The 60948-nt window shown below is 41.0% G+C and overlaps 4 protein-coding genes and 1 pseudogene across 4 annotated transcripts in view; 1 reads left to right on the top strand and 4 right to left on the bottom strand.

Annotated features, from left to right (window-relative positions):
* Window positions 1–453: 453 nt before the first annotated feature.
* Window positions 454–5743, top strand: LOC139465719 (uncharacterized). The gene is made up of 3 exons (XM_071247545.1): window positions 454–631; window positions 1732–1889; window positions 4589–5743. Exons 1-3 carry the CDS (start codon window positions 454–456, stop codon window positions 5741–5743), a joined length of 1491 nt encoding a protein of 496 aa, XP_071103646.1.
* A 6060-nt stretch (window positions 5744–11803) lies between these two features.
* On the bottom strand, window positions 11804–16648 carry LOC139465721 (carbohydrate sulfotransferase 11-like). Its single transcript, XM_071247546.1, has 3 exons — window positions 16525–16648; window positions 14008–14165; window positions 11804–12931 (listed from the first exon to the last, which is right to left on the bottom strand). The coding sequence occupies exons 1-3, from the start codon at window positions 16646–16648 to the stop codon at window positions 11804–11806; spliced, it is 1410 nt and encodes a 469-aa protein (XP_071103647.1).
* Window positions 16649–22448: 5800 nt separating this feature from the next.
* Window positions 22449–30623, bottom strand: LOC139466019 (uncharacterized; annotated as a pseudogene).
* Window positions 30624–41990: 11367 nt separating this feature from the next.
* On the bottom strand, window positions 41991–43070 carry LOC139465722 (carbohydrate sulfotransferase 11-like). The gene has a single exon (XM_071247547.1). It carries the CDS (start codon window positions 43068–43070, stop codon window positions 41991–41993), a length of 1080 nt encoding a protein of 359 aa, XP_071103648.1.
* A 17319-nt stretch (window positions 43071–60389) lies between these two features.
* Window positions 60390–60948, bottom strand: part of LOC139465723 (adiponectin-like) — a 1998-nt gene continuing 1439 nt past the window's right edge. The window contains exon 2 of the mRNA XM_071247548.1: window positions 60390–60835. Coding sequence (XP_071103649.1) covers window positions 60441–60835 — 395 coding nt within the window. The 3' untranslated portion in view covers window positions 60390–60440. The remainder of the gene's footprint in view (window positions 60836–60948) is intronic.

Below are 60948 nucleotides of genomic sequence, written 5' to 3'. Positions count from 1 at the left end.
TACGACAGAGTGACGATACCCCAAATTCCGACCAATGGCATTACAAGACATTCCTGTCTTAAGCATGCCGATTATTTGGCATGTTGTGGCGTTTGATAATCGCCTTCGTGCCCTGGTCACACAATATCATGTGAAAGCTATATACATTGTACATCATCTCGATAAAACATAATTCTTCCCGTAATTATATCTTTCATGAGTGTTACAAATATTGGGACCAAACAATAATGAAATATATTAGGGTGTGCTTAACCTTTTTCTTTGTGTATATGTCACGGTATCTATCTAATTTGTATAGCTGGGTTACCTGTAGATTTAACCGCGCAAAGCAACAGCTGGACTATTGTTGAGTGAGGCATTAAACAACATGAAACAAACACACAAACGCTGGACGCAAAAAAACTCGCTTTCATGACAAAAGCCGCGTACCTTCCCTTCACCCCTCTCTGTACAATGAACTCATCCAAATGCATGAACTGCACGTGCACATATGTCAGTATTGTGTGGCGCTGTTCACGTGCTAGGAGCTTCGTGATTGATCTCAAAATGATCAGTCGGAAAAGACAAGTGTTGTACATTTTGTTCTTCATCTCTGCAGTGTCCGTTTTCTATAACAGCAACCACGTATTCCGTAAGTATAACGCATCTTGTCTTCTGGCAATGTAAGCAGATATGGGGACGTATGTTAAATATTTCGATATGACGTTGTGACGAGAGGAGACACGCGTGATATCAGAATGTTCAAGTGTATTCGCCTATAACTGGTCTTTTTCTGTGTCTCTTTATATAGACGATTTATATTTTCATTACACTGGAAAATGGGTGCATAAACATTCCTGGAACAGATCGCTACTCCGATTAAGCTTCTAGTCTTGTCAGTACCATACCCGTGCTCGTGGTTTTTTTGTGGTGCATAAAATACTCTTCTGGAAAACCTTGAGAGTCGTGTGCATGTATTTGTACAGCCGTTGAATCTGTTGTTTTAGGCCGCTCTCAACAGTATTCACATAAATGATAGTATATGTCACACCTTCACCTATCCTGTACTAAACCCTTGAAGATCCGGGGTAAAATCGGTCTTCAGCAACCAACCACGCTTCTCTTAAGAGGCGGCTGACTGGATCGGGTGGTCAGGCTCGCTGACTTGATTCATGCATGTCATCACATCCCATTTGCGTGGATTGATGCCCATGATGTCAATCAATGGATTGGCTGGGCCAGACTCGATTATTTACCGACCGCCTTCATGTAACTGGAATATTGCCGTGTGTGGCGTTAAACAGCAAACATCAGTATTCTGTACTATGGATCTGAGATATTGGGAACCACTTATTGCAAACAAACCACAGCATAAATCTCCCCACGAACATGTTAAATGATTAGAACACGCCAAAACGGTAAAAATACATGGTTAACTTATATCAATTTTATTTCATTTTAACCATCTTCAAATATTTTATGGCGGCTTCTTTCAATATTGTCATTACTTCCTCGACGCTTCATCTAAATGCAATAACTATTCTCAGTTTAAAATCTTCCAAAGTATGGAAACATTTTTAAATCTTTTCTTTTAAACGGAAACTAATAACCATGTTTCGGTGTAATAACTTCAGACTAGCGGTTGGAATGTGGCCGCGGTACAGAGACAATATAACGAACGTTGCTGTTTATTTTGCCATGCTTAGAGACCTTGATTGTGTGGAAGATAAACTATGTCAATGACCTCCTCAGACCATTCCCCGTACAACGTGGCCCCGCACTCTCTAGTGAAGTCCCTCCACCTGACGCTGGAGCTGCCCCGAAACACGACGTCCAGGAGAGTCATCGTACAGAGCTACATAAAACATCTACAGTCACAACTTGCTCGGAGGGTTCACCAACAGTATCAGGTAGCTTAGTACTGTTTTCTGTTTTGTTTCTCTCTGAAAAATTGGAAGGGGCACCCACAGCGATTCACGAACAGTATCTATATGTCAAGTCATTCGTCATGATCGGAGACCCGTGAAGATTCCGGGGTAGAATAGGTCTTCAGCAACCCATGCTTGCCGTAAAAGGTGACTATGCCTATCGTAAAAGGCGACTAACGGATCGGGTGGTCAGGCTTGCTGACTTGGTTGATGCATGTCGTCAATCCTAATTGCGTGTATCGATGCTCATGATGTCAATGAATGGATTGTCTGGTCGCGACTCGATTATTTACAGACCGCCGTCATATAGCTGGAATATTATTGCTGAGTGCGGCGTTAAACAACAAACCAACCAACCAACCAACGTCATGATCGAGTAGGGTTCGTTAGATGAAGTCTCCTCAAATCGCGCTGAAAGTCTTGCATTGAGTCCTTTAAGGCTCACGACAAACTGTTTGCCCATTTATGTTTGCAAACATAAGTCCCTGTGAACGTTGCGAAAACAGTTAGCAAACTAGTTTGATCAGTTTGACAAACTGTTGGCGAGAAATAGAATCGGTCTACATTCTCAGCAATGTATTGGCCAACATTTTAATTTTTTCAAACTCGATTTAAAGGTCTCACCTAATCCTCACTTAAAGGGACAAAGAGTCATCCAAAGGTTGTCATTGGGACTTAGTTTACAGAAATGTTAACTTGGAGCACGTGTCAATCTAATCAATACGTCAACCAGTGAAGCAAAAATAGATTTAAGGGCAATTTGTAGTTTGTATATCCGACGAGCGAGCAATTAAGTTGGAGCATCGTATTTCTGGGCCAAGTTCCACAAAGCGATCTTAGCGATCGTAACTCCCACTCTTTAACACTGACTTACGGCAGTCGTAGCGCTAAGATCGCTCTGTGGAACGGGTCCCTATATGCCTTTCTCGTTTACAAATGTTCAGTATATTATTGGAGCATAAGTAATACTGTACAGCATGATAAACCGACCGTAAACCTCTGAAACAACCACTGCATAAAGCTAACATGTGAATATAGCCTTTATAATATAGTCGTCAATGTATTTGTTTGTGTTTTAACGCCGCAATATCCCTGCTAGTTGACAGTGGTCTGTAAATAATCGAGCCTGAACAAGACAATCTAGTAACTGGTACATCGAACATGCAGACTCCAATGTGGTGTAATAGTGCTAGCCCACTGACATACCACGTCGCAGTTTTACATGGGACTCGTGAAGATCCGGGTAGAGAACCGGTCTTCAACAACCCATGCTTGCCGTAAGAGGCGATCATACTTGCCGTAAGAGGCGACTAACGCGATCGGGTGGCCAGATGCGCTGACTTGGTTGATTTATGTCATAGTGTTCCAATTGTGTAGATCGATGCCACTGATGTCAATTATTGGATGGTCTGGTCCAGACTAGACTGTTGGAAGCTGGAGTATTGCTGAGTGCGGCTCTGTTCGATGACGTAATGCCACCCTGACTCGTCTCTAGTCGTTAGTTCCTTAAATTCGCTCACTCGCTGGTTCATCGTGCGTCCGCCAGGAGAGCGGAAGGTCCGGGTTTCGATCCCCGGCCGCGTCATACCAAAAGACGTTAAAAGATGGTACTTGTTGTTACCCTGTCTGGCGTTCGGCATAAAGGGGCTAAAACAAGGACTGGTCGGCTCGGAGTCAGTATACTGTGTAGGGTATTCATGTTAAACTGCGGCATGGTATCTCAGTGAGCTAGCACAATAAATCGGCATCAGTCCGGACTAGTACAAACAGCCACACGCACACACACACACCTGCATGCACGTCGCTATATAAGTGCAACAATCTTGGACGCGACGTTAAAACCAATTTCACCTCACCTGTTTCATCGTATGTGGGTAGATCAGTGGTAAAAACGCTCGATCATGACGACGCAAAACCTCACCACTTCACTCGCGCTCACCTGCATCTAACTGTAAACCCTGACTAAGGACAGAGACCCCTGAGCGGATCTGTGTTTATAAACGTGATGAAGTTTGGATTTTACGAAGTCTTTAAAACATTTCCATAATCACATCAAGGGTAGGTATTTGTTGAACATTTCACAATTTGATTATTACATGCTGGATATATGGGCACTATATGAAATTCATACATACAAATCGGTTTTTAGTTTATCATTCATACGGCATGTATTCATCTTATATCTAATTCAACACACCTTGGCTTAAATATCCCCTGGGATTTCGGATAGGAATAATCATATAGGTCTCTAATACCACAAGAACCGATTGAAGCGGCTCGAGTGGTTTTAATGTTTGACCGGCCGAATGTGTCATCGGGTCCCAAACGGCTCAGACTGTCAAGAGGGGCGGTCGGGTAGCCTCGTGGTTAAAGCGTTTGCTCGTCACGCTGAAGACATGGGTGCGATTCCCGACATGGGTACAATGTGTAAAGCCCATTTCTGGTGTCCCCCGCCGTGATATTGCGGGAATATTGCTAAAAGCCGCGTAAAACCATACTCACTCATTCATACTATCAAGCACAGGGTGTTTGGCCCAAAGACAATTATTAACTTGCGCAGTGACATAACTATGGTGTACATCATTCATTCAATCGCTCATCAAAAAAGACCACGCTTTTCATATTTGTCAGTGCAACAGTTTTGTTAAAAAAGCTAATGGATCATAATATTATATGTCCAGGCTGGTGACGGGGAGGTATACCGGAAGAGGCGGAACCACGTGAAAAACGCCTGCAAGAAGCTTAACCGCTCTCATAACATAACAGCGAAGGAGCTCCGCCTGCAGACCAGCGTTGTTCATTCCCCCAACCTTCTTTACTGTGCAATACCAAAATGCGGGACTACTTTTTGGCGGAGGGTTGTTGTAGCTCTCACCCGGAAGGATCCAACTATAAGAAGCCCGTTCCTGCTTTCCTACTCCGACTTTAATGTTAACAAAGCTGCCTTCAACAGAACCCTTCTTAAGCCAAAGAACTTCCCCGCGCTGCAAAACTTGTTAAATAATTCTTTGAAATTCGTGTTCACACGGAATCCATATCATAGGTTGTTTTCATCCTATGTGGACAAAATCTACGCTCCAAATAATCAGTTCTGGGAAGTTATTGCTAAAAAAGCTGCGTTGTTAGTTCGGAAGGACAACCGCGATCCTAATGCCACGTGTGGTCAAGACCTTACATTTGGAGAGATGGTTCGGTACTTAAACACATTATCGCCTCGGAAGTATGACGAACATTTCTTGCCGGCTTCTCTTAAATGTGACGTGTGCAGCGTAGAGTATGACGTTATTGGCAAAATGGAGACATTTATCAAGGATATGAGTTACATATTAAATACATCTGATTCTGTGGGACGTTACTTGAAGTTTCATGACGTGACTACCGAGTATAAGGTAGACTACATTGTCGATGCCGTGACAAGAGCGTTCTTGTTTAAAAAGAATGACAATAAACGTTGGAAAAGCTGGACGAAATGTATCAGCACCCATGCTGCCAATCAAAGGATATGGCGCCAATTACAAATAGCTGGGCACATAGACAAGACCGACCCTTACCCCTTGACCCCTCAGGAAAGTGACGTCATAGCAATGACGGAATATATCAACATGGCCCTCAAGGCTTTTAAGCGGTCGTCGAAGAAAGCTAAAGCTCAGAAGACCGAGGCATATTTGCAAGCATATAGTGAACTCACACGTGAGGATTTAGAAATCCTGAGAGAGAAATACTTGAACGATTTTTATCTGTATGACTATGATGATCGACCTAAAGATTTATTTGAGCAGGTCGGTGAGGGAAAGATATGGGATTTCAATTACTATGACCTTTTGAATGTTAAATAGTGGCCAGTTGCTTATTAAGCAGGTTCCATGATCTTGGTTGTAAAGTTTGTAAATAAACTGTTACTTCCTTTGCAGTCGTTGTGGCTCTGATTTGATTTGTTTGTTTGTTTGTTTGTTTGTTGTTTAACGCTGCACTCAGTAATATTCCAGCTATATGACGGCGGTCTGTAAATAATCAGGTCTGGACAGGACAATCCAGTGATTAATATCATGATCCTCGATCCACGCAATTAGGATCGATGATATGCATCAACAAAGTCAGCGAGCCTGACCACCCGTTCCCGTAAGTCGCCTTTTACGACAAGCATAGTTACCTCTTACTGCAAACATGGGTTGCTGAAGACCTATTCTATCCCGGAATCTTCACGGGTAAGGATGTATGAGCGTAAATCCTGGTTCAGATAGCCGAAACATCCACTTACAAGCCACAAGCTTCTTTGCACAATCATAAGAAAGCTCTGCTTAAGGCAGATTCGATTGTACCATTCCGACAACAGCATAAGCAGGACTGTGGTAATGAATCATGAATAAATAGTGATGACGCCAGGTCTCACCGGTGGCGCCCATCACAAACATACAATGGCAAGTCAAGTAAGTGTTTACCACTTCGGTGAAACCCACGAGCACGGGTATGGTGCTGACAAACCTAGAAATATGATCGGGGCGATCCGGGATTCGAACCCACAATCATTGGTTTCTGGCGTGCCAAAGGGAGGCAACTCTGCACAGCGAATCGCGGCGCCTTAGACGGCAGGGCCACCCTCGCCATCGTAATAGTATGACTCGATCTACGACTGCCCAAATCCCGGAAATAGTTCCCCGTTAAGTGCACAAAAATGAAACCAAAATATAATTGCCAGAACATAAACAATCTATTATCTGCCTAAACATAATCCATTGAGGGTAAAAGGCAAAATGTGTTGAACAATTTACGATTGGAACTTGTAGTACTCACGGAAATGAAAAAAAACTGTTTTTTCGACCTCAGATCTTAACTAAATACAGTTAATATACAAAATATGTAAATATTCAAACAACTCAATTAGTACTAATTGGGCCTTGGCACAAATACAGCGTATCAAAGGTTTTTATGCCTTTTTACAAGTAAAAGTGTGTAAAAAAGTGAATAAAACAGACTATTGTGAAACAGGGCATAACCAGGTGTAAGTAGATCAAGATGAATGTCCATGACCTATGACACCTTGACGACAGGTGAGAACAGGTGCATAATGCCTATAGTCTGTTTCTGCTATGTCAATTTGGACTTAGTTTTATTTTTGAATGTTGAAAGTGACGATAAATTACCTCCGGTAAAGTACATTTTGTATTGTTCACTGAGATCAAACTAGCAAATCCAGACTAGTACTTTTCGAGTTGTTTTGTTATTTCGTATTTACAGCGACGTAAAACTTTGTGTCGATTTTTAAATTGAGAAAAACAGGGGTTTTTCCATTTCCGTGAGTACTTTAGTGATGACGCCAGGTGTTTGGATATACGTGTTCAGTTGCAGCTATATTTAAGAACAAACGAAACACACGCTAAAAGGGTAGGCATGGCCGTCTCTACCGGAAGCGCCCGCGGCTCACAAAATTTGCATTAAAACAAATCCATTGTCACGTAATTAAGCCAATCAAATAATTTTTTATCATCCACACATAGACTTATAATATTTGTTATTATATGTAAACCTATTCCTTTATCCTCAGAATTTGTTTAATTTGAATCTGGAATTTTGATTTGTCTTACTTTTTTCCTTTCAGCCAGTACCGTTTGAACTGTTAGAGAAAATTTACAGATCCAGACGGAGGCGCGCTAGGGATATATGTCGAGTCCGCAAAGCTGGGAAAATGAAGGCAGATAAGCTTCAGCGTCAAATTAGCATTCTCAAAAAGCCCAAATTGTTTTATTGTGCTGTGCCCAAAGCGGGTACTACTTTTTGGAGGCGTGTGTTCGTGGCAGTCAAAAGAAGGAAGTCTGGAATATCATCCCCGTTCCTGTTTTCCTACTCTGATTTTATAACCAAAAACTACGCTTTAAATATGAAACTGACAAAATCTAACCGAGCGAAAGATTTAAAGAAAATTGTCAAATCTTCTTTCAAATTTATCTTTACACGTGACCCGTATCATAGACTGTTTTCTACCTACATTGACAAAATGTACGCCCCAAATAGTGTATTTTGGGAGTACACTGCCAAACGGGCTATAAAGAAGGTGCGATCCAATGGACGGTATTACACAGGATGTGGAGCGGATATTACATTTGTGGAATTAGTTAAATACTTGAACACGCTTCATCCCAATAACTACAACGAGCACCTTATGCCAGCAACAGGGAAATGTGATGTTTGTGGTGTCGATTATGACGTCATAGGCAAAATGGAAACCTTTTCCAGCGACGCCATGTATATTTTGAATAAAACCGGTTTGCTCGGGAAACAAATTGTTTTCTACGACATGCGAACTGAGCATAAAATTGATTATATCATAGACGCCGTCGTCAGGGGTTTCCGTCTCAAGCATGTTAGAAGGAGTGCTTGGATCAACTGTGTCAGCACCCATGCCGGATACCAACGAATATGGCGACAGATACAAATTGCTGGACTGATAGAAAAGACACGTGACTATCCACTCACTTCCGCCGGAAGTGAAGCAATCACTGTGACGGAATATATAAACATGGCACTTGAAGCCCACAGACATTCCAGTGGCTTATCCATGTTGAACAAGAAGGAAGCGTACCTGCAGGCCTATGCACAGTTATCTCCGAGAGACTTGGAAGCTATCAGGGAGAAGTACCTTGATGATTTCTATACATTCGGGTATCCTGATCGGCCAACGGAACTTTTTGACAGAGCAAATAATTCTCAACAAGATAATGTGTTTGACTACTTTGACTTGTTGACAGAACAATAAAACTGGTATGACTGGACTCATTTACACACCTTATTTGTCAAACGACAAAGTCAACATTAACCTTGGCAGATATTGATATGTTGATATCATACAAAGCCATATGTGCGTTTGATTATTCCCTGGATAATTCATTATTATAAAAACCTGCATCAAAGATGTGTGTGATGTAAATATGGTTCTCGGTGTGTCAATAAAAGTATGTACGGGATTCATGCAGATTTCACAAATTGTATTACTAACAAACACCAAATTTAGATATGTGTATATATGCAAGTTAGAGAATGTTTAACTAATGGTTTCATCACATACACACTCTTACCAGGCTACGATCACACGTTGTGAACCACTCGATACATATTAATGGACTCGTTCGACACGCGGAGTCACGTGGGGCCCAGTCGTTCAGGGGGCCCTTCTGTGCTGTACACATGGGCAGGTTTTGCCTGCGAAGTCCCACTATGATGCTAAAATTGGCTAATGTACAAAATGAAATTTGAATAGTGATATATTTGTTTCCGAGTTCATTCGAAAAATACCAATACGTAAACATGACATGAAATGGACATCGAGGTTGGTTCGCTGTGGTTTAGCCATTACATGCTTAAACGTTTTATGTATTTGAGGTTGAAAACAAAATCCAATTCTAAACCTAGTGAGCGTGAAAGTTTGCTTTTATTAGTTATTTTGAAGTATTGATGACCTATTTAACAGACCCGTGGAGATACGGGGTAGAATAGGTCTTCAGAAGCCCAGGCTTGCCGTAAAAGGTGACTATGCTTGTCGCAAGAGGCGTAGTTTCGTTAGATTGCGTTGTCTGAAATAGTCCGTACAATTCCAATTTGGAAAGAATGTATGTGGGGTGCACCGAGACATCTGCAACGCAATTCAAAGACAACTGAAACGCATTTCAAAAAGAGCAATTTTAAAGTTGAAAGTAACGCTCCCTAGTATCCGATGCCTACCATGAGCCGACTGAAGAACATCGGGTAGTCACTGTGGGTTATTTGTCTAATTGTGTGTTATGTGCCCGATGGCATGGATCGTTGCCTATGCATTCAGTCGATAATTTGTCTGCCCTAGACTCGATTATTTACAGGTCGCTGTTATATACGTCTAATTTTGCTTATTTGCGGGGTTAGACACCATTCTATTACATGGTCATTTGAGTATATGTGTGATGCACAATCAATAAGTATGCACTTGTTATAAATGTTTGCATTTGCTGGTGCACGTGTCGTGTCAAACAGATGTGATGTATTGCTTTCTCGATTATTTATCTAAGGATTGGTCGTCCACAAAGGCCCCATTCAACCCGATATATATGAATACAGAGTAAGCGTAGTGGGAGAATGTTTGCTTTGACTGCTCAAACATTGATTTTGTGTGTATATTCCGTGATTGTGACAGCGTTTGCTTCAGTAGTACCGAAGACATCACTTAATACAAAACTCAACAGACGTTACCCCACTCCGTGGTGTTGTGGATAGAGCGTCTGTCCGGGAAACGGAAGGTTATTGGTTCGATCCCCGGTCGCGTCATACCAAAAGACATTAAATGATGGCACGTTTTGTTACACTGCCTGGCGCTTGGTATTAAGGGGCTGAAACAAGGACTGGTTGGATCGGAGTAACACTAACACACAACGAGCGCCAGACAGGGTAACAACAAGTTCCATCTTTTAACGTCTTTTGGTGTGACGCATCCGGGATTCGCAACCCCCGGCCTTCCTCTCCCCGGACAAAAGTTGATACGCTATGATATAACTTGAATACTGTTCAAAGCACCGTTAAAACCAACTATTGACTTTTTCCATCCTGGTGAAACCAAACCGTAACATTTCCGTTTGACTACAAAGGCCTTAATAATTTAGTATTTACTTTATTTAATCTAGTCCTTTGTATGATCCCGACTATTTCATAAGCATGTGTTTATTAATCACTACCAAATTGTGATGATACCGGAACAGGTCGACGGTAGTCTGCTCCAGAGTGCCACAAACTTATCTTCTGTATATGGATAATGTATATATATATATATACTTGATGAAAGAATTCTCATTTCTTGCTCTATTCTCAACTCTATTCTTGCAATTAGTAAGACGTTCACCACTAGGCACCCTTGTTTATAGAAAAGATATAGAGTGAAGAGGCAGTGATTCAATATTTCATAATTAAGTGTGATGTTTAGATGAAGTAAGGGAACACCGATAATAAGTATGCTGCTGTGTATGCTTAAAGTGCTATTATCGTATGTTCGCAAAAAAGAGACGTATTGAAATAGTGAAAACCGTGCGTCAGTAATTACAGTTGAGTGAGTGAGTTTGGTTTTACGCCGCTTTTAGCAATATTCCAGCATTATCACGGAGGGGACTCCAGAATTAGAGTTCGAACCCGCGTCTTCGGCGTGACGAGCGAAGTGACCAACGCTTTAACCACTAGTCTACCCGACCGCCCCCAATTAGGTGAAAATGGAAATGAAACAAAAAGAAGATCATACGAACACTATCGAAATGTGTAAGATTTAATACACTGCAGTTGATATTGAATTAGTGATCATGGGTGAAGGGTCGAAATAGGACGAGACAATCATGCAAGTCACAGCGCCGGCCGATTCCAGTGCCACTGAAGTCTGCTCTTTAAAAAAGTATGAAGTCCTGGAGAGCTTTCTGAACGGGAGTCCTCATAAACATACAGTAAACTACGGTTATAACGAACTGACGGATATAACGAACTAACTTTTTAGTCCCGACTATTTGCTGTAGTTATGCTGTATATATGCTTATAACGAATTACGGTTATAACAAACTAAAATTAGTAGTCCCTTTGAGTTCGTTATAACCGTAGTTTACTGTATTGTAATTAGACTTCAGTACCTGATATTACACACTGAGTGAAATGAATGTATTATATTACAGGCGAGGAGAATACCAATAAGTAAGAGTAACTATTTATTGTCAAATTGTTAAAATGCATATTGATATGCCATTTACATAATAAAGCTCATGAAATACATGCACTATCCCGATCATAGTGGGATATTCAATGGTCTACTTTTCACCTTCAAACACTAAGGGGCGTCGCATGATTCTCAGATCAAGATACAAACATCAGATGGGCTTTTATTATCAAGATGCATGCATTTATCACTATCTCAGCCTCATGACATCAAAGTAGTCAAAATCAGTCCAAGCTTCTCTATTTATGTTGAATAACTTTCGAGGACGCTGGTTATAGTCAAACATTTCAAAATCAACGAGATAATTTTTGCGGAGACTTTCCATTTCTTTCAATGACACCATCGAATAGGCTTGCAAAAAGGCCTCCTTTTTGTTGCCTTTAGCCGACGGCCCGGATCTCTTGAATGCTTCCAGTGCCATGTTCAGATATTCGGTGACGGTGATGTTGCTACTCTGCTCGGGAGTGAGTAGGTAAGGGTCTGTTTTGTCTATCATCCCTCCTATTTGTAACTGGCGCCATAGTCTCTGGTATCCTGCATGAAGACTTATGCACTGCGTCCACCCCTTCTTAAAGTCAAACGCTCTCACCACTGCATCAAGTATGTAATCTACCTTGTACTCAATATTCATATTTTTGAATATTATTTCACTGTCATAGGAACCTACCTTTTTCAAAATATACCGTATGTCATCTTCGAACGTTTCCAACTTGCCAATGACATCATAGTCCGCTACGCATGCGTCGCACCTATACGCTACCGGTCGAAGGTGGAAATCAATTGTTTTAAACTTGCGAGTGTTTATATATTTGACATATTCATCAAACGAAACATCGGAACCACATGTACTCGTTCTTTCTGTATTGGATGATCTGAACATCTCAATCGCGTTTTTTCCAAGTCCCCACATATAAGTGTTTGGTGACAGAATTTTATCTATAAATGTTGAAAATACCCTGCTGTATGGATCTCGAGCAAAAAGGAATTTAAGAGTTTTTTGGAGGAGTTTAGACATGTCTTCCACATGGGCCGTCTCGGTCATATTGAGTGGAATCTTGGCCTTTGATAGTTTGAAATCCATGTAAGAGAGCTGGAAAGGCGAAACAATCTTTGGGTCTTTTCGCCTAATCACTTCGAAAGCTCTTCGCCAGAAGGTTGAGCCAGATTTTGCAACAGGACAATACATTATGCGAGGTTTATCCAGGTACCAGTGAAGATCACGTATGTTCCCTGGAGGCATCCGATTTGTGTCCTCTTGTCTCTGACAATACTTATTCACATATTGTTTCCTTTGGGTATATATACTGTCATTTTCAACCTGTGAGAAAAAAGTTGAGACATTGGAAAACAAATCTGTCACTACATTTTGATAAATCATACCATTTATACCATTAACGTCCGTTAACAACAGAACACACTCTTGAAATCGTACTATTCTTTATTATTACTTGCCCTTGAAGAAAGTCACCCGTTTAATAAACATACAGCTGTATTACACATTGTGTAATACCAAAACGCGTGCTTATGTACTCTCGGAACACGTTTCACGAACAAATATTGAAAGCTCTCAACATCCCTTGTCTTATTCAGCGACATTGCGTGTGGAGTTGATGGATCACTGGGAGGAGCTTATGCACACTCGATGACCCCAGCAACTTTGTTGATAGGCTGACGTCTAGTGGCATTGTTTCGCCGATGGATCTTGCAACAAAATTTCATCAATTTACGTCATCGGGAATTGTGACGTCATTGTAAACTGTGAGGTGCAAGGCCCTTTCTACAAGGCGATCGTATTGTAGCGCAACGACAGTCGTTAGTATAAGTTAAAGTATGGGAGTTGCGATAGTCTTAGCCCTACGATAAATTTGTGGAACGGACGTCTCAGTTCTAAAGGTGGACCGTTGTATGGTATTAAATTCATACGTTTCAACTTTTGACGTGTTTGAAGTAGTATTCTGTTAAACTCAATTGGACTATGCCGTGGATCGTGTAGGTGTCAGCCTATTCAGATTCAACAGTATAATTCTAAAAACGTTATAAATGGCAAGTAATAAATAAAATACTAAACTCGCTCCCGTGTAAAACCAATTTTATAAAAGTCGTGAATAGTTGTAGTATCAGACTCGCTTTCGCTCGTGATTAAAGGGCGGCAAAAATATAGATTGCCATTCTAGTGGCCTGTGCCTTATTTTATATCCATCAGAAGATTAACAACCTTTGACTACGTAATTCATTTTGCGAGTTTCCCGTGTATCCTACTCAAAACCCCGCCAAGAATATGAAACGTTATAGACATGCTGCACAATCTTGACTGTTATGTAATTGATTATGATTAAACTTCGTACACCTATTATGGTTATGTTACGTAACGACTACAAAAGTTACCCTCCTCACCTGAGTCTGTTGTGCTCTGTTTTCCAATTGGGTCTGCAGGTTATGAATATAATGTTTCACTATAACGTCTCTCGTTTTGACATCTCTGGTTAGGTTTAGGCTCAGCTGCAGGCGTTGGTGCACCGGTACAGGTAGAAGGTGGTCACTGCCCTGGGTATCTTAATGAATCAGAAGTAACATTTCCGTCAACACACTGTGTGGAGTCGTGCTTGTGGGGAAACGTCTAGATGTGCATACCTTTGTGTATTCCAATCACATGATAGCATTGCGTGTCTTGCAAAACAGTCTTAAAATCCATTTACCCACTTATAGTACCCCCAAAAGAATACTCTAGTTATCAATTAGTGGCTTTAACCTACGTATCGAATTCGTTTATTGGGCATGGCTGTGAAAGTTTTAGCCAATTAGTTACGTTTAAATCATTTAACAGTTACTTTCAATTACGCATAGGACTTAATACGTTTGATTAAAAAAAATTCTGATCATGTATCATGCAAACAGTAAAGTACGGTTATAACGAACTCAAAGGGACTACTAATTTTAGTTCGTTATAACCGTAGTTCGTTATAAGCATATATACAGCATAACTACAGCAAATAGTCGAGACCTAAAAAGTAAGTTCGTTTTATCCGTCAGTTCGTTATAGGCGTGTTCGTTGTAACCGTAGTTTACTGTATATTAGTATATTGTGTAAATAAGTATGATTTATAATTGAATCTAGATTAAACTGCCACCCTGCTTACCCATAATTGGTTAGATAGATCCCTTATAATAGGAGGAGGGATTGGCTGAAAGTTGGAGTCATCCCTCATACAGTCTTGTGGGTATTCTTGTCACTAAATCTTTATTCGTTGGTCTTAATACTAAACGGATGGGACAGTTTCACTGGTCTCTTTTATTTCTAGTATGTTACACCATACACCAAAGGTTACTCCTTTATTATTTAGTGGGGCGGTCGGGTAGCCTTGTGGTTAAAGCGTTCGCTCGCCACGCCGAAGACCCGGGTTCGATTCCCGACATGGGTACAATGTGTGAAGCCCATTTCTGGTGTCCCCCGCCGTGATATTGCTGGAATAATGCTAAAAGCGGCGTAAAACCATATTCACTCACTCACTTATTATTTAGTTTCCTTGGATTTTCAAAAACAGGACATGCAGCTTTACTCTTATATAACTTCTAAAAATGCTACTATATACACATTCTATCTGGCAATCTTTCTAAACATGTATGCCCAGCTCAGTTCACATATCAAAACCGTCTCCGTGGTCTAGTGGTATAGCGTCCGCCCGGAGAGCGGAAGGTCCGGGGTTCGATCCCCGGCCGCGTCATACCAGAAGACGTTAAAAGACTTGTTGTTACCCTGTCTGGCGTTCGGCTAAAACAAGGTCTGGTCTGCTCGGAGTCAGTATATTGTGTCTCAGTGGGGTATTCATGTTCACCTGCGGCATGGTATCTCAGTTGGCTAGCACTATAAATCGGCATCAGTCCGGACTAGTACAATCAGCTACACACGCACGCACGCACGACACTATATAAGTGCAATAATCTTGAACGCGACGTTAAACCCAATTACACCTCACATTACTCAAGTCAAATCCTAAGTACGAAAGAAAAGACAGTGGGGCTCATGTTACCCTGTCTGGCGCTCGGCATTAAGGGACTAAAACATGGACTGGTCGGCTTGGAGTCAGTATACTCTGTCTGAGTGGGGTATTCATGTTAAGCTGCGGCATTGTATCTCAGTGAGCTTGCACTATAAATCGGCGTCAATCCGGACTAGTACAAGCAGCCACACACACACACACACACACACACACACACACACACACACACACACGTGCATGCACGTCGCTATATAAGTGCAATAATCTTGAACGCGACGTTAAACCCAATTACACCTCGCATCACTAAAGTCAAAGCCTAAGTACGAAAGAAAAGACAGCGGGGCTCATAAGTCTATCAATTATATTGAAACACCATGGTGTTATTGTTTTGTGGTAATACACCTTACAGATAATGAATTAAAATCTTAGATTATTTGAGGATGCTGAAAGTTAGTCTTATATCCCGTTCACATGCACAACATTTACTCACGCAAGTAATTTTACACATATGTAACTATACATACGTGTGTATATGTAAATTTACTATGCGTTCACATGAAAAGCATCCTAGGTGTGTAAATAAAGTCTGTAAATGGTGTCAGGCACACATATTCATCAGTTCGTCACGCCGAAGACCCGGGTTCGGTTCCCGACATGGGTACAATGTGTGAAGCCCATTTCTGGTGTCCCCCGCCGTGATATTGCTGGAATATTGCTAAAAGCGGCGTAACACCATACTCACTCACTCACAAATGAGACACAAGTCCCACAATGTCAATGAATGAAATGACAATAGGCTTCTTAAAATGCCTGTTTACGGTTGAACTTGGTAGCTAGTACATAATATTGCCCCTCCGTAGACCCCCTGATAAACATCAGCACGGGGGTGGGAGGGCAAGGAAGGTATACTTACAAAAAACGTGAAGAATCCATATGGTTGACAACGCAAAACACACTATGAGAACAAATCGTCTCCGCAGCCTATTTACAATGAACATGACTGACTGAGTACCCATGTCAGAATACATGTAGGCCATATGGTGCAAGACGCCTCCTCGCCCAGAGGCTATGCGTTCGGCCGCATAGATATCAGATCAATATGATAATATGTAAGTACAGCTTGCTGCACAGCGAATCGCGGCGCCTTAGACGACTGGGCCACCCGTGCCCCCGATGTTTCAAGGAAGCCCCCAAGTAAATTAACGGGTGTTACCTAATCATTGGATATTCATAACATTTTACTTTTGAGGAGAAGGACACGTATTCTTGTCTCTTTAATGTACAGGAAAGTACGGTTAATACGAACTCAAAGGAACCATTAATTTTAGTTCGTAATAACCGTAGTTCGTTATAAGCATATATACAACAAATTGTCGGGACTTCATCAGGATGAACATGAGCTAAGTTCAAGTGTAAGACCTGAGAAATCACCACGATTACGTAACAATTTCGTCTCACGGAAAGGGATGGGCAAGCCTGCTAACTGCGCGAAGTACTCCAGTCAAAGATGACACAACACAAAAAGACAGTGTCTTGAAGTATCAAAAAGTTACAGGGTGCAAATCCAGGCTGCACAGTCTGGAAAACAAAATGAACAGATCTAGCTTGCAATGTTGGTGTCCAGGCAGTGCTGGCAGAAAGAGCTTATAAAATATATTTAAAAGAATAAACAATAATCCAAGTGATATTCGGGATGTGATGATAAAACGATATTGTTAAAGACTATGCAAACGCAGTGTTGATAACAAAAGTGCATAAATAAAAACACAACTCCAATAATTGTTTACAGAAATTATAACAACTAATAAGCCCCCAATATAATCATCACATCCTTTCTACCATATAGGATACGTATAAGATCCCACCTGACGTGTGGTGAAAGTCCCTTCAACAGTGGCCAGTGGGGATTTGGGAAACATACATTTAAACCCAAAATGAGGGAATATTTATCCCATCGCATTTGGGGTATGATATGCATGTATATAAAACCGGTTTAAACACGCAATGCTGATAACCATGACAGGACACCTGGCCTGTACTAGAGGAGTGGGTTATGACTGCCTGCTGGATGATCGTTCCAGTCCATATGGGGCTAGCTCCAACAGTAGATCAATACACCCAGTAGGTAAACCACTTGGAGCTACCCAGAATGAATGCCCAATTTAAGCAAATATAATAAAAAGGAATGTAATAATAGGAAAAGGAATGTGGATATTACATAAAATATATTACTCAAATTGCAGGCAAATTATTGGCCATATAATATAATACATTATATTATTATTGAATACAAGGTGAATTCACTATCACATCAAGTGGGAAAACGCAGTGAAATATAGTTATACCACCAATCCGACAATGTAGAAATACTACATATTTAAAAGGACTGGATTGATATTTAATAAAATATTTACATATTAAGATATCGGTCATTGCTAAGCCTGTTGTCATCATGCAGGAAATAGCCAACGTGTGGAATGTACACTCGAATTGCCTGATAAATTATGTGGAGTCATATATATTGGCTAGTATGTGTTACTATTATTTTACAGACATAAAGGATAGGGTGACATTGATGTATAATATGCCAAACATGAAACAGACGACGGAGCCATGCCTTTGTTTACATCCGGTGCGGCCATTTTGTAATGCAACCGGAAGAGAGCCGGAGAGTGCCGAGGATAGACGAAGATAATCTGTGCTGCCCAGCGCACAGGTCAAGAGTTGTCAGTGAGGGGTCAGCCACTAATTCTTCAAGATGGCACCAGGGTGTTTTAAGTGAGCGCAATGACCAATGGTAGCCACTTGTTAATTTAAAATAAACTTGCAACAGAGTTCTGTTATTGTCAGCAACAAGTGCATTTATCAGACGAAAGAATTTGGAATAATTGGAACTTTGAATTTAGCAATGAGCTAGTGGCAATTTTGACTGGCCGATCAAATTAGGAAAATTACTTCCAAACACAAAAGGTATCTTACTAAAGCTATTTTCAAGCATGAAAATAATGCAACAAATAAATGTCATTCATTATTGCCATTGAGTGCACTTTTGGACAGTCACAGATGAGCGACGTTTGCCAGTTTGGCACAGCAAGAAGGACTTTGACCAGTGGCCAAACACCTGTTTTGAATTTTGCTTGACTTAATGAAATATAATGCAGCACATGATTCTAAGTCCTGTACATGTTATAACTTTGCACTGGACCATACCACAATTGAATAAAATAGACCTATAGTTGCCATACAGAGAAACTGGTGCTCTTACCTAAAACAAAATGAACATATCTAGCTGGTGATGTTGGTGTCCAGGCAGTGCAGGCAGAAAGAGGCTGTTAAAAAGTTTAGGGGTTGCACGGTGGCACTGACCCTTGTCATGTGAACCCATAGCCCCAGGCTATTGCCTAAAAGCTGTTGCTATGGGACGCATGAGACCAGGTGCCGTGAACCCCAAAACCCTATTCGAAAATTAGTAAATTTGCAGGATATTTTGGTTACTGGTGTAAGGAACTTGGGCAAAATATCCAGCCTTTACACAAGCAGTAAATGTTAGTGTTTAAGCATAACGCCAGCTATAATTTGTTCTGTTAACCCCCTGACACTGTAGACGCCTCCGTGGTCTAGATGTAGAGCGTCAACCAGGAGAGCTGAAGGTCCGGAGTTCTGTCCCCGGCTGCGTCATACCAAAAGACGTTAAAAGGTGGTACTTGTTGTTACCCTGTCTGCAGCTGGCGCTCGACAGGGAGTGTTCGGCTCGGAGTCGGAGTCAGTATACTGTGTCTGAGTGGGGTATTCATGTTAAACTACGGCATGTTATCTCAGTTGGATAGCACTGTAAATCGGCATCAGTCCAGACTAGTACAAGCAGCCACACACACACACACACACACACACACACACGTGCATGCAACTCGCTATATAAGCGCAATAATCTTGGACGCGATGTTAAGCCCAATTTTACCTCACCTCTACTGACACCTCTGCAGCTTGACATATCCGGTTCATTCACCAACATGTCTGGTCGACAACATGTCTGGTCGATGCTATCTTATTAAACCGCAACCATTTTTTAGGGCCGACACGTTTGCACATTTCACGAACAACTGATTTGAACACTGATACTTTCACATAATTCAAAACTATTTTACCTTTTACACAGTTTGGAACGTGTTTCTCTTACGTTGACGTTATATTTTCAGTTTAACACACATTTTATGTCATGCATGGTTAACTTTTACAGTCTTTCACACATCTACAAGATGTACTTGAATATCATTTCACACCGGAAGAGAATCATAAACATTTTATTTATTGACGTCTTTTATAGCCGTGTCATACTCCCAAGGGTTTGAAAAACGGTTACTGATCTAATCGTGTGAGCCTCAGGCTTCTATGGTTTGCTACAGCATAATGACAATCCACAATCATTGGGGGTATCTGTAAATTAATATTCTTTTGTTCTGGAGACATTCATTTGTTGTAGTACTTCAATTTGTCAAGTGACTTTCAAACAATATTGGATTCGGACCCAATTTCATAGTTCCCTGCGCGCCTATTGAATGCAACTCAGCGAATTGTGGCGCCTCAGACAACCCTGCCACCGCGTCACCTACCAACCAGATATCAGATATTTTTCAAATGTTTATATAGGTATCAAAAGTGAACAAGTCTTTATTAATTAACAACTGTCATTACATTAGAAGGACGTTGAGATAACATTGTGCTGAAAGCGTTGGCTCTTCAAGCGGAAGACACGGATTTTATTCCCCATAGCTCCAGTATTGATAACCATACTTATCACTCATACCCTAAGAAATATCCATTTGAAATGTAACTGACAAAAGATGAGTGTACAACTGCTGTACAACTACCTTAGACATCCTATCTTTCAAAATCAGTCAATTTCATTCTTCGGCATACAGTTACATGTCACACTTGGTAGAGGTCATGAAACAATATATTTTTACGCAAAATTTAGACGCGTTTATGAAGTATTCTCTCGAACACTGATATTGTCTGTGTAATTCATTATTATTCGATACATGAAACGGGGAGAATGTATTCGAGTCTATCCTTCACGTTACGTCTATTATTTCACCCCAGAAAGGGGGTGGTCGGGTAGCCTAGTGGTTAAAGCGTTCGCCCATCACGCCGAAGAACCGGGTTCGATTCCCGACATAGGTATATTTTGTGAAGCCCATTTCTGGTGTCCCCCGCCGTGATATTGCTGGAATATTGCTAAAAGCGACGTAAAACCACACTCGCTCACTCACTCACCCCAAAAGGTAAACAAATGATAGTGGGATTTTACCGCGAGTTTCAAATTTCCGATTGTCTACAAATGACGAAAGGTTTAGATTTAGGCAGACCCCAGGAAACCGCTTGGCAATTCAGGCCGGTAAATAAAAGCTACAAAACCCTTTCCATAGAAATCTCTGCCAATGCAGTGTCGATTGTACGATTCCGACTATATCATAATAAGTGAGTGAGTGAGTTGGGTTTAACGCCGCTTTTAACATTATTCCAGTTATATCACGGCGTGTCAGCTTAATGTGGGAGGAAAGCCCCAAGTGATGCAGGTCTTATTATAAGACGTTTACCACTTCGGGTTCTATTTCCGACATGGGTACAATGTGTGAATCCCATTTCTGGTGTCCCCCGCCGTGATTTTGCTGGAATATTGGTCAAAGCGGCGTAAAATCATACTCACTCACTATTATTCGTTAAAGTACGAAGAGTGAGTGAGTGAGTTGGGTTTAACGCTGCTTTTAACAGTATTCCAGTTATATCAGGGCGTGTCAGCTTAATGTGGGAGGAAAGCTCGAAGTGATGCAGGTCTCAGACGTTTACCACTTCGGTGAAACCCACGAGCACGGGTATGGTGCTGACAAACCTAGAAACATGATTGGGGCGAACCGGGATTCGAAACCACAATCATAGGTTTCTGGCATGCCCAAGGGACGCAACTCTGCACAGCGAATCGCGGCGCCTTAGACGACTGGGCCACCCGTGCCCCTAATGTACGAGTATATTTGTGATGAGATAATGTCATAATGCGATAAAATGTTTGCAGTTTTAAAGAAATGTCATAACTACTCAGAAAATATCGTGTTCCTAATGCCCGGAGAGCGTAAGGTCGGGGTTTCGATCCCCGGACGCGTCATACCAAAAGACGTTAAACAGTGGTACTTATTGTTAACCTGCCTGACGCTTACGATACACTTCGGTATGGTATCTCAGTGCGCAATCACTATAAAATCGGAATTAGTCAGGACTAGTACCAGCACATGCCACGCTCACGCTCACGCACACGCACACACAAAGGAAAAGACTTCCGGCTTTAAGATAAGAAGCCAAAAAAGAATAAACTAATATACTTTGACTTTCGTTTTCTTTTAATCCTGTCAATTTCCATTACTGCGTGATGAAATGGAGCATAGAAATGTTTGGAATTCGTTATCATAATTTAATAAATGAAAAAATAATTGCAAAATAACTGAAATATTTGGGCGTTTTGTATATTACGTAAGTACAAATTTCAGTCTGTAACATACATACTGAGTAAAATTAATGAATGACATAAAATTATTATGGCAGAGAGGGAGAGTAAGAGTAACTATATATTTTCAATTATTCTTACAAATAACGTGTCAAATGCATAAAAGCATATAAAATACATGATCTGGGAAAACCTTGATCAATTGATGTCCCTTACATGTCACCACAGTGGGATATTCAAGAATCTGCCTTTCTTCAAACAAAAATGGGCGTCGCATGATTCTCAGATCAGGGTACACAAAAACATTCAACGCTTTTTTATTAAGATGCAGGTATTTACCATTATTTCAACCTCATGACACCAAAGTAGTCAAAATCCCCTCTGAAAGTTCTGTTTACCTGAAATAATTGATCAGGACGCTGGTTGTAGTCAAACATTTCAAAATCAGTAATGTATTTCTCGCGGAGACTTTCCATTTCTTTGAGTGTCACCATCGAATAGGCTTGCAAAAAGGCCTCTTTCTTGTTGCCTTTAGCCGACGGCCCGGATCTCTTGAATGCTTCCAATGCCATGTTGAGATATTCGGTGACGGTGATGTTGTTACTCTGCTCGGGAGTGAGTGGGTACGGGTCTGTTTTGTCTATCATCCCTCCTATTTGTAACTGGCGCCATAGTCTCTGGTTCCCTGCATGAAGACTTATGCAACTGTTCCATCCCTTCCTCAAGCCATACGATCTCGTAACTGCATTAACGATGTAATCTACCTTCTACTCAGTATTCATATCTTTGAATATTATTTCATTGTCATAAGAACCTACCTTTTCAAAATATACAGTGTGTCATCTTGGAACGTTTCCATCTTGCCAATAACATCATAGTCAACCACGCATGCGTCGCACCTATACGCTACCGGTCGAAGGTGAATGTCAATTGTTTTTAAGTTGCGGGAGTGTATATGTTTGACATATTCATCAAACGAAACATCGGAACCACAAGTCTTGGTTCCCTCTGTGTGGGATGATCTGAACATCTTAATAGCATCTACACCTATATTCCACATGTAATGGTTTGGTGACAGAAGTTTATCTATAAATGTTGAAAATACCCTGCTATATGGATCGGAGCAAAAAGGAATTTAAGAGTTGTTTGGAGGAGTTTAGACATGTCTTCCACATGAGCCGTCTCGGTCATATTGAGTGTAATCTTGGCATCGGATTCTTTGAAATCAAAATACGACAGCTGGAAAGGCGCAACAATTTTAGGATCTTTGCGCCTGATCACTTCAAAAGCTCTTCGCCAGAAGGTTGAGCCAGATTTTGCAATGGAACAATACATTATTTGAGGTTTATCCAGGAACCAGTGAAGATCACGTATTTCCCCTGGAGGCATCCGATTTATTTCTTCTTGTCTCTGACAGTACTTTTCCATATATTGTTTCCTTTGGCTATATATATTTTCATTCTCGACCTGTGAGAAAACGTTTGAGAATGACATGATTGAAGAACACATTAGGATAAATGATACGCAGACCATAAATGTAGCTTCCCTATAAAACGGGACAGATTCTTTGATCATTTTTTAATCTTTATTATTACAGTTTTGATGAAATCGCCATACGAACATATTATAATACTATTTTCACATATGATGAACGGTATTCGAAGGCATATCACTTCAGAGAATGGTCCAATTGTCAACATTTGATTTATTGATCATTTATTTTTCAAAACACCATTCTGAGATCTGAGACTACATTGACAACTGTGTCAGTGGATTTATACTTGCATTATATTGATGAAAAAAATAAGGAAATGGAATTCATGTATTTCCCAGACCCGCATCCTATACTTGACCCAAAATTTATTTTTGGCAATGCATGCCACAAAAGATACAAAATACTAAAGGATGAAATATTTAACCGTTCTGCTTTATAACTGTCCCATAACCCCATCAGAATAATAAATTAAAAACTTCTAAGTTTTCAGTTTCTTGTCTGACCTGAAACCTTCGTCAAGCAGGTGATCCGAGGGCTGACAGCCATGGCTAATAAAAACGTGATTATATTTAAACATTCTACATGTGCACTGATTAAGGATTATTAACTTACCACCATATTCCAACTTATCACCTTAGTCTGTTGTACTCTGTCCTTCAGCTGGCTTTGAAGATTATGAATATAATGATTCACTATAACGTCTCTCGTTTTGACATCTCTAGGTAGGTTCAGACTCAGCTGCAGTTGCTGGTGTACCGGTACAGGCAGACGGTGGTCACTGCCAGGGGTATCTTAAACAACACATATGAATCACTTGTAACATTTCTAGTAACTCTGCAAAGCACCTTCCTCGCATAAAGCTCACACATGACACAAGTTAAGTAGTTTTCCTAGCAGCGTTAACCACACAAGTGAAAATGTGCAATCTGGTCCATCAAAATTCAGTACAAAGAGAGATAGTGTTGGATCTTGCACAGGCCAATGTACCTCGGAAGTCCTGCCTCAAAGATTAACAACAATCCTATTAACAATCAAGGAATGCCCTGTTATATATTCTCAGAGAGTATTTGAGACAAGTGGAATGTGAATTTTCAAAAACGCAAATGATTGGTTTGGATTTATGCAATCTAAGAAAAGAAACAAGTTCAGTCCTGTCAAAACATTTCATAGTCGGAATAGTATAATTACATTTCTTATGGTTTTTGAAAGAATTGTTCATGCTTATAAATGGTCATTTAAATAAAGACCACAATGTTATAGAATGAAAAAGGAACAGGGTCTTTATAACATCTCTTTTCCTGTTGGACATCTGGTAGTTGGTAACAATATTGACCACGGCGTAGGTCATTAACAAACATCAACATGGGGCAGTCAGTGGATGATGTTACCATTCGTTCAAACGAATAACGCTTTGTCATACTTACAAATTACATGCAGAATCGACATTGTTAGCAGGGCAAAACATACAATGACAAGAAACCGTTTCCGCTGCTGTTTTCGAATGAACATGACTGGCCGAGTTACAAACAGCGCTATGACTGACGCCTGTAGCCTCTCGCCCAGATAGATACCCAATTTTTTTTTCTGATCAATCTGATTCGCGCTATACAACCGTGAGAACCCTATGCTGGCTGCAAGTTTCAAGGAACACGGCTCAAATAAGTGGAGTTACTTTATCATCGGATTTTCGTAACATTTTAATTTTGAGAGAGTAGAACAAGTATTGGCGTCATCTTAATCTTAATCCTTCTAGTGATTAGGTGCGAAGTTTTGATAGTAAATGGCAGCATCTACTCTTTGCAGCTGTAATTTGTTTTGTACACGTCTTGACACTGTAAATGCAGTCAGACAAATCAGTTTCTAGTCTCGATGTCTAGTCTCACAGTGAAAAGTCAATTCCCAAAAGATGTTAAAACATGGTAGTTGTTACCCTCGGCTTCAAAGGAATACAACCAGGATTGGTGTGCTAGGAATCAGTGTAATGTGTCTGAGTGGGGTATCCTTGTTAAACTGTATGGTATTTCAGGGGACTGGCACTACAAGCCGTATAGTACAAGCAGCCATACACACAGGTCGCTACAGAAGTGAAACCATCTTGGAGGCGCCGTTTAACCCCATTTCACCTCACAACAGCATGTTGACGTTCATAGTTCGTGCATCGCGGTAATGTTTCCACTGATTTGTCCTCAGACTCAGTAATGTGGATGATTCAGGGGTTTACGCTTTATAGCGATGTTCTTACTATTCCTCGTGAGTTTAACCACGTTTATTCGTGCATTTTGTGACAATTTTCAAATCAAAATGAGCTTGTTATTTTTTAAGTCACTTATATACATTTTTCAAAATGCACTTGATGAAGTGTCCGAGACTCCTTCAAGTTATGGTTGGTGTGTTCAGTAGAGTGAGTGAGCATGGTTTTACGCCGCTTTTAGCAATATTCCAGCAATATCACGGCGGGGGACACCAGAAATGGGCTTCACACATAGTACCCATGTCGGGAATCGAACCGGGTCTTCAGCGTGACGAGCGAACGCTTTAACCATTAGGCTACCCGACCGCCCCGTGTTCAGTAGAAATCTCTATGTGTCATTACACAGACTTGCAAAGGAGTGAAGTCACTTGGAAACGACTGGTTTCATGTAATGATGGATGTCCGTGTTATTTCACTTGAATTCATGTGGACAATTTGTATTCGTGATATAGACAGCTTGAATTTAAAGTGTACAGTAAACTACGGTTATAACGAACACGCTTATAACGAACTGACGGATATAACCAACTTACATTTTTGGTCCCTACTATTTGCTGTAGTTATGCTGTTTATATGCGTTTAACGAACTACGGTTATAACGAACTAAAATTAGTAGTCCTTTTGAGTTCGTAATAACCGTAGTTTACTGTGTATAGAATTCGGGGATGTATGTATTGCAAATTGTGATGTAATACGCATTTCCAAACTGGCATCCCTGAAACAGAATTTTGTAAACACTTTCCAAAATTGCGGAATGTTCACTTTGGCGTTCGTGTTTGCGTAACCACTAATCCAGTCTAAGCAATAGTAGGGGCATTAGCCACATTGGTGTCTTGATTTCAAAACACTCATGATATCACGCTGAGAGTGATTTAGAAGAGATATTTACCGTTAAACTAATTTCCAGAGGTCGTTTCTAGAAATGTCTCTGTGCCTAAAATGACTGCGTATGATATGACATAATACACAATCTCCTGCTAAATCTGTCACCGTGAAATGTTATATGTGCGTGATGTAGTGTTAGAGTTATTCGACACAAACAATGTGCTGGTTGAAAAGCAATGTCATACATATATTTAGATGAGTTAAACGACCTTGTTGACGCTATGCAGACAATATTGTTGACGTTATGTAGGTAATATTTTTTTTACACACCTGTGGGTGAGAAACCCAAACATATGTGTGAGATCGCTTTCCAGGCCCGTGATTGGTTACTTCATGGTGATGACCTGAGGTCAGATGATGACGGACAACTTTCCTGAGTGTAAGTCATTCAGTCGAATGTTCACCATCGCCTGTATTGAAAAACAGGACCGCGTAATTAATAATAAAAATAAACAATTAAACTCGTCCTCGTCTGCGAGTTTGTTTGTTATTATTATCAGTTACATTATCTGCTGTTATGTCAACGTTATCGTTTTTCAGAGTTTAAACCCCCTGGATGCCACAGCGACACATATGTCCCTCCTCTTCAACCCTCACTTCAAGTCGACTAAAATTCAAAATACATCACGCAAACTAATACACTTAAGAGTTTTGAATTCCCCCTTCTGTTTATGATTTACTGTTATTTTAGGCAAAGCAAAATTACTGAAAGTGACAATTACTGAAAATTAGGTACATTGTAAATCTCGCCAAATCACAATTCACGGCGTTATTTACTGTGTGTTTAGAAAATTAATCCAAATATCGGATATTTACTCGAATGATTAAAGTAAAAAAATAGCATATTAGTGATCACGGGTATCAAATCACTTATGATAATTCTGAAACGTCGCTGATAAGCCTAGAATAGTTTAGAATGTTTTGGAAAATACACATACACGAACGACGAAGTGTACGTTCCGCCATATTGGATTGCGTTTACAAAATGCCGGTTATTAGACGCCTATTCGATCAGGTATTTTTCAAACGCAGCTGCTATGAATGCATCCCTGAATTCCTCATACATATTAGAAACAAATGACAAATGGTTTTTGTCACCAATGCAAATTATCTAGATTAAATCATGCGAAATAAATTGTTAATTTCATAAGCACATGTAATGTGTGAATTGAAATTATAATTTCATTATTAAAACGAAGTAGATGTGATAGCGGTGTCTTCATCTGCTCATGCTAAAAATAGGCCAAGTTCAAAGGTTACGATCTCGTGAAACGAGAGCGAGACCTAATTACCCTTAAGCCCTTCTTCATTATGTCGAAGTGCTAAAAGAACAACTAAGAAAAAAGCTTCAATCAAACATTTATTTGGGAAGTCCCAAATTAAGGTGACAAGTAACCCGAATGCGAACGCGAACTACAAAAACAGTCTCATCTGAGACTGCAACCGGACGGATAATTTTGGTCCAAGCTGGACATCTGGAATGTGGAAGTTTCAGCCATGTCTCCTCCTAATGGCGTCCTCTGTAAAGAGATACAATTCAGTCAAAATACAAGCTAGGGAGGGAAATTCAAGGGTGGGGCTATCACATCTACTTCGTTTTATTAATGAAATTATAATTTCAATTCACACATTACATGTGCTTATGAAATTAACAATTTCCCCACATATAACTCCGTAGATGTGATAGCGGTGCTTTAAAGCTCTAGTTTAGTATTTTAGACTGGATTCCACATTCTTTAGTCTCCCTCAAGTAAAACTGCTTGAAAGTAGATGCTCTCGACCAGTTTCCCAGTTCTAAAATTTCAGTGATCGAAGCACCTTTAGTGTAAGCTTTTGATGTAGAAGCCCCCCGGACAGAGTGTGCTCTATAAACTGTAACATTGATCCCTGAATCCTTCATCACATTAGTTACCCATCTAGCAACTGTAGCTGCGGATACAGGTTTGTGGGATTTCACATAACTGAGTAATAACTTATCTCTATCCCCATCCTTTCTCCACAGGAGTGTGCGGTCAAGGTAGTCTCTGATACACTGCACTACACAGAGCAAAGGGTTCTTAGGATAGGCTTGTATGGTCAACTTATGAGGTTCTGACCCAGGCTTGGAGACCTTTGTGGGCTTTGTCAAAAGAAAGACAACCTTGTCTCCCTTGTCAGATGTGGACTTTACGTTCATGGAAGTAAGTTCAGCTGCGCGACTTGCTGATGTAAGCATCAACAAAATAGCCAGTTTCTCTGTCAGATCCTTATCTGATAATTTACCATTTTCAGGCATATTACCAATATGGTCCAGGACCACGTCTACATTCCAAGTTTGGTGGTATCGAGGACATGGAGGTTTCTGATTGAAAATAGCTGTCATAAGTTTCTTGGTCAAAGGATGTTGACCAACTGGGTAGCCATGTATGTTGGGATGAAAAGCAGACAAAGCTGATCTGCTAGTGTTAACGGTTCTGTATTCAGATCCACTTTCATACATGTGGGTTAGATACTCTAGGATATGTTCCAAAGAGGCTGAAAAGGGATTGATTTGCCGTTCCACACACCAGCAAGACCACCTCTTCTAGGAGGAATTATAAGCTCCTTGCGTCCCTGGTCTCCACTGGTGTGACAAAAGCTCGGCAAGTTTTTTGCGAAATGCCTCCCGAAGTGACCAGATTCCTGAAACCCTCCAGGCCGCTAATAGCAGTGTCCCGTTTGCTACCAGAGGGTGTGTTTGACCTTGTGGTGATTCCAGCAAGTCAGCCCACACTGGTAGAAGTATTGGACACTCCACTGACATCTCCAACAGGACAGGGTACCACGCCTGGCCCTGCCACACTGGAGTTATCAAGGTCAGTTCTGCCCTCTCCCTCCTTACTTTCCACAGACATCTCCCGATCATGGAGAACGGGGGAAAGGCATAACCTCTCGCCCCCTTCCATTCCAAACGAAATGCATCTATGTAAGTTGCCTGGGGATCTGGTCTCCAACTGACATACTTCTCCAGTTGATGTGATAGGCGGGATGCAAAAAGATCTATCAGGTGAGGGCCAAGTCTCTGATTGCACTGGTTGAACACCTTGCGATTCAAGAGCCATTCGCTCGAATCTGCAAAATGGCAACTCTCCAAGTCTGCAATGATGTTCTCCTTGCCCGGTAGATACTGTGCTTCCAGAGTTATCTTTCTCTGGAGACAAACGTCCCATATTTCTTTGGCTATTGTGACTAGAACATGACGATTTACATAAGAGACTGCTGTGCGGTTGGACCAGAAGGGAGATGCCTGACTGACGTTTGCAGAAACACTGAAGAGCCAGAAGAACTGCTTTCAGTTCGAGAGCATTGATATGGAATTTGCTCTCCTCCAGACTCCACCGACCTCCAGTCCGGTCTTCATTGCAAACTGCCCCCCATCCCAGATTGGAAGCATCTGTTTGTAATATCAGATCTGGGTGGATTGATGAAATGGGTTTGCCGTTGAAGGTCGACAGTTTGTCTACCCACCAGCGAATTTCTTGCACACACTTCCTGGAAAGTTTGATCCTGTGTTCGTGGCTCTGGTGTTCCAATAGTTCCCGTGATGATTGCATTTGTAGGAACCGGCAGTGTAACTGGGCTGGAACAATAGCTCTCACTGATGCTGAAAGCTTTCCCAACAAAGTGGCCAGTGTTCGAATCTTTACCACTGGTAGTTTCAGTATCCTGTGACATCTTTGAAGGATGTCTGTCACTTTCTTCTGGGGAAGTGTTAGAGTGAGACACTGAGAATCTATCTCGAAACCCAGGAAGTTGAGGAAGAACTGATTTCTCTTTGTTGATAACGAAACCTAGGTTCTTCAAAAGATACAAGAGACTCTCTCGGCAACGAACTAGACTCTCTGGGCTGCGGGCAAAGAGAATCATATCGTCTAGGTATATGATCAACCGAATACCTGCTCTGCGTGCAATGCTTACCACAGGTTTCAGCAATTTGGTGAACGTCCGTGGAGCTGGCGCTAGACCAAATGGAAGGCAGAGAAACTGAAACAATCGCCCTTTCCATTGAAAGCGGAGGAATTTCCTCTGGTGCCTGACAATTGGGATGCTGAAGTATGCATCCTTCAGGTCCAGTTTGCACACATAATCGTTTTCCTGAATGACATCCTTCACTTTGTTTTAAAGTATATGTACTTTTAATTGTTAATGTCTCAAATCGTCTCCCTAGTATTAGGGGTATGAGTGTCCAAGTGTCTTAAGTGCCGTATTCGGCTGTGCAGAGTTGCGTCTCTTGGATGTGCAAGCATCCTGTGATTCGCCCTGTATTGAACCAGAGTGGCAATTGTTGAGGACCTGAATCACCTCGCTCTTCGTCCAACAAGATTCGGGGGGCATGGGTGGCCCAGTCGTCTAAGACGCCGCGATACGCTGTGCAGAGTTGCGTCCTTTGGGCACGCCAGAAACCTATGATTGTGGGTTCGAAGCCCGGTTCGCCCCGATTATGTTTCTAGGTTTGTCAGCACCATACCCGTGCTCGCCGTGCTCGTTGGTTTCACCGAAGTGGTAAACGGCTTAGACCTGCATCACTTCGGGCTTTCCTCCAACATTAAGCTGACACGCCGTGATATAACTCGAATACTGTTAAAAGCGGCGGTAAACCCAACTCACTCACTCACTCACTCACTCACTCCAACATGATTCTAGCTTGCCTTGATAGAAGTGACAAAGATTTCTAAGCGGCGTAAAACCCAACTCACTCACTTCTTCATGTAGGATCATCGGAATTAGTCTCTGAATATTTCTAATTTGAAAACCGCTCCATTTACACATGTGGTGTCAAGTAATATGCCTTTATCTTAAATGTTCAGTTCGTTTCTTGGCTACATTTGCAACCGTTGCTGCAGGGTTCGCCCTGATTATGACCCAAGGTCTGCCAAGAAAACACCGGTAGTCATGGACTTCACCACTGTTGTGAATCGCTGTAATGATACTGAAATGATGATCATAGCAACGTTACACCCAACCCACCCACCCACCCATTCGCTTTCGGAATCACTTCTCATTTACAAGTCACCAAAAGACAAACCGAAACATCGTTAAACCAAATCACCTAGTCATAAGTTAAAATCTGCTGATCAAAGTTGACATGAACAAAGTCACACGATGTTGATGTTGCCACCTAGTTGTTTGACCAGGCAAACTGAAACATGTATCTGAATCTAGACCCCCCATATGAATATTAAAGAACAGCTGTAAAACACTGACTACGATCATAAGCGTCTATTTTTGCCGTTCATAGCCGTGCTACTCCCCGCAAGGATCGAAAAGACATTGATCTAATCGTGTGCGCCTCAGGCTTCTAAAGACTGTGAAAACATGACCACCACAACCTATCAATGGGAGCATCTGTATTCCCACAGCTCCTGATTTGGCTGTATCCCAATTCTCAAAACATTCACTGCACCCATTGACGAAGTTTTCGTTGTATGAAACACTTAATGTTCTTGAGTTTCGCCAACAACTGTATTTATTTGCATGGTTTTCAAAAAGGATATCATTTTGTGGGTTTTTTTTAATTGTTTCGCTTAGTGAAGAATTGCAGGCTGGCAAAGAGTGGTTAATGGGTAATTCTGTCAAAGGCCATGGAGAAATCAGTGAAAAGGCAGTAAAATCGTCAATGTTTTTTATAATTTTTTCTGTGCCATAGGCTGTTATACAAATGAAAAGATATTATCAATTGTTGAATAATTTTGCATAAAGCCAGCTTGTGATTTGTACAAAATATTGTTAGACTCATACCATGTATTAATTCTATTGTTTACAATTGCTGTAAACAGTTTGTATGTTGAGTTGATTAAAGATATTCCCCTGTAATTGTTCGGGTTATTGGTCACGCCTCTTTTGTGGATTGGACACATAAAACATTTTCTCCAGTCATCTTGGACAATATATACTGAACCGCAAAAGAAACGCCACCATGGATATATATATATATATATATATATATATATATATATATATATATATATATATATATATATATAAATATATATATATATACAGTGTTTGGACAAATAAGGTTTCTCATATATATACATATATATGAGAAACCTTATTTGTCCAAACACTGTAAACATACTTTGAGACATATTAAAGAGGCAAAACTTATCATTAAGGTTGAAATTAAAGTGGCAAATGTTCTTCAAGTGAAACACAACACTAGTCTCTGAGAAAGTGGCATCACAAGTCAGTATCTCGTATGTCCGCTATGTGCATTGATGACTGCCGTGCAACGTTGATACATGGAATGGATGAGGCGGTTGACAAAGGCCATAGGCACTTGAGCCCACTTTCTGAGGAACGCCTGACATAGTTCAGCTGCAGTTGTCGGCCTTGGTCGGACGTCATTCAGCCGTCTTTGAATCTCGTCCCACAGGTGCTCAATGGGATTTAAATCGGGACTGAGGGCAGTCCGCTGCATGGTTCTGATGCCATTCTGCTGGAGGAAATCTATTGCTGCTCTCGCAGTGTGGGCACGGGCGTTATCAGGCTGAAACCCGTGGTTGCGGCGACGTGCCTAATGAGGTATGGCGTGTGGTCTCAAGACTTGATGAATGTACCGAGCTGCTGTGACACCATATTTGCCTCTCCCTGGACCGATGTTCTGTCAGACTACATGGCGGACCCTCTGTACAAGACCAATTCCACCCCACACCATGATGCTCGGACCACCCAACGAATCTCTCTCAACAACACAAGCATCCGAAATAAACGTTCCCCACGGCGTCGCCAGACTCTCTGCCATCTGCTGTTGAGATACAGTAACGGCTCTCATCTGAGAAGAGGACTCTTTTCCACTGCTGGTGGCGCCAATGCTAGTGCTGTGTTGCCCACTGAAGACGGTCCTGGCGATGACGTGTTTCAGAATGGGTCCTCGGTGTGGCCTGTGACAGTGGAGATGTCTGCTCGTCAATCGTCGACGCACAGAGTCCGCACTAATGGGCCGCTAGTGTGTCCCCATGGTCTGTCGAGCAGTTTCGGCAGCAGTAACAAAGCGATCTTGAAGATGCTGTCGCACAATATGACGATCCTGACGTCGGTTGGTAACCCTTGGTCTTCCACTACGTGGTCGGCCATCTGTAGTGTTGGTGGTCTGGTACCGTTGTTGGAGCATGTGTATGGTCCTTACGTGGACTTGAAATGCATTGGCTACTTGCCGAGCAGTTTGTCCAGCTTGCAATCGTCCAAGGGCTTGGTGTCGCTGATTTCTTGTCAATCTTGGCATGTGGTAGCAATTCGATTTATTCGAATGAATGTTATCCGATCTGTGTTTTTTTTAAAGGGCAAGAAATGGGGGAACGCATGTGCATTTCAATTTGCACGGAACTCGTGCATTGTGCACGTGCATCGGGTTACCATGGCCGTTGCCGTGATTCGTTTGGGCGATCGATTCTATTGTCATCTTCTTTGTTTTTTAATCATCAAATTTCATTAGAAACTTTGACAAAAATTACCCAGATATCTAAATGACAACTTTTCATGCAATGTTATTTGGGGTGACGTTTCTTTTGCGGATCAGTATAGTACAAGAGCACTGTCTGTTTTTCCAGATGGTCGCAAATACTGAGTCATATTTTGCAGAGAGGCAGAGTAACCTGTCTGTCTTTGAGGAATTCCTCTATTCATGCTTAGCCTGAGTTACAACTGACAAATGTTTATTATGTAAAAACTGAAGATATCTTCTACCATGTTGATACTTGTATTAAAATGTGGGTAAAGTTTTTGTTTGTTTGCTTGTTTTTTAACGCCGCACTCAGCAATATTCTAGCTACATGACGGCGGTCCAGATCAGACACTCTAGTGATTAACATCATGAGCCTCGATCCATGCAATTGGGATACGATAACATGCAGCGAGCCTATCCCCCGATCTCGTTGGTCGCCTCTTACGACAAGTATAGCCGCCTTTTACAGCAAGTATGGGTTGCTGAAAACCTATTCTTATTTATACATATTTTTATTAAATGAATCTGCATCTTTAAACAAGCGAAAAGGCTAATGTTAATACCTCTCCCGTGCAAGTTATATTCATGAAGGCATTGAACAAACCAATACATGATGATAAACTAAATACGTTAACATGAGCAAATGGTCATTGACAACAGTTTGGTATAATGAGTAGAAAAAATAACATATACGCGGGATTTATAGTATCACGTCAGTTTAAACTTTTTGGAATGAGTTATATATGAATGTACCGATCTAAAGATGTCTAGATTACTATTCTTTTGTTAAATTAGAATTACCATTCAATATATTAACATCAACTCCCTCAAAGTGGAAAAATGAGTCATGTCTTACATCATTATTAAAGTGACAGGAAAAGAAATAGTGTGATACATTTTCATACATGAATCGACAAGAACAAGCTGTATTGTCAGAAATGTGTCTTTCATATCGATGGGCATTTAGATCACTACAACCAATACTGAGTAGAGAATGTACAATGTAACAAAGTTTACTTCCAAACTTTAGATCAATATACAAATTGGTATTTTTATTCTGTTTTTAAAATCTCTTATATTCACCTACAGTTTCTCATTAATAACGTTATCAGGCGAATGGTTCAAGCGCTTAATAATGTCTGGTAAAAACATAATATTTTGTCCTACATCTCATAGTCTGTAAAGTTTGACTGTCTCTCAATCTATAGCCACTGTTAGCAGAGATACTTCGAGGTCTTAGGCAAGAAAGGTATTCAGGCGTGAAGCGATTGATAATTTTACAGAAAAGAGCTCGTTTTGAGTTCTGTCGTCTTTGGACAAGTGGAAAGAAATTTGTCTCAGCATACAAATCATTGTGACTTGCACTCCTTGTTGCTCCGCAAATCGTCCTTAATGCATACAAATGTAAATTTTCAAGTGTCATTTCTTGTTCTTTCGTACAATTATCCTAATATGAGAGCAATAATCCTTGTAAGATGTAAGACTTGTACTTACTTTATAGCGATTTGCATGGCAGGCGGTATTAGAGACTACGTAGACAATTCACCATAGGACTAACTTTTCTAACAATACTATCAATTTGGATATTCCATAAGCAATCGTGTTGCATGATTAATCCTACATGTAAGTGTTATGCATAGTTTTATTAATTCCTTTCATTTGAAGACTAGGCTTAATGCTTGGAAATTTCTTACGCGAGAACTGGATAGTTTCCATTTTTATGGATTAAAAGTAACTTGCTCGTTATCAGCTCATTGTGAAATATTATCTTGGTCATTATGAAGTACATTTGCAGGGGTATTTGGATCTTCTACTATAATATTATACTAGTATAAAAAGAAAAATATTCCTATCAATACCATCAACTATATCATTAATGTACACTAGGAATAGAAATGGTGCTAAAACTGACCCTTGAGGGACACCAGCCATGATAGATTTTGACCCAGAATAATAACTCTCTGTTGTCTTTTTTCGAGGTAGCTGCTAAACCACGTTTATATATTTCTACCGATACCACATGATTTCGTTTTCAACAATATACCTCTAAGCCATACGTTATCGAAAGCCTTGCGAACATCACAAAAGACACCTCTAACTTCTTTGCAGCTATCTAAAGCATTAGCAAAAAAAACATACAGATGTGTTAGCTGATAAACAGTAATGTCTCCGGGCCTGAATCCAGATTGTAAATTACTCAAAACATTAGTATCCTTGAAAAAGATAAACACCTACTGAAGAACACACTTTTCGGTGACTCGCCAAACAACTATTGGGAGAAACCGGTCAGTAGTCTGAACATTCATTAACACTCCCCTTTTTATAGGTATTACAAAAGCTTCCTTCCATACAAGTGGAATAACGGAATAACTTAGGTCATATTAGAAAAGTAGCGTAAGAATGTAAGGGTAGCTTTAGTAGTATCGACTGACATAAGAACATCTTGGACTTCTTTCCTAGTTAATGTGATATCACTTAGTGTAACACAATTATGGATAATATGGTGAGGTAGTTCTCTGTCTAGATGTAGAACTATTGATCCAGCTTAATTATGAAGTATACTACAGTACTGTAATGTATAGGTGGAAAGATGCAATTTGCATTTGTTTTAGTTTTCATATAATATATAATAAACCGCCATGTTTAAGGATTACAGTTGATTATGACCTATCCTAGATGAAAAATCTCTTTTTGCCCTGATGCAGTAACTGTTTCTTAGTGATCTGAACTTGGCCCAGTCTGTGATTAATTTTCTCATTTTAACCTTTTTATGTTGGCGATTGCTCTTCCGAATAAGTCTACGGATGTTGGAAGTAATCCATGCTTCATTAGTGGATCTAATGTTACTAAGGTATTAGGTATGAAAGTATCACCTATGATAACAATAGCCTCTACAATGTCATTTTTAATAACATCAACATTTGAAGAAACAATCTTTTTGACCCAGTCTAGAGAGAAATGATTCTATTCATACTTTCAACTTTGGCTAAAGCACAGTAATACACTTTTCTTTCATGTGATAAAATCGTGGGAATATTTTCTTTGAACGTTACATATACAGGAGACTGGTCACTGCAAATGGGATCCAGCACACCTGATTCACGTACCAAATCAACGTTAGACACCAATTTTACATCAATTAATGTGCTGGATGTTTGCGTGATTCTAGTTGGTTCAGTGATTATTTGTTTAAGTCCAAAAAGGGTTTCTAGATGTCTCATCTATCGACAATTTGTAATCGATGATAAAGTCACCAACAATGATAGTTACCATGTTCAAATCAGTAGCATCTCTAACAGATTGTTTAATGGCATCAAAATATGCGTCACTTTTGTCATATCCATAAAAGTTTCCAATCAGATAAGAACCGTATATACATTTGACTTGTACCCATATCGCCTCAAGCCCAGTTGAATATAGCTGATCAAGAACCTCAACATGAAGATAATCTTTCACATATATGGCAACACCCTCGCCTCTTGTCCTATCTTTCATAAAAGGTAAATGATAACCTTGGAGACTAATGTCGCTATCGAAGATTCCGGTATGTAACCAGGTTTCTGTTATACAAATACTATCATACGAATATAGTTCTGTGTAAATCAAATCTATCGTATCCTTACTGCTGCGCACATTAAATGTTATTTTCAGATCGGTAGGATACATACATGTAGGTCCTGAGTTAGAGTGAACATCCTCACAACAAAGAAGATAAGCTGATAAAAAATAGAGAATATGGGGAGGGCGTTCCAAAGAAGTGAGTTATGTAAATCATATTCCGCATATGATGAGCGAGTATACAAATTCAAAAGCACCCTCCCCCAGCCTGTACTAAATGCTATCCATCGACATCGTCAATGTAAACTGTAAAGAAAATTGTTACATTAAGACTGGCAATGAGACCTTGACAAGTACCATAGTCTTACTGAATAACACACACACAAACCGTTGTTGGATATCAATGACCACAAAGTGGGACGGAACATGAATAAGACATGTGAATTTGGACATATTCCAATGCCCCATAATACGGAAAATCGAAAAACACAAATGAGTCGGTACACAATACATGTGAAAAAGAGGGAGTACATCATACCGAGCTGGAGCCTGTTGCAAGAGTTATTTGAATAACATATTGTATAAAGTGTACAAAATTAAATAAAATTGTCTGAAGTTTTAGAAAATAAATAAATGATCACAAGGACAAGCAAACAATGAGAGAAAAAACAAAGCGAAATACATACTACTTGAAACAAGAGAGGCCCTCATCCACAGTAACCTAAGTGACCAGATTGTAGGCCGGTCACGGTGACATAGATGACATAATGCTGACGTAGCTACACCAGAGTATGCTAGCCTGGGATGCTGTATCAGCTGACCAGGAAACAGTCGATTAGGATGAAAATGTTCAGTACTTAACACAAGTAAAGTATATCTGAATATATCAACTATCTTTCAAATGAATTTAGATTCAAATAATATATGTTGATTTGAACAATGCATTGTAGTGATAGGTTACAGTACCAGGACGTCCTCGTGCAAGGAGCGTGTGCAATGGTACGTATGCAATGGTACGTGTGCAATGGTACGTATACAATGGTACGTATGCAATGGTACGTGTGCAAGGAGTGTGTGCATGTAAAACCAAAAGTCAGTCACAAAACATGTGAAAAAGAGGGAGTACATAATCATGAGTTGCAATTGGGGCCTGTTGCAATATATATGTACATGACATATTATAGGAAGAGAAACCAAAAAAATGTCTGAAGTTTAAGAAATAAATCAAAGCCACAAGGAAAAGCAAACAAACAGATAAACAAAGCAAACCCTTGTCAATAATAACATGAGTGACCCGGTTTCCCGTTAGTAGCTTAAGGTGTGTCGGCCGGTCATGGTGACAGATAACATAATACTAACCTGGCTACACGAGAAGCACGCACTGCCCAGTGACATTGGGTGAGTGAGTGAATATGGTTTTACGCCACGTTTAGCAATATTCCAGCAATGTCACGGCGGGGACACCAGGAATGGGCTCCAGTGACATTGATAATGTGACAAAAGGACTTGGATAATATAGCAGCTAACCCCCAAAAACAGTCGATGAGGGTAGGCATGTTCAATTTTTAGCACAAGTAAAACTATCTGACTACATCAACAATCTTTTTCATTACGCTGTTAATGTGACAAAAGGACTGGGATATTAGGGCGAGAATGTTCAGTATTTAACACAAGTAAAGTATATTTGAACATATAAACAACCTTTCAAATGCATTTAGCTTCAAATAATATACGTATGATTTGAATAATTCATTGTAGTGATAGGTAACATCACCGGGCTTCTTGGTGCAGGGAGCGTGTGCAATGGTACAGGTGCAATGGAGCGTACACACTTATGCTGGGTCACACCCAAAAATACAGAAAATGGATAAATCAAAAGATGCAGTACACAATGCTTGTGAAAAGGAGGGAGTAAACAGAGTTAAACCCTGTTGCAAAGTACATATACATTATAGGAAGATAGTGCAGGAAAAAGTGTCTGAAGTTTAAGGAAATGAAATTAACATCACACAAGCAAACAAACAAAGCAAACCGTTATCTCCAGTAACCGAAGTGACCCGGTTTCCCTTTAGGTGTGCAGGCGGGTTATGGTGACATAGATTATATTTGCTATCGTGGCTACACGAGAAACATCTACTGGCATGTGACGTTGATAATGTGACAAAAGGACTGGGATACTATAACAGCTAACCAAGAAACAGTTGACTGGGGAAAGAATGTTCGGTATTAAGCACGATATCTGACTATATGAACAATCTTTCAAATGAATTTCGCTTCCAAACAATGTACGTTTAATTTTAACAATGCATTGTAGTGAACGCAAACATTACCCGGGGTTTCTCGTGCAATGGATGGTGTCCATGTATGCTTGGTCGTGTTGACATGGAGTGACACAACGCATCACCTTTTAAATAGCCGATTATAAAGGAAACAAAATGTAAGATAAGACAATGCAGTTTGTTGCAGGTTGTTTATAATCAGTGCAAACGTATATGTCTTATACGACACCCTTCCTTCATGATGTTCGTCTCCATAGTCAAATTCACATCATACAAGAACCTATGTTTCGGATGCGACATTAATGGATCTAGTGATACACAGTGTCAATTGTTGAAGAGAAAATAACACATTTAACAAGAAATATGAATCATTAAGCAGATATTTCGAGAGTACGTAAGTCCGATACACAGGAACTGCATGACATCGTTCATTTTTAATTTCCTGATTATGTTTCTAGGTTTGTTAGCACCATACCTGTCTTCTTGAGGGTTACACCGAAGTGGTAAACGTCTTAGACCTGCATCACTTCTGGCTTTCCGCCCACATTACGCTGAACCTATGATTGTGGGTTCGAATCCCGGTTCGCCCCGATTATGTTTCTAGGTTTGTCAGCACCATTCCCGTGCTCGCCGTACTCGTGGGTTTCACCGAAGTGGTAAACGTCCGAGACCTGCATCACTTACGGCTTTCCTCCCACATTAAGCTGACACGCCGTGATATAACTGGAAAACTGTTAAGAGCGGCGTTAAACCCGGCTGTGTAGTCGACGTGGCCGTTGTCGTCTTCGTCGGTGTATCCCAGAAGGCCTGTAGTTCCCTGGGATAGGTTAATCCTCATCTTCAGATTCAGAGATTCTATCACTTTGACAAATCGGGATGGTTTAGCGATCAGTTTGACACTGCCGTCGAGCTTCTTCACAAAGATGATCCCATCAGGAGCCCAGGTACCAGCTATTCTACCATCTGCTGCCAGTTTCTGAGCCTCAGTTGTTTGTCTAGTTCGCTCCTTCGTCAGAACGTCGTTGACGAAGATTCTCGGTGTTCTGTTCCTTTATTTGGATAAGTTCATCATGACACCTCTCTCACTCCTGTAAGAAAGCAACATTAACAGTATTGGTCGGCGTTTTTTTTTACTGAGTGAGTATTTTGCCGGATCGCCGGTTCTATGAGATCGGTCGATGTCCTCAAGTTTTACTGTGAGACCCAGTTCAGTGGTGAGTTCCAATACAGTAGTGTCACCGGTGGTTTCTTTGACTCGATAGATGCAAATATTATTGCGCCTACCATACTGGTACATTTCCTCCTGCTGGCTGTCCTTTGCCGACAGCTTCTCGCTGAGTGATTCAACTGTGGAGAATTTGGCGAACTGCGGCGACGTTTTGACAAATTTGCCGAGTCGGACATTCAGCCTTGATTACAATTAAGAACGATATTTTTAGTGTCCGTATGGAAAAATATATATATATATTTCCTCTCACACACTTGAGAATATGATTGTGTATATTGATGAAAATACAACAGACGCAACGAAACAACAATACTCTCTCGAGTAACATAGGAGTTCAGTCCCTCACTGTTCAATATGGCGTCATTGGTAATGGAACGCATAGGTTCTCTCAATCCAGTGATATCTTCAGTATTTCCAGCCATCCATCAAAATTTTGTCACTAGATCCACTAGATAGTCCACATATCATCCCGACAATGCTTATTTCATTCCCCAATCGGGATTTATTTGATATTTTGAACGGGAGCTCGTCACCACCACGCCTAATCATTTTCCGCTCCTATTCTACCCCGGATCTTCACGGGTTTCCTCTCACATTAGGCTGAAACGCAATGATATAGCTGAAACACTGTTCAAAGCAACCTTCAAACCAACTCCTCTCCTATATTTGAAAGGCTGAAATTACTCTCGCAAAATACTTTTTCGAAACTAGTTCATTCGCACAAATTATTCTCTCATGATATCAAAAAAGTCAAAATTATATTTTTCAGATCGATCTAGTTCAAACAGTTCTCTGGGTCTATCCTCATATCCAAAAAGCTTAATGTCATTAAGATATACTATCCTTAATTGATCCAGATTCTCGATAGATAGTTGACTGTACGCTTGCAGGTAGGCTTCGTGTTTATTTTCCTTTGCGTGGTTAGACGACCTCTGAAAGGCTTCAAGGGCCATATTAATATATTCTGCCACAGCAACCTTCTCACTCTCGGAGCTTGTAAGATAGTAACCATCATGTTTGTCAATAAGACCCGAAATTTGAAGTTGTCTCCACAGTCTTTTCATACCAGTGTGTTTAGTAAGACATCTACGCCATTCCTCCTGGAGCATGAATGCTCTTTGTACTTGATAGAGAATTGTATCGACAGCTGTTTCAATTTGAAAGTCCTTAAATTGTATTGCATTTCCCAAAGACCCAGTTTTTTGTAGTATATACCGGACGTCTTGTTCAAACGTTTCCAACTTCCCCACGATGTCGTACCGCACTTGGCAAACCTCACATAATGTTGAAATTGGTTTGAGATGTCTATCTTTTCGATAAATCAGGACCATTTTAATGAATTCATCAAATGTTATATCATGGCCACAGGTTGGATCTCCAGGGAATTGAGCTGAACCACGAGCATAGCCTCCCCTAAATTTATATTTCGCAACTGCTCCGAAGTCCCAGAAAAAGGGATTTGGTGCGAGCAGTTTATCAACATAAACTGAGAAAAGTCTGTGAAAAGGATTACGTACAAAAAGAAATTTTAACGGTTCCTCTAAAATCTTATTTATATCTTTATACTTCGACGCGTTCATTAACATTTCGCTTGACCACAGATATTGTTTTTGTAATGCATAGTTATCAAAAACCTGAAAGGGGGAGCAGATATTCGGATCTTTCCTTCTCAATACCTCCATTGTTTTTCCCCAGAAAGTAGTACCGGTTTTGTAAGAAGGACAAAAGAACAGTGGCGGTTCCTGCAACATCCACATATTGTTCTTTGTAAGCAGCTGATTGACTACTTGGGATTTCTGTAGCATCTCCGTTTTGTTCTCTGTAAACAGTTGATTGGCGTATTTCTTTTCTTGTAACAAGCTGCATTCGTTCCTTAAGTGGCGTCGTCTTTCAGCATATACCGAAGGTATTATTTCCTGGGAAAAGAAAACATGCACAAAACATGATTACTATCAGGTCACAGTTCAACATTGAATGTTACTTTCGTTCAACGAAAAACCATATCTAATTATGTAACAGTAATGTTGCATTAACCTGAGCCGAATTATCTAGTCAGTGAGGTCACTCATACCTGCAACAGTTTGCTTGTAAAAAGTAATCTGTTGCAGGGTTATTTTGTGTAAGAACACAATAGTTTAATGAAGATAGGGGACAGAAATAAATTTGTATCCACATGACCCCTACCCTGCTTGAAATGTTTTAATTAGTGCCGGGAAAAGCAAATTTATTCATTTTCAAAGATGAGATGTCTAAAATACCCATCAGCAATTTTTTTTTATATTTTTAAAATCAAAATATAAAACCTTGCTGAAGTATTCCCTGACTGCAGCCTAAACGTCTGCGCAGTACATTATTTGGATATAATATTGCTTACGATATCAAACCTATGATACAATCAACTGAGAGGTATAGTTTCTTTTGCCCGTCAATTTACTATGATGACATATGCGTATATTATCTACTCCGTTCTTCTACGTTTAAGTCTTCTCTGAGGACCGCCTCCGCGGTGTAGTGGATAGAGTGTCTGCCTGGGGAGCAAGCAGGTATATATCTTCTCGCAGCTGTAGGTTTAAAATGTATGCTTTCACCAAACTGTTACAGGTATACCTTCTGCCAACTGATAGATATGTGCTTCTTCCAAATGTTATATGTATGTCTTCTACCAACTGATAAATATGTGCTTCTTCCAAATGTTATATGTATGTCTTCTACCAACTGATAAATATGTGCTTCTTCCAAATGTTATATGTATGTCTTCTACCAACTGATAAATATGTGCTTCTTCCAAATGTTATATGTATGTCTTCTACCAACTGATAAATATGTGCTTCTTCTAAATGTTATATGTATCATCTTCTACCAACTGATTAATATGTGCTTCTTCCAAATGTTATATGTATGTCTTCTCCAACGGTGATCTGCACAATGTATGTCCTCTCCATCTGTAATGTGTATTCCTTCCACAAACTGTTGGACGTATGCATTCTCCCAACCATTAACCGTATGTTTCTCCAAATCTTTTGATGTATGCCTACCTTTACGCTTATCACACCGGATGACCGGTTTTGATTCCCCTAAAGGATACAATGTGTGAAACCGTTTTCTGACCTGTTAACACCCCATGGTGTTGTTGAAATATTACTAAAAACGGCATAAACCCATACTCACTCACAATAATTATATTATGTGTTTCAAATTTCTACTGTAAAATGTATGCCTAATCTGTACCATTATATATTCATTGTATGCCAACTACCTACCTTGTATTCTTTCTTTCTCAGCTGTTTTTGCAGCTGATGGATATACAGCTGCGTAAGGATATTCTTATCTGACAGTCCAGCAGGCAAGTCAAGGGTCAAGGTCAAGGAACTGGAGACATTGTCCGTCCGTAACAGACCTGAAACAACTGAGCCATGAAACAGACAGTTTATGCGGTAGTTATCATATATGACATAACGTGTGTAGGGAAAGTTGGAAAACATGAGGAAATGCTCAACTGAACGGACTGAATTTGCTTCGAGAATGACATAGATACGTGTTCTGTATACAGAATATATTTTTGCACTCAAAATTATGTTTTAGTTGGTGTATGTTCATGCTGTGAACAAGTTTCATCTTTATATGAATTCGAACTCTTACAGAAAAAAAACAGTTTTCATTTCCACTAAACAGAGGTGAGGTGAAATGGGGTTTAACGTCGCGTCCAAGATTATTACACTTATATAGCGACGTGCATGCACGTGTGTGTGTGGCTACTTGTACTAGTCCGGAATGATGCCGATTTATAGTGCTAGCTCACTGAGATACCATGCCGCAGTTTAACATGAATACCCCTCTCAGACACAATATACTGACTCCGAGCCGACCAGTCCTTGGTTTAGCCCCTTAATGCCGAACACCAGACAGGGTAACAACAAGTACCAACTTTTAACGTATTTTGGTATGACGCGGCCGGGGATCGAACCCTGGATCTTCTGCTCTCCAGGCGGACGCTCTTCCACAGAGGCGGTGCCACTCAACATTAGCTACATGACAAACCATTATATTGTCCAATGGATTTAATTTCATATAAAATGTTTGTAAAAACATAGAAAACTCAGTTTCATAGATTTTCAGAATAATCATTCCTGTGAATCGATTTTGCTGTAGTAATTGAGCCTGTATAGTTCTTTGATACTTAAAAAAGAAAATGATCATATTTACGCCCTTACCACCCCGCGTTGTCCGTCTTCCGATTCATCTTTAATGATTTGGAGAACTTTTTCTGTAAATAATTGCTCCAACTACTCAGAGACTATTTCTCAATTTCACATATCGCACTTATTACAATAGACCTTCATGTAAGTCTACACTGAAGATGGTCAAACATCCGTGGAGCATACGTAGTCTTCCCAGAAATAAAATAGCTTACGTAGGACAGCTAGCCCGAGAACTGTGACAACCAGTACGACGTGAAGGGAATTCGAAGTCAACTTGATTCGTCCTTTGAAAGATCTTCTTCTGGACACCAGATTCATCGAACAGCGCATTTTCTCAGGTTTCTAAAAACATCAAGTACATCAAATTTATCTGAACCTGCATGTACTGCTGATGATAATATTGAGTTGTTCGTTAATAACCGAACATTGACAGGCAAATCTACACACTGTTCCATTTTGGGAAAGAAATTATATGTCATCATACTGCTGCATTGTTAAGAACAATGCTATATGGGACCACATCCATTGGTCGTGATCACGTAATCATCACTGATAACATTACATCAGCAGAATGATAGGTGGACTTCATTGAAACGTATTTGCAGGATTGATACTTCAATGTCTTTCTTGACATTACAAGGGATGACATATATAGAATAACTTATAACTTACTAAATTCTTGATAAACGGGTTATCTCGTCTTTGAAACTCATGGCGTGTCCCAGCCATTTGCTGGGGACAGACAATCCATACTTCGAGGGGGTTACATTTATGTACCAGCCAGTCATTCACTCGGAACAGATAATCAGTATTTCCTTAAAGTTCGTTGGGGATATATGCCAGTCATTCACTAGAGCTCTTACATCGAGTCTCTTATGTGAGAAACTGTATGACGAGGAAATTACTGATTATCTGTTACGAGTCAGTGACTGGTATGTCTCGAAATACACGAGTCAATCTTTTGCCAGCCTTATAAGTATTTGGAATTATACAAATTATAGTCAATGCAAATTCAAGATCCCATAACCAATGTTTAATTGGGTATAAATATGCCAAAATAAATGTGAATTTAGCAGAAGAAAAATGTCACATAAAAAAACACCATTTTCGACTTTGCAGAAGTCACATATGCACAATAACCATAATTTCACCCGCAATTTCTTGTGACGGGTGTCACCGGTGGGTCAGGATACTTACATCTTTTTTCGAACACCTGGCATCATCACTACTTGATAGTATTTTATAAACACATGCTCATGGAAACATCGGAATTGTACAATGGACTCGGCAATGTGCGGGGATTTCTTAGGGTTATTGGTTTTGTCGCTTCTATTTACAAACAATAGCTTTTATAATCTGATAGAATAAAAGGAATATGACGCTGCATCGTATGTACATTCGCGTTAAGTATGTCCGCCCCACGTCAACGACGATGGTCAATGACTCACCCTATGTTTTGTCTGTGGCCGCATTGTTACGGGAGTCCGCCCCACGTCAACGACGATGGTCAATGACTCACCCTATGTTTTGTCTGTGGCCGCATTGCTACGGGAGTCCGCGATACGTTCACAACGACGTGCCATATGTTGTGCCTGTGGCAGCATTGTTAAATACACCAGCTCAACGTTAACAACGATGGTCAATGACATACCCTATATCGTGTCTGTGACAGCATTGTTAAATACACCAGTTCTACGTTAACAACGATGGTCAATGACATACCCTATATCGTGTCTGTGACAGCATTGTTAAATACACCAGCTCTACGTTAACAACGATGGTCAATGACATACCCTATATCGTGTCTGTGACAGCATTGTTAAATACACCAGTTCTACGTTAACAACGATGGTCAATGACATACCCTATATCGTGTCTGTGACAGCATTGTTAAGTATACCAGCTCTACGTTAACAACGATAGTCAATGACATACCCTATATCGTGTCTGTGACAGCATTGTTAAATACACCAGCTCTACGTTAACAACGATGGTCAATGACATACCCTATATCGTGTCTGTGACAGCATTGTTAAATACACCAGCTCTACGTTAACAACGATGGTCAATGACATACCCTATATCGTGTCTGTGACAGCATTGTTAAGTATACCAGCTCTACGTTAACGACGATGGTCAATGACATACCCTATATCGTGTCTGTGACAGCATTATTAAATACATCAGCTCTACGTTACCAAGGATGGTCAATGACTGTCCCCATGCTCTAGTCTGTGACAACCTTGTTAAGTATACAAGCTCTAAGTTAACAATGCTGATTAGTTTTCCTCACACAACAACGATAGTCAATGATTAAGTATGCCAGCTCTACGTTACCAAGGATGGTCAATGACTGTCCCTATATCGTGTCTGTGACAGCCTTGTTAAGTATACCAGCTCTACGTTAACAAGGATGGTCAAAGACATACCCGTGTCTGTGACAGCCCCAACACAGCTCACTGCGCAGATGATTTCTGTTGTCAGACGTGGACGTTGTTCAGTCAATATATTTATGTTTGAGCGTAAGGGTCAATTAGTGGACCATGTCATGTCAGGTATTGTGATATACTAGTTCGTCACCTTGGCAGCCATTTCACCTTTAATGTGACACATGTATCATGTGCAAATTGACTGGTGGATTTATTAATGATCTTGCACAATATTGTTTTCGCATTCTGACTTTCAGTGTTATAACCCTGGTGTCACTATTGTAATACAGTTAATGCATTCATGCATTCATGTTTTCCTGTTTGAAATTGGCATCTCATTTGTCATTACAATTACATATTTTGTGTACGAATACCCTAAAAGCGCAGATTTTATCTTTGATATCTGAAATAGCAAGGCCAAGCAAATATTTGTTACAATAGTGTGTCATTAAAACGACAAACGCGAATCATCGTGTTTGTGAGGTTGTGTTGTACTCATTCCACGAATGGAATTGCCTGAGCGGAGCGACCGCCTCCGTGGTCTAGTGGTAGAGCGTCCGGGGTTCGATCCCCGGCCGTGTCATACCAAAAGACGTTAAAAGATGGTACTTGTTGTTACCCTGTCTGGCGCTCGGCATAAAGGGGCTGAAACAAGGACTGGTCGGCTCGGTGTCAGTGTACTGTATCTGAGTGGGGTATTCATGTTAAACTGCGGCATGGTATCTCAGTGAGCTAGCACTATAAATCGGCATTATTCCGGACTAGTACAAGCAGCCACACAAACACATGCACGTCGCTATATAAGTGCAATAATCTTGGACGCTACGTTAAACCCGATGATTTCACCTCACCTGAGAGGAGCTTGGGTAATTATATAACGTGTACCCAGTTGGCGACACCCGTCAAAACAGCTGTCGCATCGAAGATCTGAAAATGTATTTTGTAAATGAAATATTTCTTTATCCAAAAATGAAATAACAATACTGGCCATGATAAAGAAAGGTAGATCTTCAAAGTGGCTGCTCTTATTGTTATCATTTGCACTTTCAACTGTCTCTCAATGGGTTTTATTAGAAAATGCAATATAATCAACTTTGTTAAAATGCCATGCTTTCATCAACATTACAAATGATCTCATTACCGATGTTTACATTAACGTTGAAAAAGTATTTGAAGAGAATATCTCTCGTAGGAAAAGATCTATTGTCAGACAAAAGAAGCAGACACAGCAATTGACATAAAGAGTATATTTAAAGGATAAATACTCACTGTCGCTGTATATTAAGTCACAAGAATATGATTGATAATAATCCAAATGTTGAGAAAGCAATCCACTAAACTGCCCTGGTAAATGAAGGCACATGAATAAAATGAATGGTAATCAATATGATCTCTGAACAGTGACAGACCAACCTCAATATCAACATCTACACAATGTGCAGCAGGTGCTGTCTGAAGGTGACTATTTCTATGCTAACAAAAGCAGGCTTATATATAGGCGAGACAATACATTGTGTTGAATACATTCCTTTGTATACACGAACTACACACAGCAGCACAAAACCCAATTGTTCAAATTTACTTTGAAGCAAAAAGTGTTCGTGCCTTTCTGATGATGACAGTACCAGACTGCACTTTTCACTCCACCCTCTAGCCCACATTTCAACAAAGTAGTATTCTAAATGGCAAATATCAACTTTGTAGAGCCAAAAACACTCCCCCATCCCAATAAATCTCGTGTAATTTTGCAAAAAGCATCAATAAAATAGCATGTCGTCCATTTGTTGGCATGTATTAAGCATTGCTAATGTCATGTTCATTTGGGACCCGTGAAGATCCGGGGTAGAATAGCTCTTCAGGAACCCATGCTTGCCGTAAAAGGCGACTATGCTTGTCGTTAGAGGCGACTAACGGGATCGGGTGGTCAGGCTCTCTGACTTGGTTGATGCATGATATCATATCCCAATTGCATGGATCGATGATCATGCTGTTAATCACTGGATTGTCTGGTCCAGACAATTATTTACACAGATCGCTTCATGTAGCTGGAATATTGATTGCGGCGTTACACAACAAACATACATTATTATTAAGCTATTTCGTCTCGTTCAATTTCTGTGGTTGTCGCATGTACTTAAGTTATGCAAAACCTTAATGGCATTGATTGTTGGCGATCAAATAAAGTTTTCATAAAAAGACTACATGCATGTAGCTTCTTGTAACCTCTGCTAGGCAATACACATACATATGCAGCTCTCATAGAATGATTATTTGTAATTTCCAGATAGTTTGAATGTCATTTGGGGGCTCAGGTGGCCCAGTCGTCAAAGGCGCCGCGATTCGCTGTGCAGAGTTGCGTCCCTTAGACACGCCAGAAACCCATGATTGTGAATCCCGGTTCGCCCCAATTATGTTTCTGGGTTTGTCAGCACCATACCCGTGCTCGTGGGTTTCAGCGAAGTGGTAAACGTCTTAGACCTGCATCACTTCGAGCTTTCCTCACACATTAAGCTGACACTGTTAAAAGCGACGTTAAACCCAACTCACTCACTCACTCAATGTCATTTCATCATCGTTTCCCAACTATCTGTACTTCAATCGAATTCCTGTGATGTCGACCGGAGACTGGTGGGCTCGTATGGTGGGCTCGCACTGGTGGAGTCCGTATGCAGTGTCTGAGTGGGGTATACGTGTTAAACGACGGCTCAGTGGGCTCGCACTGGTGGAGTCCGTATGCAGTGTCTGAGTGGGGTATACGTGTTAAACGACGGCTCAGTGGGCTCGCACTGGTGGAGTAAGTATGCAGTGGCTGAGTGGGGTATACGTGTTAAACGACGGCTCAGTGGGCTCGCACTGGTGGAGTAAGTATGCAGTGGCTGAGTGGGGTATACGTGTTAAACGACGGCTCAGTGGGCTCGCACTGGTGGAGTAAGTATGCAGTGGCTGAGTGGGGTATACGTGTTAAACGACGGCTCAGTGGGCTCGCACTGGTGGAGTCCGTATGCAGTGTCTGAGTGAGGTATACGTGTTAAACGACGGCTCAGTGGGCTCGCACTGGTGGAGTCCGTATGCAGTGTCTGAGTGAGGTATACGTGTTAAACGACGGCTCAGTGGGCTCGCACTGGTGGAGTAAGTATGCAGTGTCTGAGTGAGGTATACGTGTTAAACGACGGCTCAGTGGGCTCGCACTGGTGGAGTAAGTATGCAGTGTCTGAGTGAGGTATACGTGTTAAACGACGGCTCAGTGGGCTCGCACTGGTGGAGTAAGTATGCAGTGTCTGAGTGAGGTATACGTGTTAAACGACGGCTCAGTGGGCTCGCACTGGTGGAGTAAGTATGCAGTGTCTGAGTGAGGTATACGTGTTAAACGACGGCTCAGTGGGCTCGCACTGGTGGAGTAAGTATGCAGTGTCTGAGTGAGGTATACGTGTTAAACGACGGCTCGGTGGGCTCGCACTGGTGGAGTAAGTATGCAGTGTCTGAGTGAGGTATACGTGTTAAACGACGGCTCGGTGGGCTCGCACTGGTGGAGTAAGTATGCAGTGTCTGAGTGGGGTATACGTGTTAAACGACGGCTCGGTGGGCTCGCACTGCTGGAGTCCGTATGCAGTGGCTATATGGGGTATACGTGTTAAACGACGGCTCGGTGGGCTCGCACTGCTGGAGTCCGTATGCAGTGTCTGAGTGGGGTATACGTGTCAAACGACGGCTCGGTGGGCTCGCACTGGTGGAGTCCGTATGCAGTGGCTATATGGGGTATACGTGTTAAAAGACGGCTCAGAGGGATCGCACTGCTGGAGTCCGTATGCAGTGGCTATATGGGGTATACGTGTTAAAAGACGGCTCAGAGGGATCGCACTGCTGGAGTCCGTATGCAGTGGCTATATGGGGTATACGTGTTAAACGACGGCTCAGTGGGCTCGCACTGCTGGAGTCCGTATGCAGTGTCTGAGTGGGGTATACGTGTTAAACGACGGCTCAGTGGGCTGGCACTACAAAACTGGCATTAGTTCGGACAAGTACAAGCAGCCACACACGCTTACACACTAAATAAGTGCAATAAGCTTGAACGCAACGTCAGACTCCATTTCAACTTACCTCAATTTCACTGTCTCTTCTTGGGTAGAGAGCACGGGTGTCCCATTCGCCTAGAGCGTCCAAATTCGCTCTGCATAGTTACGCCCCTTAGGCGTACCTGAATCCTATGATCGCGGCCTTGGAGCCCAGATTCCTCCAGATAACATTTCAAGGTTTGTCAGCACTACATTAAGACACGCTCTGATAGAACTGAAATACTGTTTAAACTTTCGGTAAGAAAATCTCTATGACTCTAGTTGAGTCATACCATTATATATTTTTATGTATGACCGACTTATATTGTACTTAAATTCGTTTGATTCCGGAATTTCTGTTTACCGAAAGCATCATGCAGTTTTGACAGTCATATTTCTCTTAGAAATAGCCGCTTATGTAAACAGCAATCACAGTACTGTAAATACCAACATGAAGAGCACTAGGACTCTTAACGGGACGAGTAAATAATATTAGAGGCACTAAGCTTAATAAGTTTATATTTCAAGGGAAGATAACTACAATTTGAAACAAAATGTAAAAAATCAAATGACACTGTCCGCCTGTGTTTGATGTTGAGCAGGTGGTTTCTTGGGCAGAAGGTTATCGAGTGAACACATACATATTGTCTACAATACCAGTAATGTAACTACATCTATACGGGTTGTCACCATATTACCGAATCAGTTAAGAATCATGGCGCGCTGAAATTCTCTAAAATCATGAGAATTACTACTATAGTCATTGTCACAACTCGCGACTGGTACTCATCAGAACGAGAAAGTTTCCAAAATAGTATTGCATACAAAACTACGCGATGTTCATGGATTACTTGAACTGTGGTGACAGAGGCGCTGGAGATACCTGGAAATATGAAAACAGATATCTGTTTGCTAGCCGGGTGCTGTACGTGCCATGTCTGCATCTGCATGTGCGAGGTTAGCATTAGTATGTATAAGTAATTATGGACGCTGCCAATCAATTCTGAAGGTTGGTTTGTTGTTTAACGCCGCAGTCAGTAATATTCCAGCTATATGAAGGCGGTCTGTAAATAATCGAGTCTGGGCCAGACAATTCAGTGATTGGTATAATGAGCATCGATCCACGCAACTGGGATCGATGACATGCATCAACCAAGTCAGCGAGCCTGACCACCCGATTCCGTTAGTCGCCCTTTACGACAAGCATGGGTTGCTGAAGACCTTTTCTACCCCGGATCTTCACGGGTCGAATTCTGAAGCTGGCAATTTAAGAACACGAACCAGACACGCCTACGTTAGAACATGCCCATTACGAAACCCATAATTTAGAAATACGTGTACAAATGTAAAGTCAATATAGTTTTGGAATTGTTTGGGAAATTATACACTACCAAACCATATGAGTTACAATGTGATGAGGTTTTGTTTTACAAACTACTGAACCACGAATATCATGTCTATTCCATTTGACGAATAAGTCCTCTGGAGTCAAAAGAATAGAACGTAATCAAAACATTATCACAGTAAAACGATTATGAATCACAACACATCTGAAGTGCGCTGAACTAACTTTCAGACAAACATTAAACTCGTGACAGTCTATGAATTAGCACGAACTTATTTTTGGGCGCACATAGAACTAAAAAAATATGCCTTGCATGTCAAAATACATACATCAATACGACTAGGCTTAATGGCCTTACCACGTCACACAGACGTAAATACACACAAAATAATGTTCATTCCGAACAACAGAAGCAATATCTCCAAAACACCGGGATTCAGTCCCGAACACCAGCAGCTCAAATCCATGCAAACACCAGCTCTAACTACCGCATACACAGGAAATGGCGCTTCTAAAATAGAAACCAACGAACAAAACACCAAATATCATTAAATACCACAAACCAACGCCAGCTCAAGCGTACACGCACAAGGGACTTTAAAACCATAACCTCACTCCTGTTGTGCAGAGTTGCGTCCCTTGAGCACGTCAGAAACCTATGATTGTGAGTTCGAATCTCGGTTCGCCCCGGTTTGTCAGCACCATACCTCGTGGGTTTCAGCGAAGTAGTAAACGACTGAGACCTGCATCACTTTGGGCTTTCCTCACACATTAAGCTGACACGCCGCGATATAACTGGAATACTGACTTGTTAAAAGCGGCGTTAAACACAACTCACTCACTTACTTCAATATCATGCAATCGTTTTGCGTCATCAGTCACTAAAGAATCATAGCAACGTATGTAGCATCGCCGAGGGTTGTTATCTCTATATTCTACAGTGTATTGAGATGATTCGTCAGTGAAAATAAATTCAGCCATTGCATATAGCAACAACCAAAGGTGTCATGGGTCCGATGCATTTGTAACTATGACATTGATTTGGAAGGATATCATTGTTTCGCACACTTGTGATCGGGAAGAACACCAGGTTACAGTTTAATTTGCTATCTGACTTGTTTGTCTCCATATCAAACCAGTAAATAATGTATATTTCTGAACAGTTCCTTATTTTTATGCCATTTCCACAAAAATCATATCTCGGTTTATTGTATGTACAATCTTTTATATTTTAGATCGAGATAATTTAGGAACAATATTTATTGTTTTTTTTCAGGCGATCAGTGACTTTAGATGAGAGTATTTCTAACAATCTTGGAATAAAGTAATTAACCAAAGCAATGTCTCGTCAAAGGAATAAAAAAAATTGAATTTTCTGTGATCTTTGGTAATTTTATAACTTAAAATAATTCTTTTCTTATCAATATCAGTACCTCACCTTTCCTCCTAGCTAATATTCCACTGTTACATATTGTCTCTGCAGCAATTTTACATATGTTTTCATAATCTAGTAATGCATCATTTCAGATACCAACCCATGTTTCAGTAATACCAGACACATTCCAAAATGTGAAATTCTTGTTTGGAAGCGTCCTTCTGTTGTTATTTCGTCTGGCCCCTTCTAGCTAGGCGGGCGTGAACTCGACCCAGCTGGTCAACGTTGGACATCCTTCCACAGACGGTCCCCTCCGTTATTGTCATGATCAGCTGGTCAACGTGGGACATCCTTCCATAGACGATCCCCGCCGATATTGTCATGATCAGCTGGTCATTGTGGGACATCATTCCATAGACGATCCCCGCCGATATTGTCATGATCAGCTGGTCAACGTGAGACATCCTTCCATAGACGATCCCCTCCTTTATTGTCATGATTAGCTGGTCAAAGTGGGACATCTTTCAATAGACGATCCCTTCCGTTATTGTCATGATCAGCTGGTAAACGACGGACATCATTTCATAGACGATCCCCTCCGTTATTGTCATGATCAGCTGGTAAACGACGGACATCATTGCATTGAGGATCCCCTCCTTTATTGTCATGATCAGCTGGTCAAAGTGGGACATCCTTCCATAGACGATCCCCTCCGATACTGTCATGATCAGCTGGTCAAAGTGGGACATCCTTCCACAGACGATCCCCTCCGTTATTGTCATGATCAGCTGGTCAACGTGGGACATCCTTCCATAGACGATCCCCTCCGTTATTGTCATGATCAGCTGGTAAACGTGGGACATCCTTCCATAGACGATCCCCTCCGATACTGTCATGATCAGCTGGTAAACGTGGGATATCATTTCATAGACGACCCCCTCCGTTATTGTCATGATCAGCTGGTAAACGTGCGATATCATTTCATAGACGATCCCCTCCGATATTGTCATAATCAGCTGGTCAACGTGGGACATCTTTCCATAGACGATCCCCTCCGTTATTGTCATGATCAGCTGGTCAACGTGGGACATCATTCCATAGACGATCCCCTCCGTTACTGTCATGATCATGTGTCCTGTAGCATTCAGGCGAAATAGTGTCTGCTTTGGGCTCATCTACGAGTATGTTACGTTCGAAACTGAACTATGCATTGTGAATCTCAGCCCTAAGCCTAATTTGCTCCTGTTTTAGGGTAACTATGAATTTATTTGTTATGTCAACTTTAAATGAGTGAGTGAGTATGGTTTTACGCCCCCTTTTGCAATATTCCAGCAATATCACGGCGGGGTACACCAGAAATCGGCTTCACACATTGTACCCATGTCAGGAATCGAACCCGGGGTTTCGGCGTGACGAGCGAATGCTTTAACCATTATGCTCCCCACCGCCCGTCAACTTTAAGAAGGCCTAGCTGTCTATCGAACGGTATGCAGCCTCTATTTCTGCTGGTTGTAATTAAAAGAACACTCGCGTATGCATATGATTGTGTATATACGAATCGGATCAGCCGTGTTATGTTCAGTGATATGATGTGGAACTGGTTGAGATGATAAATATTGAACGTATTAATTGACTTATATTTCATTTGCCTACCCATGAGGATTCAGGGGGAGAATAGGCCTCCAGTTCCCCATTCTTGTCGTACTGGACATCTAAAGGGGACCAGACTCTGTGCCGGGATGATGATGTGTTATCCTGCCCGGATGCTGATGATCGTTGCTCGTGTTTCCAGTCACTGGATTAACTGCTCCAGGTAACAACTTTGTATAGGCCGCCATAATATGGCTGGAATACTTCTGATTGCGGCATTGAACGTCACTCAATCATTTAATACGTTAGACTTCGACAGTGTACTTTAGATTTCAAATAGACAAGTGTTCATTGATCTACTGATCTGTATGATGTAAAGCAAACAGTGCTCAGTGTTCACTAAATATATTTGAAAAGCAAATGGAAACCATGAATCAAATAGCTCCCACGGCTTCTAAGTGCAAACCGAGCAGATAACGAACCAGGAACCATGTAAACACTAGATATTGCTGGTTGATCTAACCGACTGATATAAGATTGAATTTCTCAATTGTATTTCAAAATAAACACGTTCAATTTTAGTTTAATTATTGAATAGATGTATGGGTCGTGTCATTTCAATTCTACTTTGAAAGCAAAGTCACATAACTGTGTGGTATATGCTCGTTATTTTCAGTGCTAAATCGATGTTGATGACCTTCACTGTTACGTCAATTCGTCCTTTCGTCAAACACTCCTCAATACCTACTCAGCAATCACACTCCAACTATTGAGGAAGCGACACTAAACAATAACACACCAATAAATGAAGAGAAATGTAGTACACATGAACTATCTTGTATCAGTTGATTATTTCCATTTATTGTATACTGACAAAGAGACTCCATCAAATCTTTATTAAAGTCATTACGAATCATCAAAGTAACACGGGGAACTTTAACCCTGTCTTTGATTAAGGCTGAAATGCACCAATTTGATTGTATTAGTGAGTGACATCAAACATGAAAAATCAAACACACAAGCAGCTTTGCAAGAGTCAACAGAAGGATGTAAACGAGGGTGTATGTAAAGCGAAGCAACTCCGGCCGTACTCTATACTGCCCGAAGTGACGTAAAAGCAGCTCTGCTGATGTAATATATAAACAGCCCGTTTTCATTCAGGTTTCTCTATGACTGAAACTTAAATGAATAAAGTAATGTAATGATGTATAAGTGTAAATGCTTCCTGGTGTATTTGGTACCTGTACTGTCTTTTATTCCGGTTAGTTAAGTCTCAACTGCAATTTCGTCCTTCTCTTTTTTCAGCTCGTTATAGCCAACTGGTCATGCGTCGGACGTGCTCCAGCTCCATCTTTTGGAAATAGGTTACTCTGATGAATGATATTTTACTCTACTAAACCAGCAACTACTTTAGTGACTCATAAAAAGTGTTAAACTGCAGTAAAGAAAGGTTATTTGGTGCAAGGAACTATCACCTAACAAAGGAGTTGTGAGTTGTGTCACTGTGTCAAATTAAAAGTTTTATGTGATGATGCTGACAGAATTAATAAAATCTGATATAAATGTAATGGGGTGGCATAACAAATTATAGTACATACAAATTTCTATTGAAGTGACTCAGCCGTGGTTTTGACGAATCATAATCGGGACGAATATTATACCCTTCAAAAAAAGACACTTGACATAGATGTAAAACCCCTTTTTGCCAAATATCTAAAATAATTACATTAAATGAGAGCCAGATAAGTCAAACAGAAAGAAGATGTGTCTATAATTCGCGAAAACACATGCAAAGCACATAAACGTAGCGTTTTGGGTATCAATTTTACAGCTTCATCCAAACGCAACCGCCAGTAAAAAACGTGCAGCACAAGATCCTGCATTTTGGCAAGCAGCCCCCCCCCCCCCCCCCCCCCCCCACCCCCCACACACACACACACACACACCCCACCCCACCCCCCCTCCCCCTGCTGAATGGGTTTAAAAATCCACATCAACGGCTGTTCATACAGTCCTTATAACGGCAGTAGAGGCGGTGACAGAATGCCAAGACTGAATGTAGCTCAACGGAACAACGTCATTGGGAGATTACATGCTGGAGCAACTCAGCAAGAAGTGGCCAGGCACTTTGTCGTATCCAGACAGACAATCACCGGACTGTGGACCCGATACAACAACACCACAGACAGACCAAGGTCAGGAAGACCAAGGGTGACAACCCAAACACAAGATCGATACATCCGGCTGCGACACCTCCGAGACCGCACTACCACAGCCACGTCTACAACCACACAGATCCCTGGGGTACGCAGAATATCAGATCAAACGGTACGCAACAGACTGAGGGAGGCTGGACTTTCTGCAAGAAGACCTGTTCGACGTCATGTATTGACCCCACGTCATCTGGCGGACCGTCTGCTTTGGTGCCAACAGGGGGTAAGATGAGCACGTGGAGGGGGAGAAATGTACTATTTACTGACGAGTCCCGTTTCCTACTCACACGTGCTGATGGGCGCGCACGTGTCTACAGACGTCGGGGTGACATCCAGACATTACCTTGGCCAGCCTGGTCACCAGATTTGTCCCCGATTGAACATCTGTGGGACGAGTTGGATCGACGCGTTCGCAGAAGGAATCCACCGCCCCAAACACTTAGGTCGCTTCTTGGTGCAATTCAGCATAAATGGCTGCACATCCAACAGCGTGTTATTGACAACTTGATTGCATCTATGGGTCGTCGGTGTCAAGCGGTGATTGATGCACGTGGTGGACACAACCGATACTGACATTTTCTGTACCCCTGTGACATTAACTGTATCGTGTACGTGTGTCTGTCTAGGTGACACGATTAATGTCTTGAACATTGTGTACATTGATCTTCAAACAGTGTTTTAATTATGGTTTCTGTGTCCTATTTTGAAACAATCGCATTATATTACATTTTGAAAGTCAGTGTCAAGTTTCTTTTTTTTTGAAGAGTATATATTTCACGCCCAGATCAGTGGACCCTGACAAGGGCGGGTCCAGCATTTTTTTTATAAATATCTAAATCCTCACTCAGTGAGGGGTGGGGGGATTGTCTACAACTTACTACAATTCGTTTTCAAAAGGGATGCTAGCCCACTGAGATACCATGCCGCAATCCAACATGAATACCCCACTCAGGCACAGTATACCGACAAAGAGCGACCAGTCCTTATTTTATCCCAGACCCAGACAGAGTAACAACAAGTACCATCTTTTAACGTCTTTTGATATGACGCGTCCGGGGATTGATCCGGTGTAAGCAATGTTTAACCTGGCTGATTGTGTATCACTGTATACTTACACCCTGCACAATTGTCCTGGCTGTATTACTTCCGTGTTGTACCCGTGAAGACCCGGGTTAGAAGAGGTCTCCAAGCAAACCACATTGCCATTGCTATTTTAGTTTTAGAACAATTGGAACTAACACATTTCGGCGCATGCGTAGATTAATTCACTTACTTCGCATTAATCGAAAAGGGCGGCAATGCGACATTAACACAATGTCGCAATGTCGCATCGTCACGTTGTCGCACATTTTAACGCCTTTTTCACACATTTTTGATGGGGCGCCAATGCGAAAACGAGACCTATTTTGACCTTGAAAAATGTCGCGTTTTCGCATTGTCGCGCTTTGGTTTATTTTGACACTTTTTGCTTGTTTTTGGGAGGTCGACAAAACGACAATGCGACAACGTGACAATGTCCCTTCTAGTATTCCAAAGGAAACGTTTTATAACTGACTTACTTTCCTCTAATTCCATTACAATATAACAATACTGTTTAATGAAACGTAACTCACTCACTCTTTCCACTTTTGTGCTCAGTCATGAAGATCCGGGGTAGAATAGGTCTTCAGCAACCAATGCTTGCCACAAAAGAAATCTACCTTTTCGTAAGAGGTGACCAACGGGATCGTGGCCACGCTGGGTTGCTGCTTGTCATCGCATCCCAGTTGCATGGATCGATGCTCACGATGTCAATCACCGCCGTCGTATAGCTGGAATATTGCTGAGTGCGGCAAACAAACAAACAAACAAACAAACCCCACTCACTCACTATTATTAATGATCAGAAGTCAGAAAAAACACCTTCATGTGGTATGTTTATTCATGTTTGTGCATCAGTGTACATTGCAATGGCATTGGAATGCCAGTTTTATTAATTGACGTGTGTGAGCATTCCTCCATAACTTGAACATGCTGCTCCTCTCATCGGAATGGTTGTTGCCCTGGCATAAGCATCCATCCAGACCTGGTCTCCTTGGTTCAAGTGTGTAGTAGTGGTGATGGAAGCTACGCCATGTGCCTGCCCAGTGATATAACCACGAGCAATCATCGAACGTCCTCTGAAAATGCGGAGACCCATGTAGGCGCTAGATCTTACCATCACATTTGCCCAGAAGAGGTATGTGCCAGACACGGGGGCCGTGAATATGCCAGTAGCCTTGTTATAAGCATTCCCCTTGTTATATAAGACGGTGTCAAATTTCAAAGCCTTTCCTTTAATTTGGTTGATGTCTGACTGAAGGGAAACGCTGTACGCCACGTCGGTTGCTTTATTGGAAAACAAAAATTGAAAACGTTTATGTATATATTTCGATGTAGGAGTACCGCTCTATTATTCAACTTAAATCTTTTGAAAATTGATTGAAATGATTCTGTCAATA

Source organism: Haliotis cracherodii, unplaced genomic scaffold, assembly GCF_022045235.1.
Source record: "Haliotis cracherodii isolate W230 unplaced genomic scaffold, xgHalCrac1.p SCAF_18, whole genome shotgun sequence".
NCBI lineage: Eukaryota > Metazoa > Mollusca > Gastropoda > Lepetellida > Haliotidae > Haliotis > Haliotis cracherodii.
Note: the sequence above shows the minus strand (reverse complement) of the source record. Positions and strands in the feature narration are given on the sequence as shown.

Coding starts and splice junctions, on each gene's coding strand:
- LOC139465719 (XM_071247545.1), top strand. CDS start 454: ATGAACTCATCCAAATGCATGAACTGCACGTGCACATATGTCAGTATT. Junction 632..1,731: donor TAACAGCAACCACGTATTCC/GTAAGTATAACG, acceptor TGACCTCCTCAG/ACCATTCCCCGTACAACGTG. Junction 1,890..4,588: donor GGGTTCACCAACAGTATCAG/GTAGCTTAGTAC, acceptor TTATATGTCCAG/GCTGGTGACGGGGAGGTATA.
- LOC139465721 (XM_071247546.1), bottom strand. CDS start 16,648: ATGGCCTACATGTATTCTGACATGGGTACTCAGTCAGTCATGTTCATT. Junction 14,166..16,524: donor ATGGATTCTTCACGTTTTTT/GTAAGTATACCT, acceptor TGATTCATTAAG/ATACCCAGGGCAGTGACCAC. Junction 12,932..14,007: donor ACAGAGCACAACAGACTCAG/GTGAGGAGGGTA, acceptor TTTTTCTCACAG/GTTGAAAATGACAGTATATA.
- LOC139465722 (XM_071247547.1), bottom strand. CDS start 43,070: ATGCTACAGAAATCCCAAGTAGTCAATCAGCTGCTTACAAAGAACAAT.